The sequence below is a fragment of the Chenopodium quinoa genome, unplaced genomic scaffold (genome assembly GCF_001683475.1).
Source record: "Chenopodium quinoa cultivar QQ74 unplaced genomic scaffold, ASM168347v1, whole genome shotgun sequence".
Taxonomy (NCBI): Eukaryota; Viridiplantae; Streptophyta; class Magnoliopsida; order Caryophyllales; family Amaranthaceae; genus Chenopodium; species Chenopodium quinoa.
This window is the reverse complement of record NW_018742410.1, coordinates 1-69,657: the sequence shown is the minus strand read 5'-3', so window position 1 is coordinate 69,657 and position 69,657 is coordinate 1. Positions and strand designations below refer to the sequence as shown.

Genomic DNA, 69,657 nt, shown 5'->3' with positions numbered 1-69,657 from the left:
AATAAGTAATTGGTGGTTTGAGGAGAGTAGACACATATATATAATAAACGAAATAAATGATACAATGCTACTAACAAAATAAAATGGCCATTTGCCAATATACTAGCCAATATGGACTATAATTAGTTACCAACTTAAAGCTAAATTGTAGTTGACCTACATTAATACTCACAGCCTGATCAATGTCACTTTTTGGTGATCATCACCTTAAATATCATCAACTTTTTAATTTTGAACAAACTCTTTTGATCAAATTCATATACATTCACTCATTCTATCTATTAATAATACGTCTTAGTATGTATTCGACATTAAGTGTACAGATACAATAATCGACGAGCAAGCTAAGTCTTGAGTATCACTGTTCTCTCCTGAGAGTGCTGAGACTATAGTATTTATGCTGATGAAAGCAATATGCCAACCCTACGAAAATAAGAAGTGACATGAGTCAATAAGATCGTCCAATTAAGGCGACAAATAAATTAATTTGCTTTAATTTTTCCTGTTAAGTCCCATGCAAACCTTCACTTGCTTTTTCCCTCCACTTTTGAATTCTTTGCCCGATTTTCTCTAGTGGCCTTTATTGGGCCCCCCAAAAGGGTTATACTTTGGATATCCGAATATATATTATTCTTAATTAATAAAAATAACTTTTTTTTTAGTGCATGGAGGGGTCGTTATTATTACTCCTTAGTTTTGTAGGCCATTTGTTTAAAGAAGGTTTGTTTTTATTCTTTTCTTTTTTCTTTTTCTCTTCTTAAAAGCATAATAATTAATTTTTTTAATGACAAGATTTTGTGTGTTCGATCTTATATTAACTTAACCCCGCCACTTTTATTTGTGTCATTAATCCAATTGTTTTGCTAGTCAAATCTTATATGCCACCCAAAAGATTATGTCAATGTTTTACATTTAATTAAAGAATAAATATGCAAAGTTGGTGGGAAATCTTGCATTGCAAAAGTCTCTGTATATGATCATCTTTTTTTAGGTTGATTATAAAAAAATGTTTCTATATAATAATTACTTTTTTAACGCTAAATTGAAATTGAAAATCTATGATTTTATTAGTAGACCACTTTTATTAAATCTTTTATTTCCCTCAAAAAAAAAAATAAAAAAAAAAAAAATTTCCCTTAAGGTCAAATAATCTAGAAAAATGATTAATATTCCATTTAATTTTGTTATAGTGTGGACTTGTTATAGTGTGGACTAAGGTATGTAACAGTAACACATTGTGTGTGAGAAGAAGAGAATTTTAACCAATTCAATATTACGGAATAGTACATTCTTAAGGATATCATTTTAAATAATAAGTCAAATTCTTCAACAAAAAATAAATAAATAATAAGTCAAATTTTATGTACGGAGTTTACGGCAAACTACCTCCTTATTTTTTCAAACTTAAACTCTATTGCTTGACTTACCTCAATCCAATGATGATCATGAACCAGGAGCGAGGCTTTGAAGGGGCCTTAGTAGATCATGTTATTTTCTAACTTTTCGATATGATGGTCAATGATACGTTTTAAAATCGTGCAAATAGAAGAAAGAAAAACATAATTTTTAAAATTTGTGCAAACCAAAAAAAAAAAAATACATTTTAAAATGGAGGTAGTAACGTATTATGTTTATGTATAAAAATATTGAGTCCTATAAAATATTTCAGCTTTATACACTACATTGGTATTTTCTAGCAAAAATACTACTTACACCATATAAAATTAAAAAAGCTATTGTCTTCGGGTCCAATTTTCCACCAATCATTCTACACGTGAAATAGTATGATCCACTTACTCTATTAGGCCCAAATTATGAAGAAGAATCAGTGAAACCCAAATTATAAAAAAGAAAAGATTAGTGGAGATTATTTGGGGCATTAGCTAAATGATCCACTTGCTCTATTAGGCCCAAATTATGAACAAAAATTAGTGGAGCCAAAATAAACAAGAATTAGTGGAGATTGTTTGGGGCATTAGCAAATGGCCTTAATCTAGTATACACTCTATACAGGCCCATTTAAAATTGAAATAATCGTTGAAGTATATTTAAAGGAGAAGGGTATTCCAATGAGATAGCACATTTAGTGGCAAGGTGAGATATCGATGTCCGATAATGTTGAACTTCACAGCAAATAAATGTACTTGGGCATGCACGGTCTTGTGAACATCCGGTCCTAATTTCATGTATCTTGCCTTTTGTTTGATAATGTTTCATACAAAATCACGATATTACACATCATTTCAAAAATCCATAAGAATTATAATTTTTTATTTATATGCATAGTTGCATATGATCTCTCTCTACTCCTTACATCACATAAGTCTAGCTCTTTTTTATTTACTTCTCTCTATTATCTCTCTTTTCGATTCTTATCACATACTAGTAATCTATTATTAATATGGAATCAAGAAATACTCCCTCTGTTAACGGTTAGTTGCAACAAATACTACAAATAGGTGCTACCTATTAGTTGCAACAATTTTTTTTTTATTCCCTTTTTAAGTAACTTTTTTATTGATAAAGTTACCATCATACCCTTATTAAAATCTGATTATACACTAACCTCTTTTATTATTAAAATCAAAAAACCTTATTATCTAAAGATCTAACCTAATGATTCCCACCCAAACCAACCCTCTTCTAGATCTTTCTTCCCAGTCATTCATCACACCCTCCTTTCATCTTCTCCTCACTGAGTTCGTCCTTTCACCTACCTCCATTAATGAGGCTCTTCAAACCCTCATCAATTACAGATTTCACCTCAGTCAATTGTCTTCTTTGGTTTTTGTGCACCTCAGTCAATTGATCCCTCACCTACCTCTTACCTCCATTAATGAGGTTGTTCTCTGATTTAAATCTGGAAGTCATTCCAAATTGCAACACTCTCGCTCTTCTCTTGTTTATTTTACCACACACTCTCTATTTTCCTCTGATTGTCTGGTTCACCTCACTCTCTCTCTTCATTCAAACCCTAATTCCTCCAGATCTGGTTTACCCAGTTTTTTCTGTGAAAAAACCCAAAAAATGAGTTCCCCAAATGAGAAGAAGCCAGATGACAACGTTATTGCGACCTACAAATGCCAGCGTTGTACTGGGAAGATGAGGTTGATTGGAACTCGAAGGGCCACCTACCTGGATATGCGCCGTATGTACGGTGTGGGTGCGAAACTTAAGCCTTACTACTCTGATGAGGAAGGTGAGGGGTCTAAGGGTGCAGATCTGGCCAACAAAGATGAGGGTTCGAAGAATAAAGGTCCTGTTGATGTGGTTAGCAGTGACGTTGCTGAAAGTCTTTCGGTAGCCCCTATCCCGGAAAATAAAGAAGATCTTGGTAGATTTGGGCTTGCTAGAGTGGTCTCTGGCAAGAAAAGGGCTAGATCTGGGTCCCCTGTTGGCGATGGTGGTAATGGTGCTGTGAATGACAACCCTTCTAACTAATCACGCAGCGTAACTCTTTTCTGACCCTTTATAGTTTATACTATTTCGTTCAATGATGTTGATTCTGTGAATTGGTTGTTGGTTGTGAAAAAAAGCCCCTTTTTGCTATTTCGTGTTGATTGGAAGTAATTTGTGTATGATTTAGTTAATTTATGGTTTATGAGTATAAAATTCTGGGGGGTTGTTAATTGTGGGCGTGGTTGTTAGTAATTTGTGCATAATTATCCTAATTTGTGGCTTATTACTACTAAATTGTGGCTTGATGTTGTTAATGATGGGCGTGGTTGTTAGTAATGTGTAGATGATTATCCTATTTTCTGGCTTATGATTACTAAATTCTGGCGTTTTGTTAATTGTTGGTGTTGTTGTTAGTAATTTGTGGCTTATTACTACTAAATTGTGGCATGATGTTGTTAATGGTGGGCGTGGTTGTTAGTAATTTGTGCATGATTATCCTATTTTCTGGCTGATGAATACTTAATTCTGGCTTGATGTTGTTAATTGTGGGTGTTGTTGTTAGTAATTTGTGGATGATTATCCTAATTTTGAGAGCTTATGATTACTAAATTCTGGCTTGATTTTGTTATCTGTGGGCGTTGTTGTTAGTAATTTGTGCATGATTATCCTTATTTCTGGCTTATGAGTCCTGTATTCTGACACCCTATGTTGTCATGGTAAATGTGGTTTATTTGTTTTGTTGGTGGATTGTCTTTTGAGGGTTGGCATTTAGTATAATTGTGACATTTTTTTCACAATGTGATTAATTCTGATTGTTGGCCATCTATTGGCTTGAGTTTGGGAATTAGTCTGTTGTATCAGCTTCTGTTAGGTCCTTCTTTTGGGTATGTTGTGCCTTGTTGTTGGTAATCTCTGCATGATGTTGGCAATTTTAGGCCCTCAATTGTAGTCAGTTGCTTGTGTATGTGAGATAGGATCCTTCAGGTTGTACCTATTTGGCACTAATGGCTTTGGGGTTTGTGATCTGATGAATGATGATGACTATGTAGCCTACTTTAAATGGTGATAAATGAGTCCTTTGAAACCTACTTGACAGACCATGTGGGCATGCATATAAGTTACCTGATGTTGAGTCCCTTCTGTTTTGTGCATTCAGAGAACAATGTAGCCTAAATGTGTGGTCCTACCTGATCTAGGAGTCCCTTGATCTAGTGTTATTAGGTGGGAAAAATCCAAGTGATGAAGGGACTCAGTTTGAAAAAAAAAATTGCATCATTGGAATTGCTCCAACAACTTTAACTAGAAGTTGTTGTTGAGGTAACCAATTATGCAGTTTATGTGAAAAAACAACACCCATTTGATGGATTTAAAATATTGTTTCTGCATATGTGAAACAGTTTAATACTACTGTAATTGCTTTTTGTACATAAAACCATCACATTTCATATCATATGGTCTTTCAAAAGATTACACATGTTGAACAAAAGCTAGTCAAGACTGCCTTACCTAATTGACCTTCAATGTAAACAAAATACACATAAACAATAACACAAATAAAGTTGGGAAAAAAAACCGATAAACACTACCTAGTGGCTTCCTTGATCTTCATTGGTTATGTGTGGCAATCTCACTGTTACCTTGCTCATTTGTCTTTGTTGTGTTTAGTCTGCATCAACTTTCATTCCTTCATCATTGTCATTGCCTTGACCTATTTCTATGAACATACTGTTGAGGTGATCAACAGCTTGTTGAACCAAAGTCCTGTCCACATGTAGTACTTCTGGCAGCATGCCTAGTCTTTCCAGCCTTTTCTTCCCTTTGTGTGGAGGGGTAAAATGATTCCCCCCAAGATGTTTGAGTATTTCTTCCATGCAACATTGCAATGTTATCCAACAATGCTTGTTTGAAATTGGATTAAACAAGTCATAAGCCTCTTTCACTTTCTCAACGAGTTCCATTAAGTTCCTAGGAAATGATTGGTATTGTATGGATTGAATGACATTAAACAACCCCAAATCTAGCACATTAAGGTCAGGGGACTGAGCTGGCTGGTAAATGAATTGGATATTGAAACCATCTGACTGACAAGCTGCATTAAATTCCTCATCCCTGGGAATTTGATGGGGTCTTGCATTATCCCACTGAATCCATATGTCCTTGGACAAATGGGATGGCCATTTCTGTTTGATGCCAGGAATCACTTTTTCCAGCAGCATTGCACTGATTGCCTATTAATTGACATTTTGTATTGCCTTTGTTTCCACAACACCTGCCTCCCTGTTTTTGCCTTTTTTCTTTGCCGTGCTTTCATACACAAATGGAAAAATTCCATATTTTCCATCATGCAAGACAACTCCTTGGGGGTCAAAAATTGGCTTCCCAATGGCAGCCATAAACATGGCTTTTACCTTGAACCTTTTGGACTGTTGGCACATGTATGGGTTAGGATCATTAGGCAGGAGGTAGAACCTCCTGTGTCTGGGTTCAAGTAGAACCATTTTTCATCAATATGCACTACTTGCTGCATATCCAGAAACTGTGGGTCCCTATTATCTTCAGCTGGCAGTAGATGACTTAACACCCATTTCAGTCTTGTTATCTTGTGGTTGGATGTCAGTGCAGGGTGATTTGTGCTTGTATGTGTTCTGAGTCTTCCTTTTTTCTTTAACTTGTGGATGGTGACATGTGATATTTTGAGAGCTGCTCCATAGCTTCTCTCAGTTACCCTCTTGTACAATGGGGTTGATTGCAGGAACTCATCTGTGTATTCTGTTGGTTTGGGTCCAGTTTTGCCCAACTTATTGCTTTTGACATCTATCACATTCCCCACTGCCATTTGTGACTTAATGTCTTTGATTAGTCTGTGAATAGTTGACCTGTGTACATGAAACTTGATTGCTTGCTTTGTTAAAAATCCTCTTGGTATTTCCCCACCCTCCTGCTGTAATAAAAAATCATCAACAATCTGTCTCTTCTGGGATACAGTCAATTCTTTCTTGGCTCTGGGATTATGTGTTGTTTCTTCTTGTTGTTGACTGTGTTGATTGTTCTGAGTTCCTTCATTGCTTGAATATTGGTCTTCCATGTTGCCTTCATCGTTGAGCATTTGGTCAATGCTGAAAAAAGCATCATTGAAATTGTATGCCATGCTTGATAAACTAATGACCCTGAGTTCTACATATTTTGGAACTGGTAATGAAGTTTGATTAGGGGATTTTTCTCCCACCAATCGGAATGCGCCACGTGGGCCAATCAGGTCCTGCCAAGTGTCCCCCAGTTGGACCTCTCAGGGCTTGCCACGTGGCACACGCTTATTCGTCCACCCTGGACCTATTATGTCATGACATGTGGCATACTCCATGCCTAATGGAGAAGTCGGCCACCTAGGCCCAACTTCCGAGGGAAGCCCAATCAGCCCAAGGTTAACCTAAACCTAGGATTGGCACGTTTCCCGAGGTTATAAATACCTCCCTTAATCCTCATTAAGGGGGATTACGCAGATTACACACATTAAACACTCTCACCTAGAGAGACCCAATCACTTTAATTTCCGCATTAATTACTCCTTAATCAAGTACTAACTTGACCGTCGGAGGCGGATCTCCAATCATCCGGAGCATCCGTTTGTTTTGCAGGTACAGGCGTCCGGTTCCAGTCTCGGAATTGTAACTCTCCCGCAGGACATCAGAAAACCCCGAAACATTTTTGGCGCCGTCTGTGGGGAGAGTACTTCTGAGATGGCATCCACGTTTGTACCGGCTCCTGAAGAGAGACGTCCCCTGGACGACCCTCTAGTTCAGTCGGACCACGATACTGAGAATGAATTTGAAGTTGAAGCTCACACAGCTTCAGACGGGACCCTAAGGGCCCGACGTACCCGTCATACCGAAAGGAGGGAACGGGAACATCTTCAAACTGGAAGTGAGCCAGCAGGCGCACCGCCTGTTCGGCAGCAGCCGACTGATGAGTCTGCTCCCATCACAAGGAACGAACTCATGACCTTCATGAGGGACTTCAAGGGAGAAATTCAAGAGTTGATCAACAAGAAGCCGCCTGCTCTGGACAAGGAGCAGTCGGCTAAGAAACCCTCCACTTCACGGAAGAGGAAGCCAGTTCAAGGGCGAGAGGCGACCCCTCATCCTAAATCTAGGAAGTGGGAGCCACCTGCCCTTGATTTCACAAAATACCGTTTTCCTACTCCAGGAAAGAGGAAACCTGTTCGTCATATTCAGGCGGACGGGTCGAGGAAAACATACACAGATGCTCGACTACTGCTAGAGCAGAAGAAGAGTGACCGATTGTCAGAGTTGGCCTCTACTTCAAACTTCCAAGACAGTCTGCGCAATACATCGATGAGGCATACTCAGTCGTATCATGAGAGTCAGTCAGGCGGCACCTCCCGTCAGTCTGGCTTTCATAGCGACCAGGCGGTACCAAACTTACCGTTTGTACCGCAACAACAGTATTTTTTGCAGCCACCTCCGTTTGGTGGACATGCAGCAAAAAATGTCCAACCTATGGACTGGCAGCTACGGTTGCTTAGACTTGGCGAACAGCCGTCGGCCTTCTCCAAGGAAATTACTGAAGCCGCTCAGCCGGCCAAAGTGAAAAATGTATTAGTAGGCGCCTATGACGGCACTACTAACCCAGAAGACCATCTGATGGCATTCACCAACCTGATGTACCTTCAAGGGTTGGATGATCCCACTTGGTGCAAGTGTTTCCCAGCGACTCTCAAAGGAATCGCACAACAATGGTTCGGCAACCTGCCGACTGGTTGTGTAAATAACTTCAGGACGCTTGCTTACTTATTCACCTCCAACTTCGCCATGAACATCCCTGCGAAGAAGACGACCCTTGATTTAGGAACGATTCAGCAGGGCGAGAAGGAGGGGCTTCGTTCTTACATCAGGCGGTTTAACCTGATGAGAATACAAATTCAAGGGTTACCGGATGAAGTAGCCTATACTGACTTTTTCAGAGGTCTCAAATACGGGTTGACCTTCAAATTTGATTTGGTCCGAAAGAGGGTGGCGACTCTTCAAGAGGCCTTGATTGAAGCGGAAGCCTATATACAGGCGACTGATCTTTGTAGTACGGTAAAACAGTCAGACGGGAAAAGGTCCGACAAAAGAGAAGGACGACAGAAACATTCGTCAAACAAAGATGAGAAGAGAAAAGAGGTCTGGGCGGCTGATTCCTCTAAACAGCCGGCCCAGAAGAAGAAAAAAGAATTCAAACCATACTCCCCAAAGTATGCGTTTAACAAGGATAGCCAATTTATCCTAAAGGAAATCAAGGGACGGATCTCAATTGAGAAGCCGGTCCCCATGAAGGGTTCTGCAAACAACCGGAACCAAGAAAAATTCTGTGATTATCATGAAGATGTTGGTCATCACACCAATGAATGCATCAGTCTCATGCGGTATCTGGACCGCCTGGCTGAGCAAGGTGATCTTGACACTTATGTCAAGAAATCTACGGGGAACACTTCCTCGAAAAAGCAGTCGGCCAAAAAGAATCAACAGGCCGACAGCTCCGATACAGATGATGCAGTCGTCTACACCATTGCAGGCGGCTTCTCAGGAGGCGGCCCCACTATTAGGGGCAACAAAGAAAATATTAGACGGCTAGATGTAAATTCCGTTCACCAAGAACGGCCCTCCAAATATTCATTTCCTGAGATTGTCATCACTGAAGAAGATCTAGGAGGGGTAAGAGGGCCGCACGACGACCCTATCGTCATTGAATGTAAAGTGGCCAACCAGAGAGTTGGCCGAATCCTCATAGATACCGGAAGCTCCTCAGATCTCATCAGTAGCAAATGTCTGTCGAAACTAAAATATCAGACTGATTGCATACATCCGGCATCCCACCCTTTAGTAGGGTTTGGAGGAGGAGGAGTCCACCCAGTGGGACGAGTGGATTTACCCATCCGCCTGGGTGAAAAAGGGGAAGGACGACACATGGTAGTCCGGTTCCTGGTAGTAGAAGAACTCTCGGCCTACAACATGATTCTGGGACGACCAACCCTAAATAATTCCAAGGCTGTTATAATCCCATCTCTTATGTTGCCCAAGTTTGAGAGGGATAATGGAACAGTCGGGTCCCTAAGGGGAGATCAGAGGATGGCCCGAGAGTGCTATCTCTCGGATGTCAAGCCCACTGTTATGGCCGCTGGGTCGAGTGGTGGAAAAATAGACCTTGACAATGTCAAGGAGAGTGCGCCTGTTCAAGAAAAGACAGAAAATAGCAATCATTGGCAGAGGAGCGGTCGGATGAATTCCGCCCTCAGCCAACTGGTGAGCATACGGACCTGATCTTAGATGACTCGCGTCTTGACAGAACAGTCAAAGTTGGGACGACTGCTCTAAGGGTCCTGGGTGACGACTTTCACAAACTATTGAAAGAATACAAGGACATCTTTGCATTCGAAGTCCATGAAATGCCAGGCATCAGTCTTGATCTGGCGGTACATAAACTGGCCGTGGATCCGAAAAAGAAGCCGGTAAGGCAGAAGAAGTGGAACCATGGAGAAGAAAGAAGTCAGGCGGCAGCCGCCGAAGTTAAAAAATTACTTGATGCAGGGTTCATCCGACAATGTTACTTCCCAGACTGGGTTGCAAATGTGGTGCTTGTTAAAAAGCCGAATGGCACCTGGCGAATGTGTGTAGACTACACAGACTTAAACAAGGCGTGCCCCAAAGACAGTTACCCTCTGCCTAAAATTGATAACCTGGTCGACTCAACAGCCGGCCATGCTTTGATGAGCTTTATGGACGCCTACTCTGGTTTCCATCAAATTCCTTTATGGAAGAAAGATCAGGAGAAGACGGCCTTCGTCACTGATCAGGGGTTATACTGTTACACGGTCATGCCGTTTGGTCTTAAGAATGCCCCGGTCTACTTTGTCAGTCATGTACTGAAAAATGCCGAGTTGAGGTATCCCTTAGTGGAGAAATTTGGTCTTGCACTCTTCATGGCTGTTAAAAAATTGAAGCCCTACTTTTTGGCACATGCAGTCGTCGTGTATACAGATCAACCTATCAAGCGGCCACTGACCACCATGGAGTCGTCAGGCCGAATGATCAAATGGGCCATAGAAATACAGAGCCTCGAAGTTACTTTCGAGCCTAGAAAAGCAGTGAAGGGGCAAGCCTTTGCTGACTTTATTGTTGAGATGACTCGTCCCCCTGATTCTCGAGATCCAGACCAAGTCTGGAAGGTATATGTGGATGGAAGCTCTACATCAAATGGTTGTGGAGCAGGCGTCATATGTCAGTCGCCAGAGGGCGACAGGTACGAGTATGCTCTACGCTTCAGTTTTCAGGCCTCAAACAATGAGGCAGAATATGAAGCTTTACTAGCTGGAATCCGCATGTGCAAGGCGGCAGGGGCACGAAAGATAGATGCCTGTTCCGATTCACAATTGATAGTGAGTCAGTATAATGGCGAATACGAAGCAACCCATCCGGCCATGATCAAGTATTTACAGGCGGTACGACAGGCGGTCGGATCCCTTGAAGATTTTCGTCTGACTCAAGTGCCGAGATCAGAAAACAACCAGGCGGATGCACTTTCAAAATTAGCATCATCCGCTTCTTGTGATACTCCTCGAACTGTTTTTTGGGAAGTAATGGAGAAGAGAAGCATAGAGGAAGACCCTATTGGAATCCTAGACAGAAGCTCAACCTGGATGGATCCAATCAGGGCATATCTGACAAACGGTACCCTGCCGGATGATCATCAACAGGCGGCAGCACTGAAAAAACGAGCAACCAGTTTTGAAATGATAAAGGGAGAACTTCACAAAAGGGGGTACCTTCAACCCTTCTTGAAGTGTGTTACTCCAGAAAAGGGGCGAGAGATACTAGACGATCTTCACTATGGTTACTGTGCTTCCCATATAGGCGGTAGGACGCTTGCTCAATGGGCAAGGCCGCAGGGCTACTTTTGGCCTACTTTAGAAGCAGATGCAATGGAGATGGTGAAAAAATGTGACAAGTGCCAAAGGTTTGGCAAGCTAATTCACCGTCCGGCTACTGACCTCACTACCATTCATAGCCCACTACCGTTTGCTAAGTGGGGCATGGATATTCTGGGTCCATATACGCCTGCTACAGGCGGAAGGAGGTACATACTTGTTGCAGTCGACTACTTCACTAAATGGGTAGAGGCGGAGGCTGTAAAGGGAATCAAGACGAAGGATGTAATTTCATTCATTTGGAAAAATGTCATCACTCGGTTCAGGGTTCCCATGTCTATGGTTTTTGATAATGGTCCCCAATTTGAGACACCTGTTCTCAAAAGCTGGTTGGGTGACCAAGGAATTGCACACTACTTTGCATCTGTCGGCCGTCCACAAGCAAACGGCCAGGTAGAAGCCTTTAATAAAATCATCTCAGACGGTCTCAAGAAAAAGATTGAACGAGCAGGCGGCCTATGGGCGGATGAATTACCACATGTTCTTTGGGCCATTAGGACGACTGAAAAAGGGGCGACTGGAGAAACTCCATTCCTCCTAACTTATGGTGCGGAAGCTGTTCTTCCAATAGAACACTACGAGCCGACTCTTCGAGTAATGCTATATGACGAAGAGGCAAACTGGGAAGCCATGCGCCTGGCATTAGACTCACTCCCAGAAAGGAGGGGCAATGCTGTCTTGCGCCATGAGATTTACCGCCTGAGAATGACTAGATCATACAACAAAAAAGTACACAGGCGTCCATTCAAAGTGGGGGACTTTGTACTTAGAAAAATGGAAGCAGTTGGTAGGGCTAATGAGTCTGGCAAACTAACTCCCAACTGGGAAGGACCCTACCGAATCTGTGAAGAGGTCAGGGACGGTACCTACCGTCTGGAAACACCAGACGGCCAACCGTTGCCTCGAACTTGGAATGTAGATAATCTTAAGAAATATTTCTTTTGAATGATGTAAATAGTCAAGGGCTACTTAATAAAAGTTTGCTGTTTCATTCAATTTTGTACTAAGAGGGGCACGCCTACTAACAAACAGTCGGCTACTCTCCATATTTAGTTTTCATTTTTACCTAAGAAGGCATGCCTACTGACAAACAGTCGGCTACTCTCCATGTTTAATTTTTATTCTTACTTAAGAGGGGCACGCCGCTTGTTTCACTCAACCGGCTACTCTCCCATAATACAGTTCACCAAGAACTATCAAAGGCTCATGGCTAAAATGATCAGACCAGGCGTCAAGCCAACTGATCAAAATATAAAAATTCAATTCGACCTGTCCCAACGTTATAGCAGGCGTCCGACGGCATCCATCCGGATGAAATTCGTCGCAGAGAGCAGCTCCCTTTTGGGTGGAACATTGTTCTATAAAATCATTACACGGCACCTATACGACTGTCTAAACAAGACAACCACGTAGCTGTTTCCCGGACAAGGATACCTCTCACTTAACTGACTAATCAGGTCAAACAAGTGTTCGCAGTAACCATCCGTGTCAACAAAACCGACTGGACTACTTGGGATAAGAACAATCGGTATCTTATGAGTTGATAGCCAACAAAAATTGGCGGATAAAGGGGAGCAACCGGTACCCACCGCTTGAAACCTCTACTACTCAGTCACTCGGCGACTAGGTAACAATCATGTTTACTTGGTCACTCCTTAAAAATTTAGTATGAAACTAAAAAGGTGTTCATACAGCACCTGTTCACACTAGATTAAATGTGGCGGGGAACAGTCGGCCTAGATTGCCTAAAGTCTCTAGCCTAAAAACATGACAGGTAGGAAACCACTTTCCTACTTGGTTAATTTTACAAATGACAGGACCGCCTGCCTAAAGGGGATCCAGTCTTTAAAATGGGTCGAATACCGATTGGATAAATGGCTGACTGATCGCCTAGCCTGGAAACAGACAACCAGTCGTCCAGGGGCATAGGCGGCGTGACTAACTATCCGTTCCTGTCTGCAACTATCGGCCATGTAAAACAGTCGGTATAGTGTGCAATTGGATATCAGAATATTCAATACTTAAACAAATTTGAAGCAAAACAAAAATATTCATTAAAATGAAGCCGGTCATTAAAGACCGGCCAAATATTCAGAGCCCCGGCCCCCTGGCCGGGTAAATACAAACAAACGGCACGCAGGCCGTGGAAAGAAGACATAAAGCTTAAGAGGGGGCAGATCTTCAATATTAGCAGCTGCCGCCTGGTCAGCACTCTTTTTGCTGGACTCGGCTTCAGCTGCGTCCTTCTTCGATGCATTACCCCCAAGCGGCACAAGCGCCACTACCGGCTGCTCCTCCTCCTCCAACGCCTCGTCCTCAGCAGCCACCAGGATCTCTTGATTATATCTATCAGAACACTGGCGGTACGTTTTTTCCCAGGAGGCAAAGTCGGCATTGGGGAAGAGGCGGCCCCAAGTCATGCGCTGGATTTGAGCAGAGTCTTCCATCATCTCCCGGACCAGCTCTTTCTTTTCTTGCTCGGCCTTTTTCGAGAGCTCCTGAGTAAGACTCTTCTCCTGGGTCACCAAGCGTTCCTTAACAGCCGCCAAGGATTTCTCCAAGGTGTCGTATGAGGACATCTTTTGGCGAAGAGGTCTCAGCTCGGCCTTGAGATTGTTGATGGTAGCCTCCAGCTCGCTATTCCTCTTCTGGGCCGCCTCTAACTGAGCCCGGAAAGCGGCGGTAGCCTGCGCCTGATAATAAAGAATATCAATTGTCAGAACCTCATTTTGGGCAATTTGAAACATTGCCTTATCACAGTCAGAGGCGGCCATAGCTTTTGCAGCCTTTACCTCTTTGTTCTTCCTGTCAAGCGGCTTACGGAGGCCGTTTACTCGGAGCAGGGCCTAAGTAAAAAGGGGAACAGGCGTCAGTTTCCAAAAAAAAAAAAAAAAAAAAAAAAAAAGAGAGGCGTCCTGGAATTCAAATACTCAAAAATATGTTAAGTATACCTCAGCAAGGACTCCTGCAATCCCGTCTAGGTCAAGGGTGCCGACACCCCTGACCGCCTCCCTTTCAGCTGGAGGAACGACCTTGATCATAGACTTGGCCACCTCGACCAAGTCAGGCTCCTGAGGGCCGGCTGCATTAAGCATAGACAAACGGATTAGACCTAGTAAAGAAGGGATCAAGTCTAAAATTTACAAGGACAACTTCATACTTCTAGGCGGCCCAATTGGAGTTTTGGAAGGAGTGGCCGGCTGTTTCTCAGCCGCCGCATGTTTCCTGGCAGAACCAGGAGAGCTCGCAACAGTCGTCCTCCGGGCCTTGGAGTCCGGCTGTTGGGAAGAAGAAGCTCTTGGAGTGCCCGTCTAAAAAAGAAGAAAAGAGTCAGTATATGCATAAACACAACTCCAAAAAGAGAGTGAAAGGTTCGAAGCCCACCAAGGGTGCCCCCTTGTTGGGGGAGTCGGTTGAATACTGTTGCATGATGGAGGCCCGCAACATGGCCGCCGCAGTCTTGGAGGCGGTAATTTTGCTCATGGCGTCCGCTGCAAAAACAAATAGCAAAGTTAATAAAAGTCATAACAGAAATGCATGGAACAACAGAGTATTCGACAGGCCGGCTACCTCTTGAGCACCGACTGCTGAGGCCACAGGCGGCCAAAAAGTACTCGTCGTAGAGCCATTTGAAGCTCGGGACGCAGTGCAGGGGTACTTGCTCTTGTACCCCTGAAGTAGAGTTCACCTTCGACTCTACTTTGAAGAGTCCTTTATCTAGGATCTCTTTCTTAGCCTTGGGGGGAACAGGCGGCATGCTGCGGCCGCCTGCAAGAAGGGGCGGATTCCTGTTCCACCTGTTGAAGCGCTTGTTCATCTCTGTGTCTGAACTCTCAATGATAAGGAAGGTGCTCCGCCAGTCCTTCCATTTGTTTGCTTTACCTCTTGTCATGAGGTAGCCCCTGTGGCTCGTCAATTGATACCAGCCGGTACCGCCTGCCTTAGGGGTCCGGCTGAGGTAGTTCATGTGGGCAAAAGCCTTGAAGTTCGGCTCCACCCCGTGCAGTTCGCACCCGGCCACATAGCCGAGTACGTTGACCCAGGAGTTCAGGCTAACTGCCATAACCCCAACTCATACCCATCCAAGATCCGCTGAACAGCCGGATGTAGTGGGAAGCGCAGCCCAGCCTTGATGGCCGCCTCGTAGCAGCCAAAGCAGGCGCCATCATAACTAGTACCAGCCGGCCAGACGACTGTGTCTTCTGGATCCGGCACGAACACTAAAAAGTCGGGGCCCATTGTGTGGTTTGCGATAAAGCTCCCCACTTTTTCTTGCATGGTCGTGATCCGGCCCCGAGGTACCGTGCAGTAGTAGGGGGTATTTTGCTCTCGGTGAGAGGCGGATGGCTCCGCCCAATTGTCCCCCTTCTCAACTGCGTGAGAAAGCCTCGCCTCTTGTAGGCGACTGTTTTTCTCTTCTGTGTCCAGAGAAGCATGGCCAGAAGAGCTAGACTCGGATTCATCCTTTGACGAGTCCGAAGAGGACGACTCCTCCCCTCTCCCATAGGGGCCCGCCTCCTCTCCTTTAAAAGGAGCAGGAGAGAATGTAGAATTGTCAACTGTAAAATGGGAAGGGGTCACTTTGACTCCTCCCTCAGAACTGCCGGCTTTCAAGCCGCTTTGTTTCACTTCCACATCTGGCGCCTGGTCAGATGTTTCACTAATCAGGCACCCGGTGGGAGGAGCCGTCTGAGTTCGAGATCCTAGCCGTCTTTTTTGTTCTGGCCATCATGTTCTGCATAGACACAGATACAGTCGAACTTTGTATAAAGGGCAAAGATGGGTCCAGAAAAGGGCAGGCGGCACTCCTAGTCCTAGATTCAGCCGTCCCCGGTGACCGGCTGATCGCTAACCTAGGTCGTGTCGTGTGCTTCCGTGGTGCCATTTCAAAAAAGAATAAAGTAAAGAGAAAATTAAGAGTAAGAGAACCGACGGTTACCTGAACGAGTGACGATTGATGAAGTTCTGAAAATCCTTTGCAGTCGGCTTGTCAGAGCAGGCGGTAGGCAGAAAGGGTCCAAAATGTCAAAGCAAGTTCAGGGGTCCGAATGTTCTCTCACAAAGTTCTCAAGTGTGAAAATGACCGAAGGCAACACTCCCTTATATAGGCGAAGTGAGAAGGCGAAGGGTCACTTCCGGAATTCAAAATTTGGGCGGGAGAATCTCTCGGCCTTTCGCCGAGTGACACCTGTAGCAGGCCGTCGCCTGTTACAGGGAGACACCTGTCACAGGTAACACGTGACCAGTCACGTGCCACCTGTGAGGGGCAAATGATTAGGGGATTTTGCTCCCACCAATCGGAATGCGCCACGTGGGCCAATCAGGTCCTGCCAAGTGTCCCCCAGTTGGACCTCTCAGGGCTTGCCACGTGGCACACGCTTATTCGTCCACCCTGGACCTATTATGTCATGACACGTGGCATACTCCATGCCTAATGGAGAAGTCGGCCACCTAGGCCCAACTTCCGAGGGAAGCCCAATCAGCCCAAGGTTAACCTAAACCTAGGATTGGCACGTTTCCCGAGGTTATAAATACCTCCCTTAATCCTCATTAAGGGGGATTACGCAGATTACACACATTAAACACTCTCACCTAGAGAGACCCAATCACTTTAATTTCCGCATTAATTACTCCTTAATCAAGTACTAACTTGACCGTCGGAGACGGATCTCCAATCATCCGGAGCATCCGTTTGTTTTGCAGGTACAGGCGTCCGGTTCCAGTCTCGGAATTGTAACTCTCCCGCAGGATATCAGAAAACCCCGAAACAAAGTTGGTGGCTGTTTTTTTTTTTTGGGCTTTGCTATGCTGAACTAGAACAATTCAAAGGAAGGAAGATGCTGCTTCTAACTTAGGATTAATTAGGCGTAGGATGGTAGCCTGATTTGCTAAACAATTGCTGTAATTAGGATTTCTGACTTTTGGATTGTAATTTTGTACTTGTACTTGATATTTATGGCAGGTTGTCTGTTAAATACCCTGACTTGATTGGAAAAGTCAAGTTGGGGGAAAAATTTGATGTTTCATAAGCTGTTACTATTCTGCTGGTAGGGTTTTTAAGTACTCTTCCCAGAGTGCTGATTTGAAATGGAGGGAAAAAATTTGGGGTAAAAAAAAAGAATGAAATGTTTGGAGGGAAAAATTTTGAGTTGAAAATAGAGTTAATTGTTTGGTGGGAAAAAAAGGAGGTAAAAAAATAGGGGCTGAAATTTTTACCCCTCTTATTTCACCCTCCCCATAAATTCAGATTCTCTCTCCTCCTTTTTTAAAAAAAAACCGGGTCCCCACTATAATTTTCAGATTCTCCCTCCTTTTTTATTCCCCTAATCACATGCCCCTCCTTACAATTATAATATCCTAAACACTCTCTAAAAGTTTTGACTTGGTTTCCGCAACAGGTACATTTGTTGCAATTAATCATCAACGGAGGGAGTATATAATATGGACTTACAATATTTTTGGAATGACTTTATTGTTTTAGATCGAGTGTGCTATCTTATTTCTCCAACTTCAATTCCGAGATAATATTTATGTCATTATAGTTTACGTATGTAATCCGTCTCACCAAAGAGAAAAGTTTTATTCAAATTTACAAGAAAGTTCATCATTCATGCCGATGAACAAACTAATAACAATTGTCCTTTGCTACTATTTTCAGCTATTATCTTGTACACATCGAGAGATTGAGTGTGTGTTTAGGTTTCTTATCAAACTCAATAAATGTATAATAATATAACACAAGTGATACGAGTAGTATTGACTACTACTCCTAGGTGATATCGAACTAACCACGCCACAACTAAAACTTGTACTAATGCATTGTTTATTAACGAATGAATGCTCTTTCAAATCACCACTAGGCAAAGGCATTTAATTCTTTTAAGATATTTATTTACATTATTGGACCTTAATACATTATTATAAATTTATAATATGAGCTCTAAAATTAGTAATGCTGAATGAAACATAACTCTTCAACAGCTCAAAAGAGTAAAAGACGTTCTAAAGGAATATGTTAAAAAAGCTAAACATAAAAATGCTAATTAAACATGCATACGTTTAGTTCAACAATTTTTTTTTTTTTTTTTCAAAAATTCTGAAATTACAAGTTTCTTCGTATTTTCTCAAAAGTTGAATATATATGTGACGTGCGTATTCTGTTCGTAAATTATAAAATAAAGTTACAGACTGAAAAAGTGTGTATATATAAAGAGGAATAGAGGATGAATATATGTCAGTGTATTATGAGGCATGATTTTTTATTCGAGGAAAATGAAATGTTAATAAATCACGACGTTGATTATTGATAAACACAAAAATAAATAATTCGTAATAGAAAACATTAATCACTTGATTTGCAGAACATTATTTCCTTAAATCAAGGGGGAATATGGAATGACCAACTACTCTTGGAAGTTTGTAACATACATATATTACTTTTATTGGTCATATTAGATTAGTAGTTCAGAGGTATGCATATAAATCACTATCACTAATCTAAAGTAAACAACACGATTCACATTTTCTTTTTGAAGTATAAGACAATTAACAGAATATTTCGATGCTAACTTGAGACTCTAAAGCAGACCCTTAAAATCAACGAGTTGCCAATGCTTACTTATAAGTGGTAATTGCTAAACTAGAAAAAACACAATATACATACATGTATATTATTCCGTGTACGCTAGCACAAATAATGTTGTGATGTTAAGTTATAATTAGTGGTGAATTTATCTTAGACCAAAGATAGAGAAGATCCGAGTAAGATTTAAACTTCAACCTCTAGTAAATTTTTTTGTGATAGATCCAATTTAATATAGTTACCAACCGCATAATTTTAATGGAAATAAAGTTGTCTAGTGAAAACACATAACTATAAAAAAGAAAGTTGGATTAAGAAAATGAAAGCGAAAAGTTAAATAAAAAAAGCAAATAAAAAGGCGAGAACTAAGAAATAGAAAAAGACGTGGGAAGTACAAAAGAGACAGATAAAGAGCATGGTAACCATCTTGTGCTTAGCGTGCATGGAGGATGGAATTCACATGGTTTGCCCATCACTATATAATTTCACTTTCCTTAATGTTTGCCAACTTTATTGTTCTATCTTTTCCTCGTTTTTTAAGCTACCAATTTTAATTTAGTTTATAGCAATGGGTAACTTATTACAAGTACTAGTTTACACATTTTCTTACTTTTTTAGTAATTTTTTTTTAAATGTGAAAATTTGTTAGATGATGCAACAAATTGAGATGCATGGTAGGTATGTTGGTACGTCAAGGAATTTGTGGACCTTTTACCTTTTCCTTTCAAACAATAATCATACATAACATGTTTACTTTGATAAGTAATACTAAAAACAAATACTCCATAACCGCCAACATTCATTTGAGAAAGATGATATGAAACTGAAATTATTATCAGGGTGCATCGTGTTATCAGTTATCACATAATTTTTCGTCATTTCTTAGGTCTCTAAATATTTAAAATTATTATTTTTGTTTATGTCGGATGAACCTTGGGCAAAAGTTTTAAAATCAAATTTAAAGATATTTTTTTTAATAAGATTAATATATATTGACATTGGGAGGGGAAGTTCATGAACATTTAAATAGGATATGATGAGCAAAAAAATTATCGTTCTCTATTAGGTAAGTTTTAAGTAACACCACACAAAAAATGTTATTGTTATTGTAAAATCTTTTTTAATGCAAAATATTATTGTAAAATTATTATTGCTATACGGAGTAATTTTATTTTATTTTTTCTTTGCATGTCAAAGTTACATCACATAACATGATAACAATGTTATTGTACACTTTTAGCTTCACACAATTTCAAAATTTGTATGGAGATTGAAACCTAAATTGTAACACACTAAAACCACATAATATGTGTGACTCTTAACTTATAAGGGGATATAAAAAAAAAAAAAAAAAAAAAAAAAAAAAAAAAAAAAAAAAAAAAAAAAAAAGGTTAATAGGTAAAAGTAGTGCCATTGATTGGGGCTATCACATTATCCATACATCGAATAGTGGGATTTATTAAAATTAGATTAATTAATAGTGGGAGTAATTGATTTGGTGGTTATTAGTAACTCAATAAGCACGTACCACCTACTCACATGTCTATATTGATTCCAAATAACCAAGAGGTGGGGATTTCAGAAACGTGTGGAGCATAGCATAGCTCCCAAACATTGAACCACCTGGATCCACAGCTCTAAACAACTAACTACTCATTGTAGGTAAATAAATGGTGTAAAAGTTAGTCGATCTTGGGAATAATTTTTCAACATTCTGATTTTCGCATTATTTATTTATCTATATACTTTATTTTTAGTTTTTGATTATTTTTAGTAATTTAAGTACTTAAGAATAACATGATCATATAAGATCGGGTCAGATAGAAATCTTAGAGTCATATAGTTCAATCATGTTTTCAGAAATCATTGTTTTAAAAAAATATAAAATTGAAACTTTACATTAGTATGCTAACATGAAAGTCAATATACGAGTATGGTAAGGTTAAAAAAATTAAGAAAGTATATATATAGTCACAATTCACAAATTCATGACAGTTGGTAATTACTTTGATGGGCCAAAGACACAAGCACTTAAAGGTCATTCTTTACAGCAAATGAATTTCTAACTTTGGTAAGCTATAAATATCAATCGTAGATATAGAATGTTCTAGGCAACCTTTTAAGCAACTAGCTAGTTTCAAGAATAACACTTAGAGATTACACTCTAATTTGTACACACTACACAGCTATAAATGATACTCTTGCTATTAGATTCTGAGATTCATATCTACTAATGCAAAATATACATCCATCACTTTTTTCTCTAGTATACCGGCAATTTATGGATAATTTTCCGGTGTCTCACTATTATTGTAATATAAGTCATTTCGTTAAACCGTAATATTCTTTATTGAAGGCGTTACGACTTTTACTCCTACAAAGTAGAATAACAATATAATGTAATAAGTCTAAGTAAGTACGGAATAAGTAACACTGTAACAGTTATGAATTAATTTTACTAATAACAGAGTAAAAATTTGGTATAAAAGTATTAAAGTTCCAAGTTTCCATCTTAGAAGGAGAATTTAAGGGCCCAATCTTATAAGAGAAATAGATGGCTAAATTAAAGGACCATTATTTTTGGTGGGGCTCCTTTGGTATGATGACATTAGTTATTTAGACTTGTACTGTTGTACAACTATTGTTAGATCACGTGATTATGCTACAGCAAATTACAAATATCTGCCGTCTTTTTACATTCCTTCTAAATAATACAAGTAAATTTTTTTGGTTCATTTCATTCCAACAATCTTTCTTCCTTTCTTTCATTCTTCTGTTAATCTTGCAATGTTTCAGCTTCTCAGATTACCCACTTAGATCTTCATCCTTTTCCCATGGTAAGTCCTCGAGTTCATTTTTTTTAATCGCAACGTATTTCTTCCATGTATGGACTGTGAATCAAGTATTTGTTGTGTTGTTTATAGTTGGTCAGAAATGCAGTTATCTCACTGCTAAAATGACGTCTTAAAGTTTATGATTTCATGTGGGTTCCCCATAAAGTTGCTAAATTATGTTCATTATTTATACTTGGAAAAAAGACTTTTTTTAACATTATTATAGTATTTGTTTGCCTAGGTGAAGTTAATTTTTTTGACATATTCATCTGGGTATCTTCAAAAATTGCCTCTTGAATCTCGATTCTTGTTCTAGAAGTTCATAACACACTCATAAATCCCACTTCAAATCTGGGTTTAATTGAAGATTTTATTTTATACCCAGAAAATTATGGACACTACTAATAATAATTGCTGGGGTTCCAACAATAACAAGGTACTTATAATACTCCACCCATTTAATTTAATTTCATCCTAATTTTATTTTATTTGGATTTTTTTTTTTTTGATATATTTACTCTTTTTAATTTTTAATTTTTGGTAGGACAAATCTTGGAGAGCAGTATTAATATTAGCATATCAAAGCTTGGGAGTTGTATATGGAGATTTGAGTATTTCCCCTTTATATGTGTTCAAGAGTACATTTGCAGATGACATTCATCATTCTGAAACAAATGAAGAAATTCTGGGTGTTCTTTCATTTGTGTTTTGGACACTAACTTTACTTCCTTTGCTTAAATATGTTTTCATAGTCTTAAGAGCAGATGACAATGGTGAAGGTAATAATAATTTTATTTATAACCTAAGTCTTCAAACTTAGATTTATACCATATTTTTATATGTTTAATTTGTTGTTAATGGTGAATACTATTGTGTATGAAATATTTACAGGTGGTACTTTTGCTCTATATTCATTGATATGTAGGCATGCCAAAGTGAGTCTTTTGCCAAATAGACAGGCATCAGATGAAGATGTTAGTACATATAAGATGGAGCATCCTCCTGGGAGTAATAGTAATTCTAAGGTTAAAATGGTGCTTGAGAAGTATAAATGTTTGCGTACTGCATTGCTAGTGTTGGTTCTTCTTGGTACTTGTATGGTTATCGGAGATGGACTCCTTACTCCTGCTATCTCTGGTATAATCTTCTTTCTTTTGGTTGCTTTATTCGTGGTTTATGTTACTCGGACTCTTTGTTTTACCTCGAGGACCTGTGTTTAATCCTTGACAAACATGTTACTTCCTTTAAAAGAATTAAAATGAAATAGCTGAGTTTAACTGTTTGACACATTTATGTCTGAACATAGATATTGGGTGTAATTTGGCTCTCTGAACATTCCTTCTAGTGTAAGTTTGTTGGATTAGAATGTTTACAAAATGAGTTTTCCATGTTTGTCTCGAAAGAAGTATGGAGGTTTCTTATTTCATCAAGAATGCACAAGTGAGAATACTCGAAACAGTTTTTTTTTTTTTTTTATTTTTTATTTTGTTCGGAAACAATTGCCTTAATTTTGCTAAATGAATGACTTTGAAGAGAGTTTGCACTGAAATAATATAATTTAATCTTCTTCAATTTGAGTGGTTAATTAGTTCTTCAGGTTCCCATTTTCTCCCCTGCTTATGTTGTGTGCTCTTTTAATGTAGTTTTCACTGCTGTTTCCGGCCTCGAGTCTTTGATGTCCCCTGAGAATCACCAATGTAAGCCTTCAAAGCTCTTCCGGCTGATTTACTAGTCTGCATACTCATGCTGAATGTTCGCCTTTGCAATGGAAATTACAAGGAGCATGACATTGAAAAATGCATAATGCCCTATTTAATTTGACATATATCTAATTTTGACGAATTACTTTCCAGTCAATATTTTCCTACGTTTTATAGTACTGGATTGTCTTAGCTTAGTTGTTTCTGTTAGGCACATATGCAACTTGTCTTTGAATCTTCGTCATTGTTATTCTCGTGTTATTTTTTCTGAATTTTTTGTTGGAAGGTCCACTGGATCAAGATAGGTGATAATTAGCTGACCAGGGACTTGGCTTAAATTGATGTATAGTCTGCATTCTGAATTTTATTGATATTGAAAAAGACTGTTGAAAATGTATTTTCCACCTATCATATATGCTGCAAAACCTGTGGTCTACGTTTTAATCAATTAGTACATCATTTTCTTAATTCTTCCTAGTGTTCTTCCCATTTTGGATCAGAAATTGAAGTCCTTATGAAAGATATGAGACCCTGTCCAAGAATTTTCAATAAACACAGCCAAGTCGCCTACGAAATCAGAGCAATAATTGAAGGAGTATCTTCTTAGATTTTGATAATGAACTGGAGCATCAAACAACTAGATTGGCATTTTCCCTGGGATAGAGAACATAGAGTTATACTATATAGTTTGTATTAGGAGTTTAGGACAGTCTTCTTTCACATGATTGAAAATAAGCAAAAACCGTATGGAAGTTAATTTTAAGTAATGCTCTTGTAAATTATTACATCATACATAAATTTAAAATTTACATCATACAACATAATGATCAAAATTATATGTATTTTGACTGGAAAAAATCAAATCAAATGTGGATTGTGCCCTCTTGCTTTGGGATGGTTTGTGTTCCTTTGATGTTCAATTGTGTCGGTATAGGTGTTAGTGTGCCCACTACTTTGAGTGGTGATAATATATGTGGACATGCATACACATTGTGGTGGATACTTACTAGATAGCATGGGCTGACACACCTATGACTATTCTTTGAAAATTTTGAGGACTTAATTCTCAGGATTTCTAATTAAAAAATCAAAGTTGGGTTTTGTTAGCATGCTGCAATACCCGTTAAGAGGACGCATCTGAATATCTGATCCTTTCATCGTCCCTAAATAATTTCACATTTAATTGAGAGCCATTTTTAAGAATACGAGTTAAATTGAACAACTAATCCTTCCCTATAGTCTTTGTTCTTTCATTAAAATTCCTATTCTAATTTTCATTAAGGGTAATATGGGAAAGGAAAATTTTGATATCCTAAGCTTAGGAAGTGATCTATTGTTTTGGGACTGCCGATAATAGATATTATAGAATTGTTTTCTGTTATCTAGGAACAAGGGAGTATAGTATAATGCTATTTGATGAGCAAGTTTTGTAGTGTTTACAAGTGCAGCATTGTTTTATTACCAAGGATCTCATTTTAATAGCAAAAAGGAATTCCAGCCTTATTTGAATAGAGCTTTTGGACTTCCAAGTTCAACACCTTAATGATGTTTTTGTTACACTTTCTTTTGCAGATGCTGTGATCCCAATCACATGCTTCATTTTAGTCTGCCTTTTTGCTCTTCAACACTATGGAACACATCGAGTTGGCTTCGTCTTTGCACCTATAGTTTTGATCTGGCTACTATGCATAAGTGGTCTGGGGTTATATAATATTCTCCATTGGAATCCACAAGTTTATCGAGCTATTTCACCATATTACATGTACAAGTTCTTGAAGAAGACTACGATAAGTGGATGGATGTCTTTAGGAGGTGTGCTGCTCTGCATTACAGGTAAACTTACTATCTTGTTTACTCAAGCACTATGTCTATTATCACTCAGTCTAGGGTTCGCCATACCTTCAATCTTTACGAAGACTCTTTTCAAACCAATTTCTCATTCACACCCCTACCATCAGTGAATTAACGACCCTGAGTTGTGCAGTGAAAAAAAAAAGATTTCTAGTCTCCTAATACTTTGTATTTGTTTATAACCGAATTGAGTCTTTAAGTTTACACAACAGGTTTCTAACTGTCCTCTTTGCAGGTTCGGAGGCAATGTTTGCTGATTTAGGACACTTCTCTTACATGGCAATTCAGGTACATATCGTAACCTCCTTGTTTGACTGTTCGTTCAGTCATTTTCAGCATCATGTCTGATGTCTATGGTTAGTCTGGAACTTAATGCACTCAGCTACAAACAGAAATTCTGATCCACCAATTCTTGCAGATTGCTTTCACTTTTCTGGTATATCCAACCCTCATACTAGCTTATATGGGTCAAGCTGCTTATTTGTCAATGCATCATGAGAATTCTGATGCAATCAGTTTTTACCTCTCTATTCCAGGTACCTTATTTTTAATGCAATCTGTATTACTATGTACTATGTTGGTTCCAAAGTCCAAACTAATTTGGTTGCTATGACACGGAAACTTTTGGGTGCAGAAAAGGTCAAATGGCCAGTGATTCTGGTAGCTATTCTTGCTTCAGTTGTGGGAAGTCAAGCAATTATAAGCGGGACATTCTCAATCATTAACCAAAGCCAATCACTTGGTTGCTTCCCCCGAGTCAAGGTTGTTCACACGTCAGATAAGATACATGGCCAGATATACATTCCTGAAATCAACTGGATACTGATGGTCCTCTGTATTGCTGTTACAATAGGATTCAGAGATACGAAACACTTGGGAAATGCATCAGGTACTTTAATCTTCACATTTGCGACTCTTGTTAAACTTTTCTCTCCATATATATTTTCAATTAAAATTTGGGATGGGATAAGAGCCTTATTACTTGGTATATTGAGAAACTTCAAATTCTTATCTGCCCTGCAGGTTTAGCAGTGATGACAGTGATGTTGGTGACAACATGCCTAATGTCCCTGGTCATTGTTTTATGCTGGCATAAACCTCCCATATTAGCTCTTTGTTTCCTTCTCTTCTTTGGTTCAATCGAAATCCTCTACTTCTCAGCTTCTCTGGTCAAATTTTCTGAGGGAGCCTGGCTTCCAATCCTGTTAGCTCTCATTCTGATGGCCATCATGTTTGTATGGCACTACGCCACCATCAAAAAGTATGAATTTGACCTCCACAACAAAGTTTCCTTGGAATGGCTTCTAGCCTTAGGCCCGAGCTTAGGAATATCACGGGTCCCAGGCATTGGCATGGTCTTCACTGACCTCACTTCTGGCATCCCAGCTAACTTCTCTCGCTTTGTCACAAATCTCCCTGCATTCCACAAGATATTGGTCTTTGTCTGTGTGAAGTCTGTTCCTGTTCCCTACATTCCCCCAGCTGAGAGATATCTTATTAGCCGTGTTGGCCCCTCAAATCATCGTTCCTATCGATGCATAATCCGTTATGGGTACCGTGATGTCCACCAAGACGTTGATTCCTTTGAGTCTGAGCTTGCTACTAAGTTGGATAAATTCATCCGTTATGATTGGGCCCAGGAACAAGGGGAAGGCCAACAGTCCCTTCAATATGATGAGGCTCGATTAAATGATGGATGTAGGTTAGCTATGACGGAGACCATCAGATACTCCCGTGAACCTCCATATGAGATTGATGAAAACCCACAACCAGCAAGCGTGTCCATTGGATTGCCTACAGTTAACAGCATGGGGGACATCATGGAGATGGCGCCTGTCAAACAAAGAGTGAGATTCACCGATGATGCATGGTCAAGTGATGAAAGAGAAGTTCAGAAGCTGCAAGAATTAGATGATCTATGGGATGCTCAGCAAGCTGGGAGTGCTTTTATAATAGGGCATTCCCATGTCAGAGCTAAACAAGGATCATCTTTTCTTAAGAGGATTGCCATTAATTTTGGGTATAATTTTCTTAGAAGGAACTGCAGGGGGCCTGATGTTGCACTCCGGGTGCCACCAGTGTCTCTCCTTGAGGTTGGCATGGTCTATGTTGTTTGAGACTCAGATTATGCTGTGTAATTAGCTTTACTTACAATCAGTTTTGTTAATACATATGAAATGAGAGCGAGTATGAGGCTGATTTTGTGCATCGTCACATAAGGAGAGAAGTTAAGGACATGTCTCGTCTACTTAGAAGAAATGCTTTGTACAGTTAGTCTTCTGATGGTTTTACTTCAGTATATGTCCCTAATGAGAGTGAATGATATAATCATGATTAAGAACGTAGAAATTTAGAAATATCATACCATATCATAAAAGTACGGCTAATTGCTTCACAGTTTAGACAACTTAAAAGAGGCAAATATGTCAATAGTGCCCTTAATCCAAGTCTACCTCTATTAGTTGTCTAACTAGTTCGGACTTGTCCGGAAAATTTTTCTTTTGAACACGGACGGAAAATTTCGCTTCTAAGATAAACCACACGACTATCCTTGGTAGAGGCTTGCAAAGTTGCAAAAAGACATGGTACACAAAAGAATTTGACGCAAATCCTCCCAATTGACTAGCAAACTGAAGAGCCACGTCTTCTCTTTTTCTAAACCATATTTTCTGAGTGGTAACTAATCTCTTACAGTATGTGGCTCTTGTCACATAGCTACCTCAACTTACAAACCCCACAAAATTATGCTGCTAAATTCCTAAAGTAACATAGTTCAACATACCATTACACGTATATATATTCTCTATTTCTCTACTCTCTAAATTATTACTTGCATTTCATTTTACAAAAATATTAAAGAAGAAAAACCATAAATGGGATTCAGAACCTTGCCCCTATCATCTTCTCAGAATGGGATCCTCCAATCATCCATAGCTCCACAAACCATGCGCAGACATAATTATAGACAGAGCAACATATTAAGAGTAGTCTCAGCGAAAAAAGAAGACGAAAAGGAGCAGCAGCCAAAGAAGAAGAAGCAATCTTTGTTTACGAGTGTCACCGATGCTTTGGATTTTGCTCAAGCAAGGTCAGCAGAAGATGCTCAGCTTATTGAGGAAGCTAGGGAAACTACCAGCTCAGGTCGACAGATGAATAGGGAACAGGTACCAATCTGGGATCACCTTACAATTTTTTCTCCTTGGGATTATGTTGTTATTACTTTTATGTCGAAGGTATGTACATCTTTGATGCATAAACTGTTTATGATTCTAAACTGTTTCGGTTTCTTTGATGCAGTATGGTGCTCTTCGGAGGAAAATTGGAGGAACGTACAAGGATTTCTTCAAGTCATATGTCGAAGGTATGTACATCTTGCAATCCTAAGCCATCAAAGCTTATCTAGCTAGTTTATTAGGTAACTAACATTCGGCAAAGCAGCCTAAGTAACCTTACATAGCGAGTTGCAGTTAAAATCTAAACGACACTATCAACATTCCGCCCCTGTTAGATGTGTAACTGTTTGGCAATTCGCCGTATTCTTTACTTATTCTTGGTGTTTTTTTTTTTTTTTTTTTTTTTTTTTTTAATCATACAGTGGATGGGCAATATGTGGAGGAAGGCTGGGTGGACAAAACATGTAAGGTGTGCAAGAAAGATACAGCAGGTGAAGAAAGGCAAAAGGACAAGTTTGGGAGATATGCTCATGTAGCTTGCCTTGAGAAAAAGAATTCTGGCAACTTCTTTACTAATCTCTTCTCTAGGTAATTGGAGCTGTTAATTTTGGCTCGGAATTTTGTTTAAGATAATAGCATAGCAATATATCGAGTATACTTGTATGTAATTTCCTACTCATTGTTCTATACATAATGTATCAGTAATTCAGTACTGAATTTCTTAAACGTGCTCGCATTTAGCTATAATAACTTAATCCATTTGTGTGCTACAAACTTTGATGGTTGTATTATATTGTGAAATAAAAAGACTACTATTGGTTTAGACCTTCATTGACAATTAGGCTACAATATACGGAGTATTGGAGCTGATCAAACTTTAGGCTGCAAATTCAGGTTGCGTAGGTTGACCCGAATGGAGGCAGCTGGTTGGTCTGGGTCTCAAGAGTCGGGACACTTGCAATATTCGTATCGAATAGGGTCCTAACCCAGGATCACTTGTGCGACAGATATGCTAACACTTATCACTGTCATTAGCTGAAGGACAGGTGATGAACACATAATTTTTCACCAATAATCTCAGTACAGAAATCAGAATCTGATAACATTTAAGTATATGGCACGCATCAAAACAGCTCAAAGTAAAGTTGATATAGTTAATATATCGGTTTAAGAAATCACTGATGCAAATCATATACTGCAAATGGAATAGGCGAATAGCAACATCAGCAACAAACTATAAATTACAGTCATAATTGTCACAAACAGTAAATTTACCAGAACTACAAGGGATCCTAGGATTTAGGTAACGACGTGCAATTATGCAGGATTGAGTTTGATAAACAGTAAAGCAAATTATTACTAAATTATCTGTTACCAATTGTAGCTAGCTAAGAATGACTGCAAGGCAGAACATAAGAATTTGGCAAAGTGTATGTGTGAAGAACTGAAAACAGATGGATACGTAATGGAAGAAACAGACCTTGGTAACCCTTTCATCTTAAAGGTCAACACAAGGGCATCATATGATAAGTATCAATGCCCAATAATAGCTAGAAACGATTGCTCATGGAAAAACATAGTAAGCAACATAAGTAAACTGAAAACCTTTCAGAGCCCTCGTCACCTAGTTTGATCAATATTAGTGGTGCAAGGAATAACAATGACCAATTGCTCCAAGAATTACAACATAAAGCAATAGCTAGCAGATGCAGAGTGTGCTTTTTTCATTCTAGATCAAAGTTTAACAGAGACAGATTTATAACAAAGTCATATATAATAAAGGCTACATTATAGTATCTGACAATGCAAGGATCTTAATGACATGAATGACACTTGAAGTACATTGACTCAAGGGGTTTCTGTGGCAGCTTGACTCAGTCCAGATTTAGCCAACAACTTGGTCAAGGATTCTGGAGAGTGTACCTGATACTTTACTTTTCCAGAAGGCAGACGATAAACTTCAGCCAATTCAAGCTTCTCCGAGGTCAGACTTGTGCTGTCCATCGTCTTGCTGAGGACCTTCAATGCAAGCTCAATAGCATCTTCGCGGTTGATATCATCCTTGTAGTCCTGCTTAAGCATCGATTGTGCAGCTTGATTGTTAGCTCCTATTGCAGTAGCTTTCCACCCACCATAATTTCCACTCGGATCACTCATATAAAGCTGGAAACCATAATTCTTGTCCCATCCAGCAAAGAGAAAGGAAACACCAAAAGGGCGAAGCCCACCAAACTGCGTGTAACCTTGCTTGGTATCACACAGAGATTGGACCAACTGCTCAACAGGCATCGGTTCTTGGTACGAAAAGGTGTAACGCTGAGCTTGGACTCGAGCTGTGTTTATCAGAATGTTCGCATCAGACATAATACCAGCCACGGCACAAGCTACATGATCATCAACCTTATACATCTTTTCAGTAGTAGTGGAGGTCTGAAGAAGCTTAGAAGTGACCTTCTTCTCACCAACCAAAACAACCCCATCATTAGCCAAAATACCTATGGCACTTCCAGCATTCCCAATCGCCTCCATGGCATACTCGACTTGGTAAAGCCGACCCTCCGGCGAGAAAATGGTAGTCCGACTATCATATCTCCGAGACATGATTCACTGCCATAGGCATTGAAAAAATTATGACTTAATCATCACATTCAAATGAAAGTTACACAACATTTGTTTCTCATCCATTAATGATCAATCAAGTCACAACACCAAATTAACAAAAAGTACAGCATTTCTTAACAAAAAAAAAACATATACTTATCAATCAAAAAAAAGAGATTAAAACCCCACAAAACAAAAATCAATTTTTAGATGATCCAGATTCACACATTCACTCAAACATTCAATTCTAAATAATTTAACGAAATCCAAAGAAATGACATTTAAGAAACACCCAAATCAAATTCAAAATTGTCAAGCTAAATTGGATTACACTTTTTAAAATTTCAACTCCTCATCAAATTTAACTAAATCCGAAGAAATTACATTTAAGAAATACCCAATACAAACTCACAGTTATCAAGCTAAATTAAATATTTTAAGCTAACTGGATTATAATTTGAGGCCTTCATCTTATTCAAGATTATCATCTGAATCGGTTATACATACATTGAAAATCAAAGCAAAAGAAAACTACAATTAATTATGAGCATTAATCGTCGAAATCAGAGGAATAAAACCTAGATTGGATGATTAAAATGACGGAAAAAGAAATAAACTTACAATATTGGGAGATTAATACTTCAAATTTCTTTTCTGTGTGTTTATGCTTCTACTTGAATAACTGGATACTCTGTGCTAAAACATTGGTTAATTTGTTCGTCTTCGTTTCTTGAACAAGAGGGTACCTTTTTTTTTGTTTTTATTATTTTTTTCGAAAAAGCATAGGGGAGAGTGGGAGACCACTTTAAGATGGGCTTATTCAAGGCCATTGGGTTTTGGTATAGAAAAGCCCAACATGAATTTGGCCCAAACCAGTACGAGAATGTCGTGACTCGTGACACACGCAAGTGACGCAACTCCCAACTCATTAGCACAAGCAAGACACAACACATCAGGAAGCTAGAGGCATACCATTAGACCATGTGCCATGTATAAATACAATACCCAATTGTTGCGAATAATTTGTGATGAAAGTAGTAAAAATGACAATTAACACGAAATGACTTGAAATGATACGACATAACACGACTCGACTCATGCATTTGGTTGTGAGCTTGTGCTGAAGTTCTATTCTTTTAAAATTGACACGAGAACGACATGTAGCCTTGTAAAATCCACCCGAGCCGAATTAATAACTACACAAGCACAACCTCCACCAATGGCTCAATTTAGTAATTTACCCCCCAACAAGGCCAACCGTTGAATCTTTAATGCCCATAAATTCACATTCACATTTTCTCCATAAACTAAACACACGACGCGTTTCAGTTCAAATACGCAGCGTTTAGATATCCGTAAAATTGGCGGGAATCCTGAACCCCTAGAAATTGGCGGGAAAATCCCACCTACTTACACTCCCGCCGCACTCCCTCCATCTCCACTCCACTTAACACACATTTCCCTGAAAAAATTATCGAGGAGAGAGAAAATCAAAGATCAAGCTCAAAAATGGTAGGATTACCGTACGATTGCCTCGCTAATCCTCTCGGAGCCGTCCGATTAACCTTCGAAAAAGCCGTTTCTTCCGGCCTCAACCCCTCCACCTCCACCGCCGCCGATTGGGGCGCCGTTGATCTTTTCCGTCAATTCCTCTTCGATGATGGTGGTCTTTCTCAGGTACCCATTTCTTCGATTTTAATTCAATTAATCAATTTTCTAGGGTTTTCGATGAATAAGTTTGATTTTTTTTTGGGGAATTTATAGGTTCGATTTTAAATGCGGCGAGTGTTAAGTATTTACTGGCGAATTCGTTGGTTCGATTTCGAGGGATGATTCAAGATATGCTGGGAAATGAAGTTTATGTTGGTGCTTACAAGGTAGTAAGTTTAGTAATTTATTAGGGATTTTGATGAAATTAAATGTGTAATTTGTGGAAATTAATGTTATTTTGTTTATTTGTTGGTGTAATTTGAAGGATGGTTCAACTTGGAGGACCAACAAATTCTCAGATGTTTGTCAGTTTGAAATGGATATGTCCCCTGATATGAAGTTTTGGGAGCGTCGATTGCTCTACTGCGTTCCTGTGAGTTTTCCTTTTTCATTTTCTATTTATGATTTCTTAATTATGCTTTTGTTTTTCTTTATTGTGTTCCTGTAAGTTTATTGTTTGTTTGAGGATTGATGTCTTGATGAAAGATGGGAATTTGATTGATATTATGATGATTTAGTCGCCATTTGATCCTATGTCTTGAGTTCCACGCCCTGCCCCTAAGGGCTATACTTGTACTCTATTTATCCAAAATATTCTTAACATGTTTCTTATAAATTAAAAATTAACTTGGTTTTATCAAGTTAAAACTGAATTAGTCTAATAAATGGCACTAAGATGACATTCATGTTTAAAAATTGGTGATATTGTAGAGTGACATGAAATGTCGGATCAAAAATAATTGACTTGTAATAACCTACATTTTTCTTATGGATTGGAGGGATTAGTAATCTTCTTTGGTGCTTAATTTGGATGAGTATAAAAGCTGGAAATGTAATTTTTCGGGAGCAATTATTTATTATTTTGTGAATATATTTAGGTACCGGGGCTGAATTCATGGGCAGAACCTGTGGAAGCTTTGTCGAATCAGCAAAGGAATTTTGCTACTCAGCAAAGGGAGAAGCGTCCAAGGGATGATGATGATGAAACTGTTGATCATATGGAGTTGGTAAGGCTTTTGACGTATTCGAAATGTTTGTGTTGCGTCATAGTCCTATCCTATGATACTATGATAGGAATCATTATTCCATAGTACAAGTAGCTGTTAACGGGCAAAGGCATTGCTGTTTTTATGATTTTAATTAAAAAATGTTTCACTCGAAAGTTCGAAACACCATCCTATCTGAAGACTACAAGAAGTATCCTAACAGAATACTAACATCATGGTTTGATCTTTTATAGTTTTGTTGCATAATGTCACGTGCTAATGTAGGCATGTTTAACTGATGAGAATGATAACTACTTTGTGCTGACTCTTGAAGGTCATGCACTCTTAATTTCCATATGTTGTCTCAATTGTGATCTGCTGATATGATGCAATTGATTTTTTTTTTTTTCCTTGGCAGGGATCAAATCAAGACTGTGAGGATTCTCCGATTACTAAAAAGATGGTAAGTAGAAAACGTCTTGTATTTTGCTGGTCTACTAGAACACTGTTATTCACTCTTAAGCATTACCTTTGCCGCATTATTGTTAAATTTTTCTAGCTGCAACGGAGTTATACTTATAGGAACCTTTATCTTTTATAAGATGAAAGGAGACTTGATTGAGTAAAAATGAATAGGCCAATGCCTTCAAGGCTTACATTGTGATTGTGTTGTAGTACCACTACCTATAGCAAATTAGCCATCATAGAGTGGCATTGAATACCCTTACTCTAATGGTTTTGCTAAAATATAATCTGCATGATCATTATGAAACAATCACAACTTTAGAATCTTTCTGTAGCTGGAGCACCTCTTTTTTTTTTTTTCTTTCCTATGAGAGCTTGTGAGACTTTGCTGATCTGTTTGATTATGTATTTCTAACAACAGAGGGAAGAGGGGCATCCTTCCTCATCTTCAATGCAGCAAGACACTGTGAAGGAAGGAACCACTCCTTCCTTTGGACCACCTGATTCCGAGATAAATTCTTTTCCTTGTTTGGTTAAGGTATGCTTCTTGATCCTTGAATTATCATCACGAATGTTTTCCTTACCAAAGGAGTAACTTTCTATTTAATTTTTTCATGGGCAGGTTTATGATTCCCCGGAGTCTGATTTAAAACTGAATGAGATTTTTGAGTTTATCGGAGTTTTGAACTATGATCCAGAGTTATCATTAAACAAGGATGAGTCTGATATGCAGTCAAATGACCTTTATGAAGATGACTTGGTTCAATTACCCCCTAGCAAGGTTTGCACAAATTCCTGGGTGTGAGTCGTGGTGTTATTAATTTTATATAAAAAACCTCCATGCTTGCTTTGTACAATTAACGTAACTACTTACAGAATGAAGTTATTCGGCTGGTATAACTACCCCAATTTGTTTAGTAACAGTCCTAACAAATATGATTTCCAACTTAATCGTGATTTACTTAATCTCTTCTTATATCTTAACTATCCCTAAAAACTGTAGACTTTCATTAATTTTCGACATTTTGTTATAAATTAATAAACGGTCTGACAGTTTGGTGACATGTATAATGTTTGTAATGAGAACTGGTTCATGTGACTAACTATTTTCCTTAACAGGTACCTCGTATCCACTGTCTTGTACACCAGAAGCTTGTGGCTCTTGATTTTGTTGATGGTTCACCTATGACAGAAGTAATTGGCTTTGTCCTCTTTTTGCTTGATATCTTCTTCTCCTTGCTGATTCTTATGCATGTTGGGTATTTAACTGACTAATTGTCTTTTATAGTCAAATCCGTCAATGATTAGAGGAATAAGGGAAGGCCTGCTTAGTCATCTCACTGCTGTCCTTGGAAATGATGGAGTGGCAGCTCAATTTCTGCTGTTGCACCTCTTATCTCAGGTAAGTTATATTGCTCTGCTATTGTGATCCCCCCTCCCTCCCTTCCGATTTTGCATGATTGGCATTTGGCAGGACTTTTAGTAGCTCTGAGAGTTGGTTTTTTAGAAAATTGTTTGTTTGCAAAATCCATTATTAGGCATTTCTTACTTGCAGGTGCATGCTAGAGTTGATGGTGTAGCTGTTGGGAAGTTTTCACTCAATTTCACCAACTTCAGCAAGGAAACTGCATCCGTCTTTAGTAAACGTCTTGGTCTCACAATGAAGGAACTTCTTCCATTTACAAAGCAGATGCCTCTCGCAATTGAATATCTCAACAGTGCCTCACTTGCCCCTAAAAAGGATTACCAGGCAAATAAGTAAGCAGAGTTATCCTTTACACACTTCTGGTTTTATACAGACTTTTTATTTTTCTTTTTACCTTACACTTTTTATGGTTGGATGGCAGATTGGTTCCTGGAGCTCTTCAGCTGGCAGAAGGGTCACACTTGATCATTGATGAGACGCTGTTGCAGGCTGGGACCCTGAACCCGACTGGAGTTGAGAATGCAAGATCATTGAAGAACTTGACAGAATTGCAGCAGGTAATCCTCAAATTTTAGTGTGTACCCATGTGCACTTTTCAACCACCTCCTGCATGGTGTGTTCTGCTAAATGAGAATCAAAATATTTTCACTTTAACACAATTTCTGCTTCCCTCCTCCCACTCTAAAAAATATATTTCAGGTTGAATATGATTTCCAGTACTACAAAATGGAGATGAAAGCAGACGTGCAGCTGCTTGTTCTATCTGAGGGTAAATCCAACATTCTGCCTGCCGATTTAGTCCTTCCTTTTCAGCCTTCATCAACCAGCTCCTCAGAAATTGTAGATGAAGCAATTCTACAGACTTGGAGATGGTATTTGGCCTTCCTGAGATCACTATCACACTTGATTAGTCCTGAAATGCAGAAGGTATGACTTGTTACGATGGTTTATCTTGATGAACCATTTTCCAAGGCCTTTTTTTTGGTCTTTCTGTTTCTGTTGCAGTACAGAGATACATAGCTGATAAATTTTTTATAACTAATCAGGTGGTCGAAGAGGATCTAGTCGCAGCTAGGCAAGCAGACCGGACCTTAGGGAGCCAAGATTTTAGCAGGTCTGTATATAACTAATCAGGTGGTCGAAGTATTTGTTTTCCTTTTTACTATTTAACGAGTCAGCAATTAAAAAATCTGATTATTTATGCTTCCAGATTGCTGACTATGAGCAGACTTATGTCATTGAGCTTTGGTGAGACAAGTCTATCCATGGAACACTGGCAAATGGTGAAAGAACTAGAAAGGCTTAGAAAAGAGAGAGTTAGATGAAGCCGTTTATAACATGTAACCTAATATTTTCAAATGAATACAATTACCAGGATCTATATTGTATGGACTTGGGCATGGAAAGCTTTTATGATTTTGTTTCAAAAATGACGTGTTTAGTGTCCAAACCGCCATGGCTCCATCCTTGTAGAGGTTCACTCGATGTAATAAAATGTCTTTGAGTAATTGACATAGTTCTTGATTGTGCAAAATTCAGAATAGCCTTCCACGCAATAAACTCGACTCTCTGAAAACCGAAAAGTTGGTTGACTGCTGATGTCCTTGCCTGCCTGCCTTTTACAAGTCAAAAGATGGACTAACATCTGATAAGTCATATTGTTTCTGATCATTAGTCTTATTATACATTCGAATTACGAGTATGTTTCAATGGTTATGAGTTTGTGATGTGAGCATTTTGAAGCTATGCAACAAGTCATTCTTGTATTAATCACCACTTTGAATATTTTGCTTTGCTCCCAGAGTCCCCATCAACAATATATTAACTTAAGCAAGTGTGTTTGTTGCTGTCGAGTCGTAAAGATTGAAAAGATACACATATCAGAGAATTTTAAACGGCTGTTTTTGCTGTGCACAAGCTATCTTGTCACTCGTACTAAGTTTGAAGCACAAAAACCATTTTTAATTTTTATATTTTGGTACCTATCTCTCTCAAAAATAAGTTTTTAATTTCAAAATCTTTGAACTACTCTGTTTTTAATTTCAAAATCTTTGAACTACTCTAATACTTTTCAGTCAAAATCTCGTGGTAGGACCAAAATGTTGATTTCTCTCTTGAATTGACATGAACTCCATACTTTGTACTGTATGTCATCATCTTCAATTGTGTACTGCGGAGTAGTTTTTTTTTTTTTTTTCATTGCCAATATTCCTTCCGTCCTTTAATAAGTGTTAAATTATGACCGGCACATAGTTTTAGGCAATATAATTGACTTCAATAAAATAAGAGATAAGTGGGGTAGTTGGAGTATTAAAAAATTGTAAAAGATAGATAGTGGGGTTAATAATTTATTGAAAAGTAATGAATGTGAGAGAAGAGAAATAATAAAAATAGTAGTAGAAGATTTGGGTGGAGACCATGAAAGGAGAGAGATATAATATTAAAATATAGCTTTTTGCCATAAAAGGAAGTGAAACACTTATTAAAACACGGCCGCATTTAATAAGTGTAACACTTATTAAAACACCGAGGGAGTATTTGGGTTAACATTTAATATTTTGATCATAAATTTCCATAACAGATAATGCAGTCATATCTTGTTAAATCTGTCTCGTTGCATATTTTATTAAAGGGAAACAATATATGCAGATTGCATATAAGAAGGCAAAGAAGTTAAAAGTGAAAAGAATAAATAAACTTTTATTACACCGATTTACTCTTAAATTGTTGATAAATTCACAACTTAATATTAAAAAAGGAAGTATATTAAATGTGTATATGCACCTAAGGACTGCATATAGCATTACCCTTTATTAAATTCAAGATTAATAAATTATATACGTATGAAAATAAAGATGAATATTTCTTATGCTTTAAGACATGTAGAAGACCATGAAAATTCAAATGAGGCCAAATTATTTTTTACTACCTCCGTTAATTATTATCTGCAACTTTGGGGTATTATTTGAGAGATATAAAAAATTCAAAAGTAGCAGATAATAATTAAAGAAGGTAGTATTATATTTACCAAAGGAGTATGAAAACAAAGATAGTTTGAAGGCAATCGTCAAAGCATAACTGATAAGATCGCAAGTGATAATGTATTTTATTATATACTAGTCTTTTGGTCTGTGCAATACACCAGTTGTTCATAGGTGTATAATGTAATTTATTGTGTTTATATTATGCTTTTATTGGAAAAATGAATAGTTTAGAAAGGAAAGGAAGGAGCGAGAATTGAATATACTTGTGGAAGAAATTAAGTTGGGGCAAATGAACTAAACTGCATTAATACATGTATTGAACTAAGACTATTTTTCTTTACTTGCATTTTATCTTTGTACGGAATACTAGAAAAGGAATAAAAAAAAAAAATACTTTCTCAGTTCCTCACTTCCTCCATCCTATACATTGAAGTATTGAACTTTTCTTTATATACTCAATTCCTTTTTTTTTTCCTTCAGTTGACACGTTATAACTTTTAACACTATCCTTGAAATCTACTTAAATTGACTATATATAGTAATAGGTATATTAATCAGAAAAATGAATTTTTTTTACTTCTTTCGTTCTATAATAGTTGACACATTCAAACTTGACACACATGTCAATGCATGAATATATAATATGACCACTTATATATATACTTTTATATAATTAAACATGCATTAGTAATAATGTATGTCAATTAATATAAAATTGAGGGAAGAGCTAGTGAAGAATAGCTCAAGTGGTTAGAGCTTTCCTCCCAATTTCAGAATATCTTGATATCGATTCTCATCACACGCTTTTGTGACTCTCCAAACATCAAAATATATTGAGGGAATACTAAGGGTGTCTTTATCATAAGTCTGAAACGGAGTCTCAAGAGGAGTCTCATAGTGTCATAAAAGACTATCATGAGTCTTGCATGCGATTTGGTAGATGAAAACTCATCTTAAGACTATACATGTGAGGGCAACAAACTTTGCATGGCCCAATAATATATTGCCAACTCATCACAAGTTGTTGAATAATTATAAAAGAAATAGATTTATAAATAAGTCTGGAATGAGTCTTAGGATAATGTGTGAAAATGGAAAGAGCCTTATGTAAGTCTGAATAATAAAAAAGTAATTAAAAGTTAGTGGAAAGCTGATATGCCGGAGTCTGGAGTCTGAGTTTGGATCATAAACTCTTAAGTTTTTATAGCTAAATATGCATCGGTAAACATATTAAAATAAACATGTCAAATCAAAGCAAATTTATTACAACGTTGAAAAATGAAATTTTATTGATTAGACAGCAAACAATGCGTCTCAAAAGTCACAAAACTCCCCACCAATAACGTTGAAAATTCTTAAACTTGGACAATGCTATGAACAAAACGGAGGACAATCATGCATCGAGAGGGACCAGATATTTATTCTAGACATTGATACATTCATATGTGTAATACGAACATAAAGATTTAGAGTTGAGATAGAACGTTCATCATACAAGGCCGAAGACCACACTTAACACAAAGAGGAACGAGTTTTACTAACGAAAGACCACCACTTTCCTCCATATCGATTAAATCGTTACTAGTTCGTTCCCAATCGAAGCATTGGATCAATATTGCGACGGCCAACCAAATCATTTTATTTGCCAAGTGCTCCCCGGGGCAAACTCTTTTACCGGTACCAAAAGGCATGAACTTGTACCCTAATGTAGTTTTCTCTAGATCCAAAAATCTCTCTGGCTTGAAATTTCTCGGGTCATCCCATATGTTGGGATCATTGTGTACCGCCCATATGTTGTAAATTAACATAGAGCCTTTAGGGACGTAGTATCCCCCTACGTAACAATCACCCCTAGACTCACGAGGGAGTCCTAGGGGACCGGTAGGGTACATTCGTAGTGTCTCGTTTATGATGCATTGAAGGTAAGGGAGGTTGTTCTTGTCGGATTCTTCTACTAAACGAGTGTTTCCTACGTTTGTGTCGATTTCTTCTTGTGCTTTCTTTAGGACTTTGGGGTTGTTGAGAAGTAGAGAAAGCACCCATTCTACTGTTGCGGCTGAAGTATCCGTTCCACCTTGAAATAAGGCCTGTTACATGCATGAAACAAATTTAAGGTGCCTTACTTTTCTTCAATTATATTCTGACTTGAGTTGAATTTCGCATGCATATCATGAAGATCAAGAGTGGTAGTAATTACAAACTAGCTAGTAACACAATCGTGGAAACAAAGTATGCCAAACTTGAAGAATGTAGTAGAATCAAATTAAATATGTAATCCTTTTCATCATATTTAATTTTAGTTAAATTGTACGTTGGATAGTGCAATCTAACTAAAAATGTCGTGACAATTAAATTTGATAGCTAGAGGGGGCAATTTATCACGTGTGATTATTGTGTGAGTGAGTATGTTGTGATGCATTAATTAGCATCGATAATGGTCAAAAAGTTTGCATAGAATACATACCAAAATGAGGCTTCCAATCATCTCATCGGAATAATACTGAGGATCCTCCTTTTGCAAGGACAATAAAACATGTATCATTGCCCTCTTTCTCCCATCAGATAAATTTCCTACTCTTTCTAACTCTCTATGTTCTAACATTAATCCTTGCATGAATGTATTCCTTTCTTTTGTTAACTTCTTCATGAACTCCTCAGGTGATCCTAAAAACACCCTAAAATACTTCAAAATTGGCAAAAAATCTTCCAAGTTATTCACTCCACTCACCCTAAAACTACCCTCCATAGTTTTTTGGAACCTTCTAGAAGCTTCCATTCCCCCCCTCGCCTCCACGTAGTTACTCTTCCCTATTAACATCCTCATCATGTTATCTAAGGTGAGCCCAAAAATGGCGGATTTCATCTCCACTATTCCGCCATTTTCAGTGATATCCTTTATCATCCTACGAATGAAGGACCGGGCTACTTCAGTCCGGATCCCTGACAGGATTTGCAACCGCTGAGGTGATAAGATCTCAACGGCAGCAATCCGTCGTAGGTTTTTCCAGTGTTTCCCATAAGGGGACCATGCCATGTTAGTATAGTTATTACCCCCATGCTTTCCGGGGAGGAGCCGGGGGCGGTCTACAAACACGTCATTCTTAACAAGGCACTCCTCAATTGCCTCCGGAGAGGAGAGTAAAAGTACGGACCGAGCCCCCATCCTGAGATAGAGGGCCGGGCCGTACTTGGCCGCCAAACGGGCAAGGGAGCGATAGAGGGGCTTCTTAAAGAGGTAGAGGTGGCCTATAATAGGGACTGAGAGGAATGGACGTGGTGGCAATTTGCCCTTAACCTTGGAACGTAGGATGGTATGCTTAAGTGTGAAATAGGTTGCCAGATAAAATGCAACATACTTGATAACTATAATAATGTTATCAATATCATAATCTATTGACAACAATTGCATCATGTAATGTGCTACAAAAATTTCAAGGAAAAAAGAAAGTGTAAGTAGGTGTATAGTGAGTGATTAGATGGGTTTTGGATATCCACAAATTTATACTAGTAGATTGGTATTGATCAGCTTTTGACAATTCTAAACATACATGATTATTTTTTCTCATTTGGAGGGCTGAAAGTAACGGAGATTATTGGTTAGGAAAGTTCAAACGGTTCAAGGCTATAATAAATTTCAGCAAAATAAGCCAAAATGAGTGTTTGCAGCTAGTTTAAATTAAATTTTCTCCAAAATGAGTGATGTAATATGACTGTATGAGTGAGTGATAACAGATTTTCACTTCTAAATCTTTATCCATCAGTTAATAGAGATTAGAGAGAGAGAGGATTTTTTTTCTTTTCCTTTTTTTTTTTCTTTTTTTTCTTGACAAGAAGTTAATAATAGAGAGAAAGATAATCGTATAAAGATTACAACACCCATTATGTTTATTACTTTCTTGTCCAAAGAAAAATGAGAATTTTTAAAGACAATTTTATATTTTGCTTAAATTGTCCAATTTTAGACGTTTTTTTTTAATAATTAAATATAGATGAAATTGCCACCTAAACTAGTTTTGAACAATGTTGATGATAAAAACACATGCCTAAGTCATGTTCATACAGTGACGGATCTAGAAAATATATTTAATAGAATCAAAATGTATTTGATAAATTTTAATGGGATCATTTGATACAACTATAAGCAATTTCATTAGAAAAAAAATTATAAGATTTTTTTTTTTTTTTTCCAAGTTCAAGAGGGGTCCAAGCTAAGTGGGGTTAGGGACCCTACTTGAACACCATGCATTTGCCACTATATATCCAATCTTGTATTCATCTCCTTCATTAGATAAATGTTATCAAATATATTCAAATTAAATTTTGCATGCTCTAGCAAATTCTAAACAAATCAAATTCATTTCTTATGTGGAATCCAAAGATGATAATATAAGAGAGCAGATAAATCCTAGTATAGTAGTTAAACTCGAAAGCAACATTAGCAACCACATCCAAACTAATACTTGTATAACTTAGTCATTATAGCAAAGCTCATTATTATTATGTTGTGAAAGTAAAAATTCTTGATAATTAAATACCACAAACGCGTTGTGACGTTATCTATAGATTAGTCAAAGATGTTCTGGTGTCAAACACCATAGTCGTAGTGAAAACTTTATTATATACCACCAAAAGTATCGATCGTTCAGTTGACACATACACGTTAGTTAAGATAGGCTCGTAGTTTGTTGATCTCTTATTTAAGGCCTATTTAGCTCCTTTAATCTTGGCTTCTTCACCAAACTCAATATTCCCATGTCATCCTCTGATCCTCTCAAGAGAAACAATGATAATATTTCTTCAATCCTAGCCGATAAAGTAAGGTCCCATAGCCGTGCTTGAAGCCTGTCTAGAGCTAGAAGATCCAACGAAAGAGTTGGGGACGTACCTACACCAAAGGATATGAATTCCATGAATTCTAACCCAAACAAAGACGATGAGAGTCAGAGGAGTAAAATATTATTGATTTTATATATGACACCACTCGAGCTACATTAATTAAGATATTCTATATAGTAAGAATAAGGAGGTTAACACTGATGAAAATCGTGACTTGGAATCACATTGAGTAGAAGCATCAGTTAGTGTTGTTTCACATGTCACTTCTTGGCAATAAACATGATCAAAGGATTGGGAAGCAGAGCAGTTACACTATGGGAAGTCACCTGACCTTGATCGAAGCAGAGTCGCAAGGAAGAGCTTGGAGCCAAGTAAGCTAAGGCTACTACCGATGTCAACTAAGAGCTCAGCATGTATGGATGAAAATGTGTTGTTTGTACCTACTCATACACCATAACTAGCTAGTGAGTGATGGGAGATTGGATGTACATCAAGATGGATTTTTGAAAGGGAATATGTTGAAGTGTTCGATTGTTGTAATTTGATGATTTGTCGTTGTCTATTATACATCCGGGTTGAAAAAAATATCGGTTTTTTGTTATAACTTATAAGGGTTTGATATTTTGGGTGAAGATAGGTAGGGTTTGAGAATGTGACAAAGTAGTTTGAAAAAGGGTGAGGAAGACGGTGAAGGGGAGAGTGAGCAAAGTCATGGGTTAAGTTTAAGTTTATTTTTTATGTATATCTATATATAATTAGGAACAATAAATGTTTGGATTTAGATTACAAAGCTAAATATACAAAATTGTAAATAACATGTAGACTACTTCACATGGAGAAAAAAAAAAAAAAAAAAAAAGAAAAAAGGACTCTTATACATGATACTATACACACCAAGAGTCCCTTTTCTTTTTCCTTTCCGGGTGAAGTAGTCTACAAGTTATATAATATATTATATATACACACCAAGCAAGAGTCCTATATATTTTTAATCATAGAACTTTAAACAAATTTATATTATATATTATTAATCATATATTATATATTACATTACATATAATTAGTTTGTGTATATATATTTATAAATTAAATATGTGTAATTTGAACGGATAAATTTTTTAGAATCAGCATATTGTATATTCCATATTAAATATTTTAATTTTAAATTAGTATTTTTAGTGATCGTATATGTTTGTAATAACATACTTCCTTCATTTTTTTTAATCACAATATTTAAAAATTTACACTATTCACACATACTCCTTTGATCGTCTTTTGTGATTTATACGTTAGAAAAAATATATCCCAATGTATACTTTCATAATATCAACATTTTATGATTATTACTAAAACACAACTTAAGATATATTTTAGTTAAAAAATGTACATCTGGCAAGCATGAAATCCTAAAGTTTTAAAAAACCAGAGGGAGTGTATTTATAAAATTAAATATAATTGAGTGTGGTCAATATAATTGACCTCATAAATTTCAAGTTAAATTAGCTTCGTCTTCGCCAATAAGGATTCCATAATCGTAGGAAAGACTTTATTATATACCATAAAAAGTCGTTCCTTTGACACATGCACGTTAGTTAGGATAGCCACGTACGTAGTTTCTTGATCTCTTATTTAAGGCCAATTTAACTCTCTTAATCTTGGCTTCTTCACCAAGACTCAATATTCCCATGTCATCCTCTTCTTGAGGTTAGGAAACAATGAAAGAATTTCTTCACTCCTTGCTGATGATCAAGTAAGGTTCCATAGTTGCACTTGAAGCCTACCTAGAGAAGATCCAATTCTATAGAGAGGCGCAAAGGACAGATATGCCAATTTTGCATGAATGAAGGAGTTGGGGACGTACCTGCACCAAAGGGTACGAACTCTTATGAATTCTAACCCAAACAAAGACGGTGGTGAGTCAGGAAAGTGAAATTTCATTGATCCCATATATGACACGACTCGAGATACATTGATCAAGCTATTCTATTTAGTAGGAACAAGGAGGTTGACTCTGATGAAAACCATGACTTGGCACCATATCGAGAAAAAGCTTAGCTAGTGTTGTTTCACATGTCACTTCTTGGCAATAAACATGATAAAAGGATTGGGAAGCAAAGCGGTTACAACATGGGAAGTCCCCTTGATGATCAAAGCAGAAATTGCTAGGAAGAGCTTAGAGCCAAGTAAAGCTACCACCAGTATCAACTAAGAACTCAGTTGTGAACATGTATGGGTGAAAATGTGTTGTTTCTACCTACTCCTACCACCATCACTAGTGAGTGATGGGAGATTGGGTGTACATCAAGATGGATTTTTGAGAGGGGAATATGTTGAAGTGTTTGATTGTTGTAATTGGATCATTTGTTAATGTCTAGTATACACTCAAGTTGAAAAAAAATATCGATTTTTTGTTATAAGGGTTTGATATATATTTTAGGTTAAGATAGGAAGGGTTTTAAAATGTGACAAAGTAGTTCGAAAAAGGGCGAGGAAGGGGAGAGCGGGTAAAGTCATGGGTTAAGTTTGAGTTCAATTCATTTTTGTGTGTATATATATAATTAGGAACAATACATGTTTGGTACTTAGATTATAAAGCAAGCTAAATATGTAAAATTGCAATAACATATAGGACCACTTCACACGGAGAAAAAAGGGACTTTTGGCTTAGTGTGTATAGTATCATGTATCTTATACACACCAAGAGTCTTATATGTTTTAATCCTAGAACTTTAAACAAATTCATATTACATATTATATATATTATATTGCATGTAAATATTACGTGTATATATATAGTTGAAAAATATAAGTAAGTGTACTTTAAACTGATAGCTTTTTCAGAACCAGAATATTGTATTTTTCATATTAAATAATTTAATTTTAAATTAGTATTTTTTAAAAATCTTACTTCCTCCGTTTTTATTTACATGCAACACACCCCTTTGACACGCATTTTAAGGGAGATATTAGACTAGGTAAACGGATAAATTAATTCACAAAATTTTACCATCGATAAGTTGCTACGGTTTAAATTTCATAGCTTAATTCATTCATGCACCTAGTCTAATCCCCTTCTCAAAAAACGTGATTAAAGGTGTTTTGCAACTTGCAAGTATAAAAAGCAGAGGAAGTATATGTTTGTAACATACTTCATTTTTTAATCACAATATTTGAAATTTTACACTATTTACACAAACTCCTTTGATCGTCTTTTGTGATTTATGCGTTAGAAAAAATAGTGATACGCAATTTTGTTAGATTCGTCCTAAAATATACCAGAGAGAGTATGTTTAAGTGTGTTCAATTGACCCCATAAATTTAACTTAAACTAGCTCTGCCTCTGCCAATTAAGAGTTGTATGTAGTGTACATACCTTAGCTATCTTATGGATTAATACCATATATACCTGAAAATAGAAAAGTTGAAGAAAAAAAAATCCAATGGATATTATATATTTTAAAAGATAAAAAGGATGGTAGGGTGAATTATGATAAAATTGTGTTAGTTTGCACATTTGTAAACACAACCTTGACCATCCGCATCATTAATTAAATATTTGTAAAATTACAAAAAAAAAAAAAAAATAAATAAATAAATAAATAAATAAAAGTAGACATCGTTAGATTTGTGATTAATCCAATAACATACTACGGATACATGTTAACATTTACATGTTGTATACAAGTATTAGTTAAAAAAAATAAGTCAAAGCTAATAATGTACTCCCTCCGTGTTTTAATAAGTGTTACAATTTGACCGACATATAGATTTAGGTAATATAATTTACTTAAATAAAAAAGAGGTAAGTGGGGTAGTTGGAGTATTAAAAAATTGTAAAAGAAAGATAGTGGGGTAATAGTTTATTAAAAAGTAATGAATGTGAGAAGAAGTATATAATGATAAAAAAAAAAAAAAAAAAGTAATAGTGGGTTTGGATGGGGACCATGAGAGGAGAGAGAGATAATATTTAAAGGTAGCTTTTTGCCAAAAAAAAAAGTGTAATACTTATTAAAACACGGAGGGAGTATGAATAGCGTAAAAATCCTAGTGATGAATTTAAAAAAAAAAAAAAACGAAAGGAGTATAATAGTAGGGTTTGATTTACGGAGTCATGATGATTAGCTTCAGCAACAATGGATATGTATAAATATTACAAGAGTATATTCATTTCAGTATTTTTCATTCTTTTCTGTAACATACAGTATCGAATCTAGGATTTTCAATTAGGGGTAGCATGGAAAATTCTAAACAAAAACAAAATATATTGAATAACTGAAAAATCGGACTTCATAGGTGGTCATATATAAAAAAAAAAATCGCCAAAAAAGTTAACAAAATAACAGACTGAGTTATTTTTTTGATGCAATGTAATGTGATGTTATTTGATTGAGAACTTATTCAAAGAAAAACTATGAAGTTGTACGGAGTATTATATATATATATATATATATATATATATATATATATATATATATATATATATATATATATATATATATATATATATATATATATAATTAATGATAGTAGTTTTCAAATGTAGCTAATTTACCATTATAGTTAACAAAATATTTCATACTCTTTACAAAATTAAAGTGTGGAAATGAAAATAAAAAAAGACTTAGAAAGGGGTCAATGAAGAAAATGGGGATTGAGAGGGTCGAACCCCTGATGTGCCACACAACAACCAAAAACTTAGCTAAAAGCCCATTTACCTCTACACCAAGCATTGAGATTAGTTAAATGAGCAGTTTTAAAATTTAATGCCAAATTACTAGGGGTAACATGTGCTACCTCTAATTACTTCGTAGATCCGCCAGTGGTAACATATCCTTTTTATTAGAAGTCACACAGTACAGGACTATATATAATTGATTCATTTTTATTCATGTAATTGCGATGAAAATTTTATAAATATAATACATTCACTATATTGTACTTGTATATAATATGCTTCAAAGATGAGAAATGAGATCTATCATGCAAGTTCGAGGGTGACACTTAACTTGTAGAGGATGAAGCTTGGTCAAGGTAACACCTCCGGCTTCCTTCATGTCAATCAATTCATGGCTAACATGTCCCCATTGGAAACACTGGATCATTGTCGCGATAGCTAACCAAATTACCTTGCCAGCCAAATGTTCCCCTGGGCAAACCCTCCTTCCGATACCAAAAGGTATAAACTTGCACTCTAACCTATTCCTATCAACTCCCACAAATCTCTCTGGCTTGAATTTTCGTGGCTCGTCCCATATACTTGGATCATTGTGTATAGCCCATATGTTACACACGAGCATTGAGCCCTGCGGTATGAGGTAGCCTCCTACTCGAGAATCATTGTTGGAACAAAGTAGTGTGAAGTGTGAATTTTGTGAAAAACCAAAGTCCCACATTGGTGGGAAATGAAAGTTTTCCATCCTTTATACAGTAGATAGTGGAGTACTTGGGTGTGGCCTAAGGACTACCCACATTTTGTGGAGAGGGAAGACTTCCCTACCAAGCCAACCTATCACACACATGCGCGTGCTAAACTGACCTGAGTCGGGCAGGGTTGGGTCGGAATTAATAAACATTTTGTGGAGAGGGAAGACTTCCCTACCAAGCCAACCTATCACACACATGCGCGTGCTAAACTGACCTGAGTCGGGCAGGGTTGGGTCGGAATTAATAAACAAACTTAACTTTTTATACAGTTTTTGAACAAGGTTTAAGTACTGCACAGAAAAAATTATCTTCTAATCTCACTTCTTCTTAAAATATTCGAGCAGTTTCATTACATTTTTCGGTGTTTAGTTGCCCGGTGGTTCAGTGCAAAACCACCAGTACTTTATAGTTTTTAGAGACTGTTTTATCCTGGGGGACATCCGGTTAGGTACGAGCTGCTTGTACAAATTCAAGGCAGTGCCATGCATGTTCTAAAGAGAGCGACATAGTCCGTGACTCAGTCACATTCCCGATAACATTGTTCTTACTGTTTTTGTTCCTGCAATTCCGTTTTCAACAATCACTTATAGGTTCTCGAGGTAACCCTAAAGGTCCGGCAGGGTACATTCTCAATGTTTCGTTCACGATGCATTTGACATAAGGGAGGTTGTTCTTATCAGATTCTTCTACCAAACGTTTGTGTCCCACGTTCGAGTCGATCTCGGATTGTGCTTTTTCGAGGGTTTCAAGATTGTTGAGAAGGAGGGAGAGTGCCTGTACTAAAGTTGCTGCTGAAGTATCTGTTCCAGCTTGGAAGAGGCCCTATTTATAAGATGTGACTTGCATAAGTAACTTACATAATATCTTTTGTGATATCTTTTGTGATAACAAAACTGCTTAAAAGTGTAAAATAATATTCTTGTACGTCGAACAATTTTAGATTAATTTATAACCTACTTTGAGGCTAACTTTAAACATGTTATAGTTTTCATGTAAATAGGTTATAAAATACGGTTAATAAGCTAGGATAATATGATTGCTTTTACATGTTGGGATCGAATTTATTTTTATTCTTTTTAATAGAACAATCTTCTAAAAAAAAGAAAGTGAAATTTATTATGTTGGGGTAACCTTTGGTCATTTTAGGCTAATTAATTTTACCAATGTATAGTAATGATTGTACATCGGGTTAATATAGGTGAACTGTTAAACATCGTCCGCAAATTCCTACATAAAGCCCACAAAATAAGAGTGAAATGACACTTTTGCCCTCAAACTAAAAAACACAATTTCTCTCTCTACTCTCTACTTCCACTTTCTCTCTCTAAATTATTTCCAGAGCTATGTCGAGGCGGCCCGGCAAGGAAGTGGCGGCACCGGCGGTGGGCGGAAGGCGGTTTGCCGGCCAGAAGGTAATTTTTTAAATTTTTGTAATTTTTTTTTAAAAAAAAAAAACCTCCGGCGACGGTGGGGCGCCAAGGCGAGACGCCACCACCACGGAGGAAGCGCCTAGGCAAGACGCCCATATGGTGGTGACGGCGCCTAGCCCAGACGCCACTACCACGGCGGCGGCGCATAGGCTAAGCGCCACGGCCGTGGTAGTGGCGTCTGGGCTAGGCGCCGCCACCACCGTACGGGCGTCTTGCCTAGGCGCCTCCTTCTCTTTTTTTTTAAAAAAAAATTTTTTTGTTTTTTTTTAATTTTAAATTTTATTTTCGAATTTTTTTTTTTTTTTTTTAAAAATTTGTTTTTCTTTTTTTTAAATTGTATGTTCCCTTTTTTTTTTTATCTTTTTTTTTTAAAATTTTGTTTTTTTATTTGTTTTAATTTTATGTTCTATTTTTTTTTTAAAAAAAAGATTGTTTCTGGTTTTAATTTTTAATTTTATGTTCCTATGTATTTTTTTTTTTTTTGAATTATATTTTTGTATGTAAAAAAATTATAAGTTCCCTTTTTTTTTTATAAATTTTCTTTAAAATTTTGATGTTCTTCTTTTTTTAAGTTTTTGCAATTTTAAATTTTTTAAGTTTTGTTAGTTTTTTGTTTTTGGTTTTTTCTTTGCATTTTTGATTTTTTGTTTTAGTTTATGTTTTTCATTTTTTAGTTTGTTGTTTATATTTTTTGTTTTTGGTTATATATTTTGTTTTTGGTATATTGTTTTGTTCATATTTATATTTTTTTATGTTTATATTTATATTTTTTATGTTTTTATTTATATTGTGTTGTTTATATTTTTATTTTTTATGTTTATAATTTTATTTCCGTTACTTGTTTATTTGCTTTTGTGTTTATTTTCGTCCTTTTTTGTATTTATATTTTTTGTTTTTGGTAATATTTTTTGTTTTTGTTTTTGTTTATGTTTGTTTTTTTTTTGTTTGTAGTTTATATTTTTTGTTTTTGGTATATGTTTATGTTTATATTTCTTATGTTTATATGTATATTGTCTTGTATATATTTATATTTTTTATGTTTATAATTTTATTTCCGTGACTTGTTTATTTGCTTTTGTGTTTATTTTCGACTTTTTTTAATTTGTTTTCGTTATTATGTTTCGTTATTTACTTGGAGTTAGGCATCGCAATTTGGACCTGGTGCGGGGAAGAGTATTGACGTCGTGAGGAGTACGATCTACTCAATGGAGAGCTCGGGGCCCAGACACGTTAGATCCCGTGGTATTTCGGCCTCGGCCCGCAGAGAACGGGTGCACTGTTCTGCGGACGATCAAGATGATGATGATGATGATGAGGAGGAGGAGGAGGAGGAGGAGGAGGTCGAGGAGGAGGAGGTCGAGGACGAGGATGATGCAGATGAGGATGTCGACGATCAGAGTGGACCATATGATGATTACGGTCCATTCAGTCAGAGGCTTGATGATACGTATGAGACGCATAGGGTAGATGTGCGTAAGGGTCGAGATGGTAGGTTTGTTAGTAGATCTGGCACATCATATGCAGTTGGGACACCGACTTTTTGAGGAAAGGGACTGCATGACGAGTGCATCAGGCAGAGCTGTTATTGACGATCTGGAACGGACTCTTGAGCAGTGGCAGTGGGCGTCACAGAGGGATTACTGATATTTGAAATTAGCCATTATCTTTTTAGTTTGTAATATTTGAAATTATTGTTCTTAGTTTTTAAAATTCAATATTATCTTTTTAGTTTGTAATATTGTGAAATTATTGTTGTTAGTTTTTAAAATGAAACATTATCTTTTAAAAATGAACACATAGAAATGACATAGTATTGACAATACAAGGCCTCATAGTAAAAGGTAGGTGTACATCAACAAAAACTACATGGCAATTAAATTGTTCCACTGTTGCACGCGAGCATGGTACAAAGCATCCCAACCCTCCACGCTTGCTCTACGAATTTCATACCACTTCGGTATGATATGTGGGACCGGAAAATCGGGTGACATGTCTAATCGGATAAAATGTCTGTATGACGGCCCAAGAAATCCAATAGCAACGTCCCTTACCGGTCTGGTGACGGTCTCGCGCGAACACCAGGGCAGAACCGTTGTACATGGATAATAGGCTCGACTATGTAAACCAAGGCCGAAATGCATGACTGCACACTTGTAGATGTTTGCAACGGCAAAGAGATCAAGTGGCGCATCGAACCAATGATTTTGATCGCAAGGTCCCCCTCCCCACCGGATACGCTGCAGAGACCTATCCAAGTCCTCGCCGTACACATGGCCATACACATCTCGGTTTGATGCGATTTCACTGTACATCAACTGCCGCACTAAACCGTAGTTGTCTTCACCCATTTGAAACACATCCGCCACAACCCGAAATCCGCAGTTACCATCTGCAATGACATCATTCCACCCGTCCAAGAATGGCATCATGATATTAGGGATCCTGTCCTTATATGGAAAATGTTCAATGTCCATTCTCCCTGTTACACACATCAATAAACACAATAAACAAGTCAACAGTAAACTAATCAAACAGTCAACAAAAGAAATTGAAGTCGAATGTCTTACCGGTGCCGGGCATATTCACCGACGACGATGATTGGCTGCCACTTGATGAGGATGTACGACCACGGCCACGGCCACGGCCACGACCGCGAATGTACTCAAACGCACTCTTGTTCCGCCGTGGTTGTCGACCCCTAGGTCGCTCGACCCCTTCCGGTTCCTCGGTATCCAAACACGATGTATTGAACATGTCATGAAGTATGTGTGTAGCACTACGAATGATCGAAGGGTGACTGGAGGACACTTGGTCAAACATCAACTGAAACTGCTCCAACTCCTCCTGTTCACGGTGAACCGTATGCGAAACAGCATGCTCTCCGATAACGAGCGTCCGCCAGAATGGATGAACCTGATCGACATGTAACGACGCCCTGTCTTGCGTAATTACGCGGTGAATGGTGCATGCACAAGGTAATCCATGAGTCACTGATATAGCACATCCGCACCGAATAGCCACTTCATCGCCCAACTCCCTCATCCTGGTATACTCGCTCAGAATCAACCCCAAACAGTGGTGTGACACACGACCGTGGAGAATCTTAAATATGAAATGGCCATACAACATGCCATGTCGTCGTCTGGAGTCCTCGAGATAGTTCTTGATGCCGTTCCTCTGAGTATCAATAGCCTTGTTTATTCTCTCGAACAGTGTATCCAGAGCAGCCGTGGAAGAATCAATCCAGTCCTTCAAAGCTCTATGAGCGCTCTCGACTCTGCATGTCGTAGTGTTCCCAAAATGAAGAACTTGGTTCGTCCAATATTTGACAAACTTTTCCCTCTGAGGTACCCACTGGTGCATCACATAGTCTACGATTGGCGGGCACCACTTGTACGCATCCTTGAAGTTTTCCAAGGCTCGATCGTACTCTGCCTCTGTGGTAGCTTGCATGATCTTCCGCCACTTACCATTTACCAATGTCTCTGCTGTTACTAAATTCTTGTTGAAAAGATTGTAGGCTTTGACTTTCACGCAGTTGTTGATGTGCCATGTGCACAGTAAATGGCTCGACTCCGGAAACAGCTCCGCTATAGGGGCAAAAAGACCTCCCTCACAATCACTTACGATGGCCGATGGCTGTACATTTGGGCCGATCAATCGCTTGTTGAGCATCTTCGAACAGGCCATCATGTACAAAAATCCCACTGTAATCATTTCCGTCTCCACCATAATCCTGTAACAATAACATATAACGTATAAATATAATTACATTAAGATTAAATTAATACACTTAACACAAAATTATCACAAACGCAATTTCTAAATTTTAAATTTCTAAATATCATTTTTATATTTAACGCATAATACATTTAAAAAACAAAATAATAACACACATTTCATTTCAAATTTATCAAACATAAATAAACAAACAAATTAAAAAAAAAAAAAAAAAAAAAAAGAAAAACAAACAAAAATAAAAACAAACAAACAAATAAAAAATAAAACAAAAACAAAAACAAAACCAAAAAAAACAAAAAAAAAAAAAAGGGGGATTAAATTAAAAAATAAAAAAAAAAAAAAAATATATTCCCCTAGTGGCGCCTGGCCAGGACGCCGGAGCCACGGCCAGGGCGCCTGGTTAGGACGCCGGAGCCACGGCCGGGACGCCTGGTCAGGACGCCGCCGCCATGGTGGCGGCGTCCTGGCCAGGCGCCCTGGCCGTGGTTCCGGCGTCCTGGCCACGCGCCACTACCATGGTCGAGGCTTCTCCACCAGGCGCCGTTACCACGGTGGCGGCGTCCTGGCTAGGCGCCACAACCACGGCATGGCCTTTTGGCTAGGTGCCAGCCACCATTTCGTCCTTACGATGCGTTACGAACCTCGTTTTCCGATGACGACGGCGATTCTCCGGTGATCCTCGGCGATCCGGTGCTGCTCCACATTTTTTTTAGTGCGAAAAATTTATCTTCGGTTAAAATTATAAAAAGGGCAAATTTGTCAAAAAATTATAAAATGTGGGCTTTATGTAGAGATTTGCGGGCGATGAATAACAAGTGTCTTGTGATAATACATTAATACCTTTTGCCTTATTTAGTTCAACTTATTTTACTTATTTTAGAAATAATAAGTTCAAATCAGATCAGAAAAAATAAATTTAGATCATATCAAATCAGAAAAGATAAATTCAGATCATATCAGATTAGAAAAAAATTAGTTCACATCAGATCATCGTTTTATAAGCAGCTTTCTATCACTAAATATCTTTAGTTTCATAATGAAAAACTTATGAAAAATTTCATTTTTTACAAAATACACATTATTACTAATCTAACAAGACCCCACTTAATATATTTTTCCTTTATAGATTATCGTACACTTAAGGTCAAGGTTGGTCAAATCAAACAATTAGATCAGATTAGATAAGCAAAAATAAACTAAACAAGCCCTAAATCAAGCTGATTTACAAATATAACAAGATTAACAAAATAAATTAACATGCTGCTTTAAGATAAACATTAAAAATAATAGAGTACAAGAATTTTTTGTTACACACCGTGTACAATAATTTTACAATAAATTGCTCGGCCCATTGTAGGGTAACTTAACCTACTTTGGAGTAATATAATATGTACGTTGTGATGAATTGATGATTGCCTTTTCGATCACATTAGGAGTATTTTTACGATGCAAAATTCTAATACAAAAATAACTTTTTCCATACAAAATGTATAATTTTATTATTTACAGAGTACTGGAGTAACTTTAAATCATTGTAAGCAATAAGTTTTGTACAAAGCGAAATTCCTTAGTTTTATTGAAAAACGGTTAACATAAGGGTGAGGGTATAATTTTATTATTTACAGTACACTGGGATAACTTTAAATTATTGTAAGCAATAAGTTTTGTACAAAGCGGAATTACCTTATTTTTATTGAAAACGGTCAACATGAGGGTGAGGGTAGCTTTAATAATTTTTATGGTAGCTTTAACCCCTTATAAGACTAGGGTAACCTTTAATTTTATAATGATTTTTATGGTAGTTTAATGTGTATTTCCTAATGGATATAAGTTATAAAATCTAATATAATTAATTTAATACATTATAAAGTGTTATTCTAAGAGTAAAATAAATTTATCTTAGGAAAATGTTAACTTCAATAGTATATAAGGTAACTTTAACCCGTTTTACAATAATTTAATAAAAGTCCGCCTTAACCAATAATTTGTGTATTTTAAGTTAACTCTAGATGATAAAATACAAATATTTATACTTTCTCCGTTCTTTTACAGCGCCTTTTTGGTGCAGTAGGCCACACCGTGTGGGCTGCTGCCAACTCAACAAAAATAACGGAGTCTGACGCGCATAACGAAGTTTGACATTTACGCGCAATTTCAAGTAACCCCTAATTTCAAGTAACCCCAAATTTCAAGTAACCCCTAATTTCAAGTAATCCATATTATAAGTAACCCCTAATTTCAAGTAACCCATAATTTCAAGTAGTAACCCCTAATTTCAAGCAACCCATATTATAAGTAATCCCTAATTTCAAGTAACCCATAATTTTAAGTAACCCCTAATTTCAAGTAACCCATTTTATAACATACCCAAAACAGAAGACAAAAACAAGTAACCCATATTATAAGTAACCCCTAATTTCAAGTAACCCATATTATAAATTTCCCCTAATTTCAAGTAACCAATACAATCAGTATCCCCTCAACAGTTAACCCATATTATGAGTAACACCTAATTTCACGTAACCCCTAATTTCAAGTAACCTATTTATAGATAATTTAAAATATGAAACAAAATGACGCAAAACAAAACCGATTCAAAACTTAGGTCAACATTCACAAAACAAATACAAAAGAAACTAAAAATTAAACAAATACAAAAGAAATTCGAAACTTCTTCAACCTAACACTCGCAAAAACAAAATCAACCCTGACATACATACAGGTAACCCTAAAAATTAACAATACAAGTAACTCATCAGAGCCACAACAACAGAAAAGTAAGCATATGCAACACAGCAACAGAACAAAAACAAAATTTAACATAAAAGAACTTATAATTAAGCATATGCAACCAAATAAAAAAACGAAACTTAGGTCGAAACACTCGCAAAAACAACAATACTGTAAAAAATAGGGCAAAATGCATATGATTTTCAAAAATTCTTAAAAATGTAAAAAATAGGGTTTGAAGATTTATCAGATCAATTGTTTTACAAGTAGACGATCTTTTCTTTCCCTTGGGATTTATGATCTTCAATTTCACCATTTTCAACAATTGCAAGAATAACATAGAGAATTTAGAGGAGAGATAATAAAAGAAAATTGCAGGAGAAGATAGAATTAAAGCAAATTGCAAGAGGAGAGAGAATAAGAGAGAGAAAAATTAAAGAAAACTGAAGCAAAAATTAAATAGAAGTGACTGGCCTCAGGGTTGGGCACAAATTTTTTTGGTAGTGGAAAAAAGGAAGAGAGAGAAAGATAAAAGTACAAAATTGCCATGTGATTGTAAACCTAAACTAAAGATTTAAGTGTTAAAAGATAAGGGTATATAAGATATTTGTAGTGTGAACACAAATATTTACTTTCCTAAAATGGTTATGGTTCAATATTTGTGAAACTTCCTTAAAAGACAAGTAGTGCAATATTTAAAAAACGGAAGAAGTATTAAACTCGATCTGAAATTTGTGAAAAAAAAAAAAAAAAAAAGTACAGGAGACTTGCCAAGATGAAGTATTTAATCAACTCATCTGTATAATATTGAGGATCCTTTTTTTTTTTAAGGACAACAAAACATGCAACATTGACCTCTTTCTATCCTCGGTTAATCTTCCCTCCTCCTCCATTTTCCTATGCTCTTTTAACATTACTTTCATGATCTCATTGCAATCTTCTATGATCGTCTTTAGCATATTCTCGTTTGACCAATAAAACACCTTAAACAGCTTTAAGATAGGCAAGAAATCTTCTATATTTGAAACCCCACTCCTATTAAAACTTTGCTTTAAAAGTTTCTCAAACCTTCTAAAACATTCTATCCCTTCATCTCCCTCTTCAAAGTTACTCTTCCCCATTACCGACTTCATCATGTTGTCTAAGGTTAGCCCAAATAAGGCCGAGTTCATTTCCACCACACCATCTCCACTACTACTTTCTAACTTCATAATCCGACGATAAAGGATTGGGCCACATTGGCCCGAATCTTTGATAGGATCTACAGTCGTTTAGGAGATAGAATCTCAACGGCTGCAATCCTTCGTAAGTTTTTCCAATGGGCCCCATATGGGGCCCATGCAATAGTTGTGAAGTTATTTCCATTGTACTTTCCAGAGAGGAGCTTAGGCCGGTTCACAAAAACATCATTCCGGACTAAGCACTCCTCCACAATAGAAGAGGATGGCACAATGTGCCGAGCTCCAAACCTGAGATAGAGAATTGGACCATATTGGGCGGACAACGCGCTAGAGAACGATGGAGGGGCTTGTAAAAGAGGTAGAGGTGGCCAATGACGGGGAAAGAGAGAAAAGGGCTTGGTGGTAGTTTGATCTTGAGATTGTAGCGTAGGATTGTATGCTTAAGAGTGTAGTATGTGGCTAGGAAGAATGCTACGTATTTAGTAGCTATGACAGTTATGTTATATATATCACTATTAATTGTTAGCAATTGCATCTTTTGGACGTTGTGTTGATATACATGCCTACGTTATGTCACAATTTTATAGCATGAATGATAATGAAGGGTATAGGTGAGAATTCATTAAGATGCTCAATTATGGAAGGTTTTCTTCCAAAAATGATTCACTGGCTTGTCTAAACAGGCGGTTCATAACTCACGGAGCAATGTGGGCCACGTGGCGACATTTTGTAATTCAAACTTTCTTGTTTTATACAGCACGAAAAACATTTGTTTAAGAAATAAACTCCTTCCTACAACTTATTGGCTTATTGCATTTACTACCTCCGTTTTTTTAGTTGACACATTTTTATTATCACGCTTGCTTATGTACAATTTTAACGATTAATATCTCTAAATATCGATATTGTAAAATTAAAAAAAAGTACGAGTAGATATTAATAAAATATACATTGGGATGATTCAAGTAAGATCCCATATGATTATGTCTTATCGTAGCTTTAAATCACAAAAACTAGTCAAAGTATAGTTTGTGAATAGTGCAAAACCTAAATGGTGTCAACTAAAAAAAGGAGGAAGTGCTTCCTAGGTTTTTTAATAATTGCAAAACTTTTACTTTTATAATACGTAGTATTGACTAGTGTTTAGTCCGGGTGATGCCCCAAAATAATACGTACTACGTTAAATATTATTGTATTATATATAGTTTTCATGTACTTCATTATATTTTATACAGATGAATTTGACTTTTTTTTTTATTTTTATTTTATATCTACATATTAATTTTAAATACTTTTTATTTTAGATTTAGTTTAAGAAAATAATTTGTCTTTTAGTCAATATATATCTAGTATGGAGTACTACTTAAAAAATAGCAAATGTAAAAGTATATATATATATATAGTAGTAGTTCATCATTATTTAATGTATTCCCCTTTAAACTTAAAATAGGGTGAATGGTGGATAAAAGTACTAACTTATCTCTAAAGAGGAGTACTAAATTATTTTTTAACTGATTTTTTATTTTCATAATTAAAACTCCCTCCGGTTTTTTTTATAAGGTAGAGTTACTATTTTCGTTCGTTTTTTTTTGTAAGTTAGAGTTTTTCATTTTTGGAAATCTCTTACAATTTAATAATATATCTTTACCCACTAATGTTCCCACTCTTTCTTACTTTATCACTAGTTTAGAACCCGTGCAACCCACGGTATTACTAAACTTTTTGAAGAATTCTAAAGATATTATAGTTCGACCACTATTTATACAAAAAAAAAATGGTGATTTATTGAAGGAAATTCAAATAACTTAGTCAAATTTAATTAATCACATAGCTCATAGCTTAGTAGTGTGTAGACACAAATTGACACAAACCTATAACAATGATAATGAAATTATTAAAGAATTAGACCAATAATAAAAGAAATTAATGTACTGTGGAAATTTATAAATGAGATACCATTCTAAAATAATTATTCAATGTAAAAAATTCATAAATTTGAGTTTATTTATAAGATATATGTTAGGCTTCCATTAGAGGTGATCATAAGTGGTCCGTCTCAATAGTAATATTGTTAAAATTGTTATGAAAAAGGTTAAGTAAAAATAATTAAAAATTCCAAAGACAATAATTCAAAACAAAGAAGACTATCGTCAAAGTTTTTTTTGGTAGATTTTTTTTTTTTAATTATTGAAAGAATATAATTATTCAAGTACTACAAATAAGATTAATTAAAATGATTTCAATTCCACTTAAAATTATCTAGGAAAACGACTCAAAAAATATTACTCGTATTTCCAATAATGTATAAAGTTGACCAATTTAAGAAATAATATTGAGTTTGAAACAAATTTGATAAATTTAAATCTTGAATTATAGGAAACAATATATTAGTTGAAACAATTACAAAAGAAACAATAGGAAATAATTAGATTCTACCTATACATAATAAAATCTTTTTCCATAATGGCTAAAATGAAAAGAAAAATAAAAAAGAAAAATAGGTTTTGGAGGGAAAATTTTGAACCAAGATTTGACAAGTGTCAATTTTGGTGTCTGTTTTAGTATTACTTTATTTTATATATATATATTTATTGATTTTTCACTCCCCAATGGTCCCCAGTCCCCTCTCACACTACTTTACTTTTCAATAAAATAATAACCTTATTTACCCCGCTAACTTTTTATTTTATTAAACTACCTAAAACTCCGCGCAATCTCATCTCTAGCCTATAAAAAAACGGAGGGAGTAAAAAAAATTATCGAGCTGCTCACTAGCTTAAGGAATCAAGTTATTGCTTGTTCAATGAGTCAATTCGTGCTTGTTAAAACTACAAGTTGAGTTGAATTCGAATTGAAACAAGTTTGTTTTGACCGAACGTTTACCGAGTCCATATTGAGAGTTTGGTACTATCGAGATTTTGGCCGTGGGAGCAGATAATTTGGGCTTATAACAGTTTTAACGACAAAATCCAAATACACTCCCAAGTCCCAATTCTCGTTCATTACTCTCCCCTGAAGCTAAAACCCTTCAATCTCGAGGAGAGAGAAACAATGGCTGATCGCCGGCGACTGGCAGCGATTTTGTCGGCGGTCGTTGACGTCAAACCTCACGAAATCTCGCCGCTTCTTCACTCCGCTGGATCTTTCTTCTTCGTATGCAATTTCTCCCTTTTTTTTTTTTTTTAATTTTTTTAATTTTATTATTCAGTAATTTTTATGATCTCATTTTCCGCAATTGTTCTTGATTTTGATGATTGAAATTGAGTGTTTATATTATTTATTTTGATTTTGATTTTGTTGAATTGGACAGATTTTGAGTGCATACTTTGTGGTATTACCATTGCGAGATGAAGGAGCAATATCATTAGGGTTATCAAATCTTCCTGAGCTTTTTATTGGATCGTTGGTTCTTACTTTGATTGCTGCTCCTCTCTCTACATTGCTCTTTTCGCTGCCAAATCTATCCAAAGGCAGGGTATTGACTTTTCGTTATGTTGTTAGCTTGATTTATGTGAACTTGTTGTTCCCGAAACTTAACTTGTATGAACTTAGTGCTCGAACTTAACTTATTTGAACTTATTGCACTGGATTTTATATATGTGAACTCATTGGTCCCGAACTTTTAAACTCATTTTGATTTATGAACTTATTTTTCTTGAAATAAGCGAAAATTAGGTGCTGGGAAGAGTCGGAGTTGAAGTAGTATAATGTTGTTGTGTGTAGAATCAAGGGTTGATTGAAAAAGGTCTTATTATTTTAGGAATCAAAGGGTTTATAGAAAAAGGTCTTATTGTTGTGTGTAGAATTAATGATTAATTGAAAAGGCTTTAATAATGTTGATGGATTCGGAGATCTTTTTTCTTGTTATGCTGTGACAACTGACAAGTGATAATAAGTTATGAAACATCATTGAGTAGTGAAATGATACATTCCGATCTAATCCAAATTTGGAGGAGTTGCTGAATAGAGACAGAGCTGTTGTGTAATAGTGGCATTATTTTCACTTTGCAACTTGCAAATCTGATATCAACTGTGATAGAAGTAGTCTTTTTGCTGAACCATTCAGTGTTAACTTAAAAATAATGGTGGTTCTAGAAAAGTGAAGACCTGATGGTTTAGTTGTAGAAAGTCTCGATTCATGTTACTTGGTGTAAAGTTCGTGTTACATGCTGTCTATCGGAGTTTAAAGCTAGTATTGACACTGCACAAATATAGCTGTTTCTGTGCCATTATTCATAGATGATTTTTAAAATTTCAGGCTCTGGTGTTGATACACAGATTTTTTAGCTTGTCACTTGTCATATTCTTTTTTTTTTGGCATACTTCAACAAATGGATCTTCCACATCCAATAATAAGGTGAGATAACTAATTCATTACGAGAAAATACTTATGAATGCAGTCTGCTTTAATGTTGGGATTCTGTTTCTTAGTTTTTTATTAGTTCTTAATGCTTCCTGTTTTGGGACTCAGGATTCAGTTGATGTGCATTCAGAACATGATCAAAATGTTGGCGGGAGCATTCCAATGTTATGCACTCTAGTTGGGATGACCTCTCATGGTATTACATCTCAGTGAGAATTGGTTTATTCCTTTGGGTATGGTTATGTCCTCCAGCTTGAAGTTAAATGCTTGCTTTAGTATTTGATATTTTACGATTCTTATTTGATTTTTCTTCTTTGCTTATTGAAGATTGCTTTGTTGAATTTGATAACTATCTCTTCAACGTGGGCAAGAGTAATCGATGTAATGGATAGCGAGGTTAGTTACTATCCTTCTGTTGATTGATGGATGAAGGCTTTTGGAGAATTTAACTTGGATTTATATCCAGTCAGGCTCAAGACTGTTTGGGTTTATTGGTGCGGGTGCTACACTTGGTCAGCTGTTCGGATCATTATTTGCGACTGGAATGGCTTGGCTGGGACCTTGTATGTGATTGTCTTGTTATGACTTCAATACTTGCTATGGATTTTTTTTCTTTTTATTTTTTTTTTGCTTTTGTTATGACACAGTCCTTGATATCTGTTGCTTTCAGTTTTACTCCTAGTGGCTGCTTTTCTAATGGAACTAGCTGCACAGTCTTCTAAAGGAATTAGTCAAGGCACACCCCATATTTCTGAGGAAGACACTCCAATGATGTAAGATAGAGTACCAATTTCCTTTTTCTTTTGTTAATCCCTTGTCTGAAACTTAATGATTATAATGGTATGACCTAGGTATGTTCTATGGTTACAAAGCCTTATGCCTTTGAATGAACTCAGGGTATGAGATAATAAATATGTTGATTGTGGCCTTTGTGAGAAAATACAATAAATGAATTAATAGGACTAGAGAAAATGATGGTTAGTTGGATGTGCAATGTTACAAGGAGAGATAAAATGAGCAATGAAATGATTTGAGACAGGTGAACGTTATCTTATTTGTAGGGAACGTTCTACAATTTGATATGGATGCCCAATGTCACATCAGTGCCAAATTTAATTGATTTCCAAAAGTTGGTCAGTCAATTCCTGGTAGACTTTTTCTGAACACCAGTTTACCAAGAGTATTGAGACTTCAGTTAGGCTTTATGCAGCGTTATCTGGCCTATAGAATGTGGGTAATTGCTAATGGTCTAAGTAAGGAGACTACACGCGTTTGGACTTTGAAGAGAATCTATCTCTTTATTTATAAATTGGTTATATTTGTGTGAAAACATAATATGACTTTTTTTTTTTTTTCCAATTTTAATTTGATGTGTGTGAGCTCTCTTTGGAAGAATAAGTTTTCTACAAAATTCCCATGGTAATATGACTACTTAAATTAATATGTGTGCTCACTCTCAAAGCAATAAACTTCTAATTCTTCATATCCTCTCACTCTCTATGATAATAAGGGTTTGGGGAAGCTTATGGAGAAATAATGTTTTATATAAGTGTATATAGCTTGTATTGTACTTCCTATATGGCCTCTATGCTGACTCTAAATTTTCTGCCGCAGTCAGGGGCATATAAATTGAATGTAATCATGTTTGGAATAGTGCACAAGGATTGTAGTATGGTTTGTTTTATGTACATAGAGCTATTATTGTTTGAACTTATTTGAGTTTTCTGGAGATACATTGGGTAGCATTAGTCTTAGAGAACTTGAATTTAGATTTGTACCAAATCAATATCTCTTTCTTTTGTTGGAGCTAAATTTTTAAGCTAGAGGCATAAACACAAGTATCCTGGGTAATTTCGGGTAGCATCAGTTTTTGAGAACATGCATTTACGTTTGTATCCAATCGATTCTGTTGTAGGATTTGATTTATTCAGTGAGAAGTATAAACACATCTTTTTCAAGATAATGTTCTGCCTGTTGATCTATATGATTTAAGAGGAGGATAACTCCTAATTTAAATATTCAGTATTTCAGAATCTTATTATTTTGACTTGCTGTACACAGTAAACTGGATGAAGAAAAGTGGAGCGATAAAGAAAACATCAACGCCTAAGGAATCTTCTCCAGAAACACCTCAACTTTTGGCTATGTTGGATGGCTTTAGGCTTATACTCTCCTCATCTTATTTGATCTATGTATCACTGTATCTATGGCTGAGTGCTGTTGTCTCATCATTCTTTTACTTCCAGGTAAGATAGCTTATGTTTCATGGCAGTTTGGTTGTGTGTTATGCATGGATATTTTGAATGTTGTATCTTTGTGGAAGATGTTATGGTGCTTCGTGATAACTTTGCAATCAAACTGCCCGTTTTGGTGGCAATCACTTCATGAAATCCACCACTGTTGTTGATATTTATTCGATTGTCAGTAAGTATAGGATGATGATGAGACAAAGACATTAGAACATGAAGCCTGTAAACACATCTAAGCTGCTTGAGCAGTCACAATACTATGTGGAAATTTTCATTACCCTTTTGGGCGCTTCTGTTGTTTGACCAATACATCATTGCTAATTAAATGTTTGACATGATTGCTAGGATAACCCTCGCTGGGGTGTATGTATTTAGTATCCACCTTGTGATTGTGAGGTTGACCTCATAATCCCTTGAATTTTTGTAGTTTTTTTTGTCCAATAATTTTTTTTCTTTATCTGAACTTTACATCAGCAACGTGCATAGGGCCTCATTATGGCAATGAGGTTTCCTCTAATGACTGAGATTTATTGAGAAAGTTGACCCTTGTTAAGTGGAAGACTAACTGTATTTCTAAAAGGCAGGGAGGGACCAGGAGAATTGCGGTTGACTGGGCTGTCTTAATAGAGTACTAGACTTGCAAATTTTTAATAACAGTGAAATTATGATACCGTTGTTAGAGGTTTTCATATCTGACCTGCAGAGAGATGACCCTTTGTCGATATTGTTTATTCTGCATAGAATGATCACTATTTCTTCTTGACTAATGTTGTTCAGATGCTTATGTGTATCCTCATAGTCCTTAATGTATTACAGGTTGCTTTCATAAGGTTTAAGGATTTACCTAGTAGTAAAGTCAGTATCACAGTTACTAATGCTGAGTTAAAAGTATGGTACTTGTCTTTGGATGGGCCATATGCTCTTCTTAGTTAGGGTTAAGACAACTTTATCTCTGATCTATGAGCCTTATATTTGGTTTTCTTTTTAATATCAATTATATTTCTCGTGAACTAAGTCACATTAATTTTTGCTTATTATTTTATTTACTGCTGTTTCAGAAAGTTTCTATAATTGCCCTGACAACATCAAGTGCTGCTGGTAGAATGAAATTGTTTGCGGAGATCAATAGCTTTATTGCCCTTTTTATATTTTCAGGGCAAATCACCTTAACGGTATGTTATGCTAATTTATGAAGTGGCAAAATGAGATGCATATTGTGGAGATTTTCAATTTTAATCTTTAACTTGTGATTCTATCTGAATTTTAAAGTATTATACAAAATAACAGTCTTCTAATTTTGGAGGTGTGGGCCTTGCTTCGCATATGTTTGCAACTTCATTATCAACCTTATGCTGAGACTTTAGGCCTCTGTTCTGGATGCACCTCAAGTCTTTTATCTACCCCTTTGCATTTCTATATTCCTAATTTGATCGCTTATTGAAAGTATAATCATATATTCATCTATGCCAAAGAGGGTCATGTCAAGGTGGAGTTGATTCACATGACACTGACCTAGTTCTGCTTATGTGTTGATCATATATTCATCTTTGATGTGTTCTGTTGCATTTAGGTAGAGGCAAGGCTTTCTCTCCGACCTTTACTTAGCTACCTATACCTTAAATGAATTTCTAAAACGTCATCAAGAGTTGCATCCTTCCCCAAATAGATGTCCCACTATCAAATTTTATATCTACCAAATCATGCCTCTTCTTCTTTGATGTCCCATGATTCAGTTTATAATGCTCTAAAATGATTTTCTGTTCCTGTTATGGAAAATTTTTAAATTGTTTTTTAGCTTCCTAACTGCTAAGTTTTTATATATAAGCCATTATTGTCCGTTTGGTGCAAATCTATGGCTTTTGTAAGTGACTCTTATTTGGAATGCAGGTTATTGGTATTGCTAATGCAAATGATTTTGTGTTCACTAAAACAGGGTCGCATACTTACTGTTGCTGGTGTCTGTTGCTATTAGCTCTGCTCCCTTAGCTGCTTTATTCAATTTAGTTGCTATATCTGCATGGCCAACTTGGATTGTCGTTGGTGTTTGTGAAACCCTGAGGAAGGTTTGTTTTGTATAATTTGCTCTATTTAGTTCCACGTATAGAAACTTAAATTTAAAGGGATACTATTGAATAAGTCATTGCTTCACATTCTCCCTTCTACAGGTTGTTATGTATGTTGTAACTAGGCCAGGAAGGGAACTCCTGTTTACTGTTGTTTCACAGGAGGAAAAATACAAAGCCAAGGTACGCATAATTGCTGCATTGAACATGATCTTAAAAATCTTACTTACTCTACCTTATGCTATTAATCAATGTTATAGATATAATAGGCTATGTAAGAAGAGTATCATTCCACCTATATTTTTTTACTATGAAAATTCACTTGAGGTTCCAACCCCTCATTTTCTTAAAAAAAATCTTTCTTTTCTGGCCCTTTTCCTTGCTTTTCTTTCAAAATCTGTCACAACACATAGATCTTGCTGGGCTATTTTTTTGTCTACTGACTACCTTTCTCCTTAAAATACTGATTCAGGTGTGCATAGATGTAATTGTGCAAAGGCTTGGAGATGCCACCGCAGCAGGGATGTTCAAGCTGTTTTTTGGATCTTTTGAGGGGAAAACATCAACAATATCATTCTACGCCCTTCCTGTAAGTCTTAATCTGCTTGTTTAAGATGTTTTAGAGGCAAATTTGAAAAGAAGCATGCTGTGGTTCCTTCTAATAATAAGTTTAGGTCTGCACCCAAAAATAAAGAAAGGTTTAGGTTAGCAATAAGGTTTGGAATTTAATTGAAAAGGGGAAAAAGTTGACAATATGTACAAGGATGTTTTTCTCTTCAAAGTAAATTTACAGCAGTCTGAAATTGATATCTGTGAATCGGTTTGAAGTCCATGGTATTGATGCTTATTATTCAGGCCTTAGATTGGGTATCTTACTACAGTATTGGCTTGCAAAAGAGAACTGCTTATTACGAGTTAAGAGGTTTTATCATCCCCTTTTGCTTCCCTTGCTGTTAAGAGGTTTTTTCGTCCCCCTTTTGCTGCCCTTGCTCTCTAAAGACTCTGTTTATATCATTATCCCTTTGCATTGTTGAATTATTTCAGTTCATTCTAGAGAAGATGCCTGTATCCCAGCTCTTCTTAACACGTTTTTAGTACATTGATAATTGTCACAATTTCCTCTTGGTGACCTGATAAAACTCTGGCTTTGATTTTAACTTATCCACACCTCTTGTATTTTTAGCTACATCCCCATTACCAAGACACTTTTGGTTGAAGGTCATTTATCACGATTTGGTTGAACTACCATCTGATTCTTCTTTATGAAATATATTATCCTTACCAAGCCTCTAGATAGTATTTTCAGTTATCATTGAGGGTAATATGGACAAATTGTAAGTTTAAAAGAAAATTTAAAAGTGGACTATTGGTTACAAAAATGCAATACTCTTACAATTGTTAGCTTTCTTTAAATCTTCATCCCTGATCCACATTAAGTTGATTGAACCTTGAAGCCCTTGATGAACTTGAGGTGATATAGCTCTGTAGCTGACCAGTCGCTTGACTATTTATGTCTTATATCTAGGTTGTCAACAATAAGATTAAGCAGTTGGCATTAAAATATTTCATGTGTCCTGCCAACTGCTTCACCTTATTGTTATCAAAACCCTTTGGACTGGAAGATGGCTAGATTTACAATCTCACTGTGTGTGCTCTTACACATCGCTTGTTCCCTGTTCCCACTCACAGGAGGCCTCCTGTCTCTGCAATGACTGATCACATTATTTGCTGTAGTTTTATGCCCTTTTTATTCAAACATATGAGACTCTGGCACACTGTTTTGTGGGTTGATGTGTGCCTACGTTATCTCACCTGTTGGATTCAAAATTTGCTGGATAGCGTAAGTTGCATGTATTCTGCTCTTAACTTACTCCAGCTATCTAGTTACTACCTCCGTTTCAATTTATTTGCAATGATGTGACATTCACCAATTTGTTTGTGAGTGGTAAATGGAGAGAGAAAAATAAAGTTGCATGTGATGAGGAGAGATAGAAAGAAATGACAAGTAAAAAAGGAAAGAAAGCATTGGTTGTATTTAATTTGTAGTATGCATTTATGGTAAATGTTACTAATAAATCAAAACGGAGGTAGTATGTAATTTTTCTGGGTTAAAACTTAAAACCCCTAGAAATTTCCCTGAAGTGAAACACTATCTGGTTTCTGCTCTTGAGGAACATTCTCCGAGTAATTTTTACTTTCACCCAGCGATAACTTTGTCCAAAACTACTATCCAGATAACCTTTTTTTTTTTTTTATTTTATTTGGAAGGATACTGTCCAGATAACTTATTAATGTGAAATTATGAACAAAGGCCGAGTAGAGAACCCTCTGCGTTCCTGTAGGCAATAGCTTAATATTAACGACGTGGATAGTCTTTTCTTTCATTATTGTTATGGAATAATCCCTTATTCAGTTATTCTTTTGACTTATTATTTACCAGTATCTCTGATGTGGGAATCACCCTCTCCATACGAGAAAGTTATCGAGTGAGGCAGCTTCTTGCTTCTAGTCAACTAGTGGCTGTCCTGATGATCATTTTTTTCTATAACTTATCTTCCTTTTGCCTTCTTGCACTGATTAGAATAACTTATTTCTGTTTGTTTGAACATAGGTGTGTTTATTGTGGATACTTACAGCATTACACTTGGGAAATCAACGAGAACAACTGGTAAAGCTTCAGGCTCGTACTGTAACCTCAGATTGTTGTGAAGATGATCTCAGATGACACATGCCCATCTGCTGTAGAGTTTTAGATTGAACTTAGCTTTAATGCAATCACTGAAAATTTTGTATACAAATTCTTGTAGACCCTTTTAATACAATAGAAGAAAAGATCCAAAGTTATGCAGTAAAAAAAATTCTGTACAAACACTACCTCTGTTTCACATTTTTTGCAACGATTAGACATTTTCTTCTTTACTTTATGTCAAAACGTTGCAAATAAT

General features: G+C 36.7%; 6 protein-coding genes and 2 pseudogenes across 8 annotated transcripts; 4 read left to right on the top strand and 4 right to left on the bottom strand.

The window, feature by feature from the left end:
- Nucleotides 1-5,803: 5,803 nt before the first annotated feature.
- On the bottom strand, nt 5,804-6,547 carry LOC110704557. The gene has a single exon (XM_021882367.1). It carries the CDS (start codon nt 6,545-6,547, stop codon nt 5,804-5,806), a length of 744 nt encoding a protein of 247 aa, XP_021738059.1.
- Nucleotides 6,548-21,569: 15,022 nt separating this feature from the next.
- LOC110704847 (potassium transporter 2-like) lies at nt 21,570-27,712 on the top strand. Of its 3 annotated transcripts, none has more exons than XM_021882667.1 (10): nt 21,570-21,802; nt 22,041-22,235; nt 22,344-22,578; nt 22,691-22,936; nt 23,443-23,496; nt 25,072-25,332; nt 25,586-25,638; nt 25,769-25,886; nt 25,985-26,239; nt 26,374-27,712. In XM_021882667.1, exons 2-10 carry the CDS (start codon nt 22,191-22,193, stop codon nt 27,465-27,467), a joined length of 2,361 nt encoding a protein of 786 aa, XP_021738359.1. In that variant the 5' UTR covers nt 21,570-21,802; nt 22,041-22,190; the 3' UTR covers nt 27,468-27,712. The 3 variants fall into 3 exon arrangements, with proteins under 3 accessions (XP_021738359.1, XP_021738366.1, XP_021738355.1); XM_021882674.1 differs by having other exon boundaries at nt 22,026-22,235; XM_021882663.1 differs by having other exon boundaries at nt 21,571-21,802; nt 22,185-22,235.
- A 338-nt stretch (nt 27,713-28,050) lies between these two features.
- On the top strand, nt 28,051-29,278 carry LOC110704874. The gene is made up of 3 exons (XM_021882691.1): nt 28,051-28,514; nt 28,648-28,711; nt 28,946-29,278. The coding sequence occupies exons 1-3, from the start codon at nt 28,224-28,226 to the stop codon at nt 29,113-29,115; spliced, it is 525 nt and encodes a 174-aa protein (XP_021738383.1). The 5' UTR covers nt 28,051-28,223; the 3' UTR covers nt 29,116-29,278.
- An 812-nt stretch (nt 29,279-30,090) lies between these two features.
- Nucleotides 30,091-31,895, bottom strand: LOC110704866 (proteasome subunit alpha type-4-like). The gene is made up of 2 exons (XM_021882683.1): nt 31,746-31,895; nt 30,091-31,130 (listed from the first exon to the last, which is right to left on the bottom strand). Exon 2 carries the CDS (start codon nt 31,122-31,124, stop codon nt 30,372-30,374), a length of 753 nt encoding a protein of 250 aa, XP_021738375.1. The 5' UTR covers nt 31,125-31,130; nt 31,746-31,895; the 3' UTR covers nt 30,091-30,371.
- A 605-nt stretch (nt 31,896-32,500) lies between these two features.
- LOC110704884 (mini-chromosome maintenance complex-binding protein-like) lies at nt 32,501-37,219 on the top strand. The gene is made up of 14 exons (XM_021882700.1): nt 32,501-32,805; nt 32,892-33,001; nt 33,100-33,207; nt 33,713-33,841; nt 34,239-34,283; nt 34,707-34,823; nt 34,908-35,066; nt 35,405-35,479; nt 35,574-35,687; nt 35,841-36,043; nt 36,133-36,268; nt 36,411-36,638; nt 36,758-36,825; nt 36,922-37,219. Exons 1-14 carry the CDS (start codon nt 32,634-32,636, stop codon nt 37,034-37,036), a joined length of 1,779 nt encoding a protein of 592 aa, XP_021738392.1. The 5' UTR covers nt 32,501-32,633; the 3' UTR covers nt 37,037-37,219.
- A 2,739-nt stretch (nt 37,220-39,958) lies between these two features.
- Nucleotides 39,959-42,572, bottom strand: LOC110704838 (isoflavone 2'-hydroxylase-like). The gene is made up of 2 exons (XM_021882657.1): nt 41,160-42,572; nt 39,959-40,782 (listed from the first exon to the last, which is right to left on the bottom strand). Exons 1-2 carry the CDS (start codon nt 42,105-42,107, stop codon nt 40,162-40,164), a joined length of 1,569 nt encoding a protein of 522 aa, XP_021738349.1. The 5' UTR covers nt 42,108-42,572; the 3' UTR covers nt 39,959-40,161.
- A 5,914-nt stretch (nt 42,573-48,486) lies between these two features.
- Nucleotides 48,487-58,575, bottom strand: LOC110704829 (annotated as a pseudogene).
- A 2,488-nt stretch (nt 58,576-61,063) lies between these two features.
- LOC110704819 lies at nt 61,064-69,583 on the top strand (annotated as a pseudogene).
- Nucleotides 69,584-69,657: the final 74 nt, after the last annotated feature.

Excerpts from the sequence above, each read along its gene's own strand:
- LOC110704866 (XM_021882683.1), bottom strand. The coding sequence starts at position 31,124 with ATGTCTCGGAGATATGATAGTCGGACTACCATTTTCTCGCCGGAGGGT.
- LOC110704847 (XM_021882663.1), top strand. Across the intron at positions 22,579-22,690 it reads AGCAGATGACAATGGTGAAG|GTGGTACTTTTGCTCTATAT; the intron begins GTAATAATAATT and ends AAATATTTACAG. Across the intron at positions 25,333-25,585 it reads TGTGCTGCTCTGCATTACAG|GTTCGGAGGCAATGTTTGCT; the intron begins GTAAACTTACTA and ends TCCTCTTTGCAG.
- LOC110704874 (XM_021882691.1), top strand. The coding sequence starts at position 28,224 with ATGGGATTCAGAACCTTGCCCCTATCATCTTCTCAGAATGGGATCCTC. Across the intron at positions 28,515-28,647 it reads GACAGATGAATAGGGAACAG|TATGGTGCTCTTCGGAGGAA; the intron begins GTACCAATCTGG and ends TCTTTGATGCAG. Across the intron at positions 28,712-28,945 it reads CTTCAAGTCATATGTCGAAG|TGGATGGGCAATATGTGGAG; the intron begins GTATGTACATCT and ends TTAATCATACAG.
- LOC110704557 (XM_021882367.1), bottom strand. The coding sequence starts at position 6,547 with ATGGCATACAATTTCAATGATGCTTTTTTCAGCATTGACCAAATGCTC.
- LOC110704838 (XM_021882657.1), bottom strand. The coding sequence starts at position 42,107 with ATGATGCAATTGTTGTCAATAGATTATGATATTGATAACATTATTATA. Across the intron at positions 40,783-41,159 it reads TGATTGGAAGCCTCATTTTG|GCCTTATTTCAAGGTGGAAC; the intron begins GTATGTATTCTA and ends TGCATGTAACAG.
- LOC110704884 (XM_021882700.1), top strand. The coding sequence starts at position 32,634 with ATGGTAGGATTACCGTACGATTGCCTCGCTAATCCTCTCGGAGCCGTC. Across the intron at positions 33,842-34,238 it reads CTGTTGATCATATGGAGTTG|GGATCAAATCAAGACTGTGA; the intron begins GTAAGGCTTTTG and ends TTTCCTTGGCAG. Across the intron at positions 36,826-36,921 it reads GGGAGCCAAGATTTTAGCAG|ATTGCTGACTATGAGCAGAC; the intron begins GTCTGTATATAA and ends TTATGCTTCCAG.